General features: G+C 58.8%; 1 protein-coding gene across 1 annotated transcript; it reads right to left on the bottom strand.

The window, feature by feature from the left end:
* Nucleotides 1-39,503: 39,503 nt before the first annotated feature.
* Nucleotides 39,504-48,373, bottom strand: LOC138061215 (maestro heat-like repeat-containing protein family member 7). The gene is made up of 16 exons (XM_068910101.1): nt 48,275-48,373; nt 47,673-47,853; nt 47,122-47,231; nt 46,440-46,589; nt 46,080-46,234; nt 45,521-45,668; nt 44,720-44,907; nt 44,494-44,631; nt 43,851-43,965; nt 43,245-43,382; nt 42,563-42,739; nt 41,773-41,928; nt 41,377-41,478; nt 40,915-41,017; nt 40,633-40,692; nt 39,504-40,324 (listed from the first exon to the last, which is right to left on the bottom strand). Exons 2-16 carry the CDS (start codon nt 47,788-47,790, stop codon nt 40,158-40,160), a joined length of 2,025 nt encoding a protein of 674 aa, XP_068766202.1. The 5' UTR covers nt 47,791-47,853; nt 48,275-48,373; the 3' UTR covers nt 39,504-40,157.
* Nucleotides 48,374-69,267: the final 20,894 nt, after the last annotated feature.

Genomic DNA, 69,267 nt, shown 5'->3' with positions numbered 1-69,267 from the left:
TCAACCTGGGCATTTTGCTTGCCCACAATGCTCAGTCACTCGGACTCCAGGGTTGGCTAGTAAATACATGCAGTACCACGTGAGGGGGGTTAGCTTCCCCCCCCCCCGCCCCCGCTGCACTCGCTTGTAGTGTTGCTGCATTAGGTAAAACATTAGCAACCATAGGATGGAGGCCTGCCACGGGAGGAGGGGAAGTCTGAGTAAGAGGAGGAGAGGGACAGATAGACAGATCTTCAGGAGGCGCCACCGGAGGAGTGTAAGGCGGAGCAGTAGCTCCTGGGGCGTTATTTGGGACACCTATATCTGCTGCAGCAAGAGTAGTTTTACAGAGGGTGCCGTTTGTCCTCCTTGGATCTCGCCGGTCCCACATCCAATTATCCCCACACATACCAATAATCCATTCAGTGAGGCTTTTCATCTTCCAATATAAGCTGTAGCAGGGCTCATTTCTTAGAATCGAAGGATCCTTCCTTGGGTTAACCCCCACATTAATTGTAAGATGGACAATCATCCTGACATAAAGGGACAGCTAACTAGCTAGGGATCGATTTGACTGTAACGGCTTTTTTCTCCTTTTTGTTCCTTTTCCTTTTCTAAATTTGGATGTTTGGAGCCAAGAGGGTGCAATGGTGGTTGGCTACACTGCCATCTGGGGTGCCAAAGTGCTGTGGAAACACTTTGATCCTAGGTTTCCAAGAAGCAGAGCCTCACGCACATCTAGCAGCAAAATTTTATTTCTTGAAATGATGGTGCAGCATAGTAACTGCTGGAGCTGGGTGCCTCCAGGGAGGGACCTTGAACAAAGGAATTCTGGCCTAATTAGACCCTTTACAGTTTTATTTCCCACCTGCCAGGGAAGGTCTCCCCCAATCTTCTTTACTGAGTCTTCTTTACTCTCCTTCTGGTTGGTCTTGGCCTTCAGCCCACACTGGTTGCCATGTCCTTGTTTCCCACAGTCCCTTATCTCCTCCGAGGTCAACCCCAACCCACGTGCATCCCATCTTGTCCCCTGCAGTCTACTTTTTAGCCCCATGAGCGAGCTGTGTATCTTTATTAGCTGCTTTTAATGGGTTTGGCCGTTACATGCTCAGCAATGATTCTGGAGTTCATGGACGGTTCGGCCTTGAGGCCTGCATGCGCAGGGTAGGCAGTGGCGATAGAAACAGAGCTGCATGTCATACCCCAGCTCTGCCCTTCCACCTGAGATGCAAGCCCTGAAGACAGCAGGGGCCTGCTCTTGCCCTGCGGTGACTGGAGAGGGCAGGGGAGGCCAAAGCTTTTCTCCCCCTTTCCCTTGGCTATTGTGGGCCAGCAGAGCAGTTGACGCTTTGCAGCAAAACCAAAGTGTGTCAGGCCGCTCTACGCTGGCCTGGCATATTGGAACGAGTGGACACCCCGTCCCCCCCAGGACAAGCCAGATTCATGCAGGCAGCAAGTTTTGCCCCTTGCCTTTGGCTCCCTAAAAAAAGAACACTCACTCCGGCTGAGGAAACGGGGCTGTATCTTTGCGGGAAGCCCAACAAAGCCATGAAGCGGTAGCACAACAGGGGCTGTGCTTGAGGAGTCGCGCTGTCCTGGGGCTGCGGGAGATGCCAGCAATGAGCCAGACCTTCCAGCACACTTGCGTGTGTGCGTGGTGTGCAGCACCATGGCATTGGCACAGCTGCGTCAGCTCTGCTCAAACAGAGTCACGTCCTGGCGGGAGGGTGCCACCTCGCCCATGCTCTCGGGAGCCAGGGACACAGTGCTCCGAGGTGGAATCTTGATGTTCTCCTTGGCACCCTCAGGTTCATGATGGTCTGTGACACCAGGCAACGGACTAAAGGTTCTGCATCATTTTCCAGGGGCTGGAGGGCTGCGAGAGAAAGGCACCGAGCTGAGAACAGACTCCCACCTTTGCAGAGATCCCAGGAATCCCCCCCCAGGCAGGGCCAGCCCCACTCAGCTCTTCCCATGCGGAGGAGGCAGCAGGTAGGACAAATGGATCAGCTGGCACTTGCAGGTCGGCCAAGCCCCAGATGCGCCCCAAATACCCCCTGCTCTCCCCCACATAGGGACACAGAGCCTTCCTCACCTGGGGCAGGCCAGTGAACTGCAGCTCACTTCCCAGCCTCCTCCCTCCTCCCTGCCAGGGCTGCCTGACACAGCGCTGCTCTCACTCACCAGTGCACAGCTCCTGCACCTTCTCCTTCCTCCGCTTCTTCACTTGCTGCCCGATGAGCCCTAGGCAAACACCTCCGCTCACCCCTCATACTCCCCAGCAAGCCCCCAGCAGCACAGCTCCCATCTGGCCTTGCCAGCTTGGCCATGCAGCCTGCTCCCCTTGGGCAAGGCTGGCCCCAGCCCCGTCCCCACGGTGCAGGACCCAGGGACGGTGGGAGGGACTGAAGACCCTCCTGTGTGCCCGTCTGGGTGGGCAGGCATGGCCCTGGGCTTGTGGCTCACCAATGAACCTCACAGCTGCCTCCCGCAAGGATGCGTCCGGGTTCTCCAGGTAAGGCAGGCTCTGGCGCAGGTGTTGCTCCGCTCTGCTCCTGTCCCTCAGCAGCTGCAGACAGCACAAGGACAGGGGGTTGGCACCGAGCCTCCCCAGAAGGCCAGGCCTGTCCCTCCTCCCAGCTCCGGCCTCCTCTTCCTTCCTGTTCACGCCTCCCAGCTAGAAGCTGGCTGGTAGCCAGGTTCAGAGGGAGCAGAGGGCAGAGCGGGGCCTGCGGGTGCTGAGATCCCCGCCATGCTTCTGCCAAGGCCCAGCCAGGCCAGGGGCCCCTTCAGCACCCCAGCGGGCACTTAGAGTAGAGGGCTCTGGGCTGCAGCAGTGCGTGAGGGGCACAGCTGTGCACCCTGCCCACTGGCCATGGCGGCAGGCCTCATCCCGCCACGGCCCCGGGGGCTTTGGCCACGTCCTTACCACGCACTCCCCGATCTTCCATGTCTCCGCTCTTCTGGCCAGCTGCTTGAGCTCCTCCCACTTGAGGAACTGTGCAGCGCTCACCAGGGCTTCCTGAGAGGCCTGCAGAGCAACAGAGACCAGGAGATGCCACCGCAGCCACGGCAGGACACCCTGGGTCCCCCTCGTCTTGGCAAGGCTCCCAGCCTTTCCCAGCCCCAAATGGCACGACGCAGCGTGCCACTAGGTCTGGCCCTCCCTGAAGGCAGAGGCAGCTCTGCCTTGTCCTTCGGCACACAGGAAGCTGCACCTCATGCTGCCATGCGTTCCAAGGCACACTTGGCAGCAGCCCTTGCCTTGCTGCTCACCTCCACCCACGGCATGTCAGCATTGCTTCCCCAAAACACTGCTCCCTACCTGGGCCACTCTCTGCACCTTGTCACTCATGTGGAGGAAGAGCGGCACCAGGCTCCTCTGTGCATGCTGCTTCAGGTTCCGTTTGTTCTTCCCCACCACAATCTCCAGCAGGTCTTTGAAGAGGAGCATGGAGAGCTCTCGCACTCTGCTGTCTTCCTGCAGGCAGGGAGGAGAGGAGGGGAGGCCTCAGCAACGACTCCAGGAACGGGGCCCGACAAGAGCGTTTGCCGTGGCAAGGCCTCGTCCTCTCCGGGCACAACTGTCCCCCAGCCCGGCCAGAGGTCGGAGCTGAGGACAAGCCTCTGCTGAGGCAGCCTGGACAATGAGGGTTGTCGGCAGCAGCACGACAAGCCTCCCTGGGCTCTGTCTCCCTCTCCCTCTGGAGGGAGCTTCTTGGATTTCCCGAGGCCTCCATCAGGGCCCCCGCACACAACAAGAGGACAGAAAGGGACAGCCCCGCGGCACGGCCTCTCCCTCGCTCTCTAGCCTGCTCCTACCTCTCTGCTCATCGCTGCCCCAGGCCACGGCAAGCGCCGCACGCAGTCAAGCACGAGACGCAGCAGCCGAGAGCAGACAGGGGGCTGGTTTGCTCTACTCCCACAGCCCTGGACACCAAGGCCAGCACAGGGCATGGGCTGAGAACCACAGGGCAAAAGGTTTCCTGACATACAGCAGGGCCTGTGTGGGGACGTGCCAACAGGCACGTATGCAGAGGGGCACACAGCACCCAGACCACGCATACGGACCCCCGGACACACCAGCAGAGCCCCGGCTCTCCCATCAGCCTTACGTCATCAAAGCGAGGCAGAAGCTTCTCGGCCAGCTGCAGAACAATCGGGTTGGAGCCCTTCTGTTCCAGGTAGCTGAGGATGTTTCTCAGCAGCATCAGGCTTCCCACACGCACTTCCCTGCAAGCATCCTGCAGCCACTCCATGCTGTCTGGGAGCAGGCTCTGCATTCTCCTTTTCTGTGGGAAACACACAACTTTCTTTGTGGGAAGCAAGGCCAGACCCCCCCCCGCCCCCCGCCCGCCCAAAAGTGCTCTGCCTGCTCTTTTCCCATCAGGGCTCAGTGGCCAGGGCCAGGGCTCTGCACACACGCAGGCCTTGGGCACAGAGGCTGCAGTGCAGGGCACAGATCTCCAAGGGGGCCCTCAGCATGCACTGGCCTCTGTAGGGAGCAAAGCTGCTGCCTCAAGGCCCAGGAGCAGCTGGCTGCCTTAGCCCGGCCCTGTGCTCCAGCTCATTGTCCCTCTCCCAGATCTTCCCGCTGGGCACTGGTGCCTTTCTCCTTGTGCAGCACGGCCAAGGGCCTGGCATGACACTCGGGGCAGATGAATGGGGCAGCGGAGACTTGGGAGCAGCTACCACACCTCCGGATTGCCAGCCAAGTCCAAGCCACTCTCTGACCCAGTGTCTCCTGTCAAGCCCCAGGCTGCCAGCATGGCTTCACCCGCCTGCCCCCCTCCTCACCATCTTGGGTCTATTCAACAGGGCCACGAGGCCTCTGAACGCCAGTCTGCGCATCTCCAGGCTCTCACTCTGCGCATAACCCTGGACGAGTGGCAAGACCTCCTCATCCATGTCGGCAAGGTCAGGGCATTCCAGCAGCTGAAATGGACACAGCACTGAAAGACTGGCACAGCCGGCAGCACTGCCCGCAGCGTGCAGCTCTCCATCCCACCCACCATCCAGGGCAAGGGCACCAGGCCCTCACAAAGCTCAGCCCAAACACAGCAGGCATTGTGCAGACACCCCTGGGCCCTGCTCCCAGCCCCGCGCCTCACGGCACACTGCACACACTGCTCGCCTCCTCCTCCCGTCCCCTGAACCCTCCGCAGCCTCTTGTTCTCATCCCTTGGAGGAGCAATTGAACACAGAGAGCTGCCACAAAGCAGGCACGAAATACAAGTGCTTACGAGTGGTCGCCCAGCAGAAACGAGCCAAGGCCGGGGCTACTACCAGGAGCGTATGCATTGCCCCAGCTCCATTCACCAGCATCACCCCACACGCATGTGCACAAGCGAGCACAGCATTTAGAGGCCCCTCCAGAGAGGCACTGCTTGCCATGAGGCCCACCTCGACAAAGAAAGCCATGACGGGCAGCTGATGAAACTGGTCCTCCCTCCTCAGCAGCCTTGCCAGCTGGCGGAAGATCCAGCGACGCAGGTGACTGGCAGCCCCCCTCATTGCTCTGTCAGAGGCAAGAAGGCAGTGTTGGGCCTCAGCCGAGCAGGCAAACCTCCTCTGGCATCGCTCTGCTTGGCACGCAGCTCCTGCAGCCAGCGGCATTTGCTCATGGAGCACTGCTCTTGCCCTACCACACCTTGCCATTAGAAAGTCAGCGTCAGGCATCATTACGTTCCTTTTGGTGGGAGACCGGAGAAACAGCCTTCCTGCCCAGGCGGCATGGCCTGCCCACACATCCCCTCTCCTGCCCGCTTTGGATTCCTGTGCCCCTGGGCCCTCCCCAGGTTCTCCTGCGCACGACCCTCTCCCACAGCTCCTAACACCACCTGCTCCCCCAGCAGCTCTCCAAGCTGGGCAGCATGGCAGCTCCCAGGGCCCTTCTGCTGGGCGAGCCCTTGCCACAAGGGCTGAGGCTGCAGCCTCTTTCTTGGAGAAGTGGCGTTCCCCCTCCCCCACCAAGAAGCACATGGGGAGGCACACCCCACAGCCAGGGAAGAGGTGCTGGGCCAGAGCAGGCCGGAAAGGGCTCTACCTGGCCAGCACCACCACTCCCTTCTGCGAGGTGTCCGCATGCAGAAATAGGTCCCAGCCGCCCTTCCTCTCAACAGTCACGGCTACGGTCTCATAGTGGGCGCAGCGCAGCAGACTTTTCATGGCCTGCACGGCGCACCTGCATGCAGAGCAAAGCCCAGGTCACACTGGCAGCCCGGCCCTGCCTCCAGGTGCAGCGCAGAGACAGGGCGAGCGGGATCGAGCACCTGACGTGGCTGGTGGGACGGGACTCATCCCGTTGGCATTCCCTCAAGAAGATATTTGCTTCCTGGTGGCTGAACTCTGCTGTGAAGACCATCTGCAAGAGCAGCGCCAGGAAGAGCTGGGGGAAAAACGCCTTCACCGCCTCTGGGCAGGCGGGCTCCCGGATGATCTCACACAGTGCCCTCGTTGCCTGCAGAAAACACTCAGTCACACCTCTCACTCCCGAGCAGTCCCCGGCATGCTTCCACAGCCCTCCAGGTGGGAGGCTCGAGCACAGCCTTGGAGCATGGGAAATGCAGCTGGAGGCCTCAGCCTGGCTGCCTGACCAGGGCCAGCGCCCGCAGGCTCTTGGGCCTCAGCTCCTGGTTGTACACAGTGAGCCTTCCTGCCTCAGCATGACCATCACCTCGGCAGGCTTCGTGTAGCGTGCACGCTCGGCCAGGCTCCCTGTCCCAGGCCGTGCTGCCTGCCCAGGTTTTGCAGGAGCCCTACTCCTGCCCCTCACCTTGCCCCCAACCCGACCCTGGCTTTCCAGCCTGCTGAGCGAGGTCGGCGGATGCAGGGACAGCGTCGGATGGAGATTTCCTGGGCATGGCCAGCCTGGCTGTTGGTGTGCAGAGAGGCCAGGCAGCACTTGGCAGCCCTGTGTGCTGGCACAGTCGGAGGCCTGGCGCTGGCCATGTTGTAGCCATGGGCCCAGGAGAGGTCCCTGCTTGGGGGCACACGGGCAGCGGAGAGGGGGAGGGGGCCCAGGGAGGCAGGCACCAGCCTGGGGGCACGGGAGGCCTCGTCCCCTAACTCACGGCCAGCGGAAGGATGCAGTTGTTGTCCCTGTCGGAGCTGGACTGCTTGCGCAGTGGCCGCTCCTCCAGCAAGCTCAGCAGCTCCCGCAGCATGTCCGGCGCAAGCATCGGCTTATCCATCAGCACCTTCCACATGCTCACGGCAGTGCTGCAGGCCCAGAGCGCCTTGTCAGTGGCACTTCCTTGGCCGCAGCACCGTAGCCTGGGCCAGCCCTGGAGGTCCCCAGCTGTGTGCCAGCCCTGCCCCTGCCCACCCCCTCCTCCCTGGCAGCCCCAAGAGGGTCCTGCCCAGGCAGGCAGCACATGACCAAGCTGAAGCCCCTTGCGCGGCAGGGAGCGTGCAGAGCCGCTGCGCTCTGCGGCTCAAGGCAGGGACACTTGCTCAGCTCTGGCTCCTCAAGGCCTGCTTGAGGCACCAGGGCTGGGAAACGGTGGGCGAGACACAGGGCCCTGCCCCTCAGCCGTGTGCTGGCCATCTGCTTGCCTCTGGCCCTCTTTGGGCCCTTCTCCCCATGGCCAAGGAGCCACTGGAGCCCGTCCAGGCTGACGGGCCCCATACCTGTTGCACAGTGGCGAGCAGTACAGCAGGCTCACGGTCACCTCGCTGGGCTCCAAGCAGGCCAGCTGGCAAAGGGTCTTGTTTAGGGTGACCCGGGCCGACAGCTCCCTCACATACTTGACGTTCCTGTAGAGGCACCTTATGATGCGTGGCACCTGGAAGACACAAGGCGGACGGTGAGGCTGCTCCCAGAGAGCAGCCAATACCCCAGCTCCCACTCACTTCTCCTTCCCTCTCCACCACTCCCACCGCTCCTCGCTGCCTTCCAAGGGGCTCCGCTGCCCACGAACACTGGCTCTCGGCGGGGAAACAGCGCCCCAGAGGGTCGAGCCCCACGCACGCCAGCCCCAGGCTCCTTACATCTTCCAGCACAGAGAAAGCGTCCAGCAGGAACATGGTCAGCATGTGGGAAGCCACCTCCGTATTGTAGGTGCTGCAGTTCCTCATGCCCTCGATGGCTGTGACAATGACGTCTGTCCTTTCGGAAGGCTGCAGGTTTTTCACAAACAGCTGGGGCAGAAAGGACCCAGGAGAGAAGAAATGTCACGCTGCGGGCCGCACTACTGCTGCTTAGCTAAGCAGTGGATGTGGCTCTGGAGAGAGGTGCGGGGCAGTGCTGGCACCGTGGCCCAGGAGAGCCAGGAGCACGCGCTGTGCTGGGTAGCAGCAGCATGGGGCATGTGGCCAGAGGGCCACCAGGGCAAGGCAGGATGCTCGGGAGCAGGCTCACAGTGCACTGGCTCTGCAGGCAACCCTAGCTTGCCGGTGGCCAGCAGGCTGCAGCTGCTGCTGGGACTCTTGGAGCCAAGCCTCTGGCTAGTCCCCCCGCTCAGGGACAGCGGGAGACACAGCAGTGAGAGCAGGGCTGCTACCAGGCAGCAACCAGTACTCTAGGTGCCACTCAGAGCTGCTTCCTTCTCCACCACCACCTCTGCATCAACCCCAAGGCCCCCTCAGCCCCACTCGTTAGGCATCCCTTTGCTCATCCACGTCTCCTCAGGACCCCATGGCCAACAGTCCCAGCAAGGGAAGTGCTCCTCACCCTCATGATCACGCTCATGTTGCTCGTCCACGAAAGGCAGAGCTCATTGTCGGCTTCCCTCTCCTTCTGGGGCTCCACATACTCTGGATCATCCTGCAGCATCGCCCGGCCTGAACAGCAGCAGAAAGACACAGCGGTCAGCAGGAGTCATGCAGAGCTGCAGCTGGCAGACTCATGGCATCAGAGAGAAACCAGCCTGGCAGAGACAAAGGGCATGCCACGAATGGATGGGGAGCAGGATTCCCAGGGAGGGTCGGGGCCTATTCCAGGGCAGAGAAGGGCAACTGCTTCAAAGGGTACCAAAAGCCTCACGGGCTTTCCGGTGCGAAGCCCGACACAAGCCGTAGCCTCTGAGCAGGGGCTGCTGAGCGTTTTCCAGGCCAGTGGTATCCAGGACAGGTACTAAGAGCCCACTCCCCTGCTCCTACATCAGCCGCGCCTCCTGCTCCTTTGCCTCACTGAGCAGAGGGGCCGAGGCAGTGCGATGCCTTCCCCGGCCTTGCCAGCGTGGCCGCGTGCAGAAGCACACAGCCCAGCACAGCTTCTCTTACGTTTTCGCTGCACGACGAATCTGAAGAGGCAATGAAGAGCATCCAAGGCCCCGCCCTTGGTCTCCGCGTCCTCGTAAGCACAGCAAAGGATGAGACAGCCCACCAGCTGTCCCAGCATCGGCACGGGGATCTTCCCATAGCAGGCAGGGCTCTCATCCACTCCTCCAAAGGGGTGCCACACCTGGGCAAGGCGGGTGGGACAGGTAGAAGGGCTGACGGGAGGCAGTCGCCACCAAAGCCCTGAAGCCAAGACTCTGCCCAGGCATGGATCCCAGCGGAGCCAAAGCTCTCGAGGGCCCTGCAGGCCTTGCCTCCCAAAGCAGCAGCCCAGCAAAGGCAGCACTGCCAGGCTGCGGCTCACATCATGCTCCGCGCGCACTGCTCCCCTGCACAGGGCTGGGGGCACAGCTGGCTCCTGCGACAAAGGGACTGCAGAGAAAAGCCCATGGAGAGAGGGCCAAAGAGCTTTGCTTCAGGGCAGAGCCTTGCTCAGTGCCTTAACCTGTGCCCACGCTTCCCTCCGAGGGACCCCCTGAGCTGCACTGTGCTCTGGGCTGCTGCAAAGGGCCAAAGCGGGGGCTGCACGGTGCTTGGCTCCTTACCTCCAGCGAGGAATAGTTGGCCAGCAACTTGCTCAGCCTCCCAATCCTCCCCACGGCCCTCTCACGCACAGCTGCTCTCTCCGTCTTGGTGAAGGGCAGCAGCATCTGCAAGGAGAAAGGCTACTGCTCTGCCCGGGGAGCTGACGCCCACTCCAGCAGAAGCAGCTCTGCTAAGCGCCTGCCTGCAGTCCTACAGTGCACCAAGGCTTCCTCGGAGCTAGAGCCAAGCCTGGAATGGCCTTCCTGCCCCTACAGGCCCCAGCCTGCAAGGCCCACCTTGCCCTCAGGCAGCCAGCCGCACCCAAGCCCCCTCCCAGCCTCTGCTCCTGGCCATGCACATGGCCCCGGGTGCCCTCTTCAGGATGGCAGGCCTTTCAGGCCACACCTTCCCTAGGGGTCTGCAGTGGGCAGCCTGGCCTCCGGCCTCCTGGCATGGCAGAAGAACCAAGCTTCCGGGCTCGGCTCCCCTTGCAGCACGGGCAGCTCCCAGTGGGTCTCTGCCCCATTCCGATCTGGCAAGGAAAGCACAAGGCACGCGGAGGCAGGGGGGCAGCAGCACCAGCTGCCATCAGTGCAGTGCCTAGAGAAGAAGGGTGACATTCCTCCCACTGCTTTGGTGCAAGGAGAGCTTTGGGGGCAGAGGTGGCCCAGGAGTGCTCATGGGGGCAAGGTGTTCCCAAGAGCCTGGAGGATGTTTGGGGTGGGAAGGGACTTGGGCTGTAGCCAGGGGGCACTGGGCTCACAGAAGAGCCCAGTGGGGAACCTCCGCTCACCCAAGCGAGAAACGCCCCCTGCCTGCAGCGTGCTGCCTGTACATGGCACTCGGGGGGGGAATGTCCACTCGAGGGTGTCACTTCCCTCTGGGCTGAGGAACAGGCCCAATGCAGCCCACTCTTTGCAAATGCCACACCTGCAAGATCTTCTGCAGCTCCAGGAGGCTGGAAGTGGCCGACTTGAGCACCAGCACCTCCAACATGTTGTCCATGGCATCGAGGGTCTGCAAGGAGGACAGGGGGTTGTGGCATTCCTTCCCCACTGCCTCTGACCCACAGCAGACTCAGTTGAACCCCTGCTGCCCAGCGAGGACACCCGCTGCCCTGCACGGGCCAACGAGAGGCCTCAGGGCAGGAGACCTGCTGTGCACGGACCAGCCCCTGGGCACTGCCCATGGCCCAGCCCACGGGAAGGGCATGAAGGCAGGAGGGTGGGAAAACAAAGCTGAGATCCTGCCCAGCCTTGGAGCTGACAGTCACCTCTCAGCACAGCGGAGCCAGGGGCAAGCCCAGAGGGGCTGGCGGGCTCCCTGTAGCTCACCCAGCACCTACCTTGGAGTAGAGGGACATGTCCACGGTCTCCATGTCTTCTCTTGGAGGAAGCAAGAAGACACTCTTGAAGCAGGCATGGAGAAGGCTGCTCTTTTTGCCCTCCAGAACCGGCTCCACTGCACTGCAAAGAGAGAGCGAGAGAGAGAGAGAGATGCCTGTTGGACACTGGTGCTGGGAGCAGTGCCTGGATGCCCTGGGGAGGTGGCTGTGGGCCGCTGGGGCAGGAGTCCCCCGGCTGCTACAGAGAGCACGTGAGGGAGCCCTGCAGGGAGGCACCTCCTCCCTCCATGAACTGGCCCAGGGCCAGAGGAGAGCCCAGGCAGCTAGGCCTCCCCCCTTCTCTACCACCTGCCTCCCCTTCTGCACTACAAGCCAAGGGGCCCTGGGGAGCTGCAGCAGGCAACCCTCTGCCCTCCCATCTGCCCTGCTGACAAGCCTGGGCCAGGGGAGAGCAGAAGCGCAGCAGACAGCACCGCCAGCCTCCTCCCACCATGGTGCACACCTCCCAGCCAGGGACGGTGCCATCAGGCACATGCTGTGCACAGGTCCTGGCCAAACCAGGGGCTCTGCTAGCTACCTCATTGCCGTGATAGCAAGCATGGCTTGCTGGCGCACTGCTGTGCCCAGGCGCTCCAAGGGCTCCTCTTCCAGCAGCACCTGCACAGCACAACCGGCAGTCAGCGCGGCAACTGCCATCACCCAGCACCAGCAGACCCAGGGCCCAGCTGGCCTTGCCCCTGTCCTCACACCTGCTGCCTCTCCCCTCACCTCGATATGCTCGGCCAGCTCGTGTCGGCAGCAGAACACCTCCAGGCCCCAGGACAAGGTCTTGGCGCTGCTGCCTCCACAGAGGGTGCCGATGGACGCTAGAAACTTCAGCTTCTGCGCCTCTTGCTGACAGACGGGGAAGAGAGACAGAGTGAGCGCGAGAGGAGACAGGAAAGGCCAGCAGGACCAGAGCAGCCAGGGGGCTGCAGTGCTGGGCGGGACCCCGGACGGCAGCAGCTCTGCACAGCCAGCACCTCCCCAGCAGCCTGCCAGCAGACATGGGCGGACCCGCAGGGAGACCCAGGCACAGCCCCCATGGAAACGGCTGCACTTACCTGTTCTCGGCCACCCACAAAGGCCTGGATGAAGTCCAAGGCTTCCTCATCCTCTCTGGACAGCTCGGACCAGCTGCTGATGGAAAACCTTGCACCTGAGAAAGGAAGAGAGCCGGGAGCACTGCAGAGATGGAGGGCAGGCAGCAGAGAGCCGCGCAGTGAGCTCTGCCCGCCGGCCAGCCATGGGCCTGCTCCCGGGCACGCAGTCTCCCCCAGGCTGCTCAAGGCTGCACGGTGCCCAGCACATGGGCTGCCCTGCTGCAGCCAGCCAGCCAGGGCAAACCTCAACTGCACCAGGCTGGGGAACGTGCTGCCAGACGGGCAGCATCCCTCCTCCTGCCACGGAGCTGCCGCTCGCTGCCCGTCCCAGGCAGCAGGAGCTGCGTCCATCTGCGCTCTCCCTCCTGGGCGCATGCTGCGCTGGGGCCAGCTCCCAAGCCCCGAGCGGGCCCTGGCATCCGGGCACCGCTGTGCCACCACCCCGGGCACCCCGACACCACGTGCTGGGGAGATGGGAGCCCGGCGCAGAGCAGGGTGCGCTCCCCGGCCCTCACCCCAGCCCGGCCCAGCCCCACGGGGGCTCACTCACCTCTCCGCCACGCCTGGGACTCGAACCCCTCCAAGGGCCTCGAGGCAGAGCTGCTCTCCTCGGCAACCCTGTCCTGCTCCTGGGATGCCCGGCGCGGGCAGCCGTACTCCTGCTCCCAGGCCACCCGTGGGCGGCTGGGGGGTCTCTCCGCCATCCTGCGGCACGGAGCAGAGGCAGGAGGGGGACACTTGTTTAATGCAGAGCTGGGGAGGGTCCCCACGGGGGTGGGGGCAGCGCAGTCAAAGGTCCCCGCGCCCGTCCCGGCCCTGGAGCCAGCTCTCCTGCGCCTCAGCCCCTGCCGCAAGGTCCTGCCCCCGCCACGGCCGAGGGCCCCCGCAGCCCCGTGGCACTGCCGAGCCCGGCCCCGTCGCTCTCACCCGCAGCAGGAGCTGGCAAGGCCTCGGCAAACGCCTCGACTCCGCGGGGCTGCCGGGGCGGCAGGGAAAGACGCGGCTGCGCTCGGGGGCTCCTCCTCGAGCTCCACGCGCTCCTGCCCTCTCCCGTCGCCGTCCGCCCGGACACTGCCCGCACCTGACAGCGCCGCCGGTGTCACAACGGGGGGGGTCACAATGGCCCCGCCGGGGGCGGCTGTGAGGTCACCTCTGCTGCGCGAGCTGCTCCAGCAGCAGCAGCCGGCGCCGCCAGGGGCTCCAGGGCCGCAGCGCGGCCGCCCCGGGCAGGAGGGAGCTGGGGCAGGGCAGGGCGAGGCAGCTCGAGGGGCCGCGCGCGGCTCCGCATGGCCAGCTCCCTCCTCTTTCATCCCCGGCTGCCCACGCCTGGCCGCACTCACCTGCTCACCACTAACCACCAGCACCACCTCAAAACCTGACCCCACCGTACCTCTTGCCCCAATCCCCTCCTCTCATCCCTCACCCCAAACTCTAACCCTCCAGCCACAACCCAGACCTCCAACCCCTTTCCCTAACTCTTGCTCCAGCCCTCACCGGCATCTCCAACCCTCAGCCCTAGACAACAAATGCTAGCCGTCACCCCAGCCCTCACCCCTGCCATAGCCCACTCCCCCACAAAGCTAGCCAACGCTCACAGCAAGCACCAGAAACCCGCAGCACAACCACCAAACCTCGCCCCACGCCTCACCCAACCCCTCACCCCATGCAGCCAGCTCTCGTCCCCAGCCCTGCCCTCAACACCAGCCCCCAAGCACCAACCCCAGGGAGATGCCCGAACCCCCACTGCCAGCCCCAACCCCTTCTCCCGCCCGGCACCTGGCCCCTTCTCTGCACGGCACAGGTTATTGGCCTTGCCAGTTCTGCTGGCCCCCGGGGCCGTGGCCGGGCTCCCAAGTGGGCGGAAAACCACACGGACGTCGGGCAAAGAGCTGGTGAGCAGCCTGGACTGCTTCAGGCTGGAGCACGTTGTACGGTGTAGAAATTATGCCCTCCACTCCTGCAAGTAGGAGGATGTTGGCCCGTTCAGCTGGCACGGTTGGAGCTGGAAAAGGATGCCTGCCCGTTGTCTAAAAGAAATTGTTGTAAAACCTAAAACCTTTTCCCTGTGTTTTACAAAAGCAAAACAGCTAACCTCGTGTGAACTCAAGGAGCAATTTCTCTGGGAGGACTGTATGAAAACTGAGGGGTTTTTTTTGTTTGTTTTGAGGAGAAAAGCACTCTTTCTTTTCCAAACCCTTGAGTTGGTGTTCTTTGACCTTCATACGTGAGTCGATTTCAGCCTAGAAGGCTCTTTTCCCACCGGTAGGTGTTGATGTTGACAGAGGCACCGCTGTGCTTTCTAGTGTGGCATGCTAGCACCTATTCCAAGAAGTGGAACTCTCTCTGCTTATTGCGTTGTGGCCAAGCAATACATCCGCACAATGGAAGAAGGTTGAGGGCAGAAGCCTGGCTGTGACTGACCACAGGTGTTGCCAAGAAAGCTGGATGAATCTCAGCACAAAGGGCGCCACAGGCTGGCCTTTGTTTTAAGGCATGCCCTGGACTCCTGCAAGCACCTGAAGGCTGGAAATCCATCCTTCCAGGAGCAGAAACGATGAGCAGTAGAGGGAATGTGCTGCGCAGGTGAGCTGCAGCTGGTGCAGCAAGCATTGCTGGTTTGAAGCGGTGGCTTGCTCCTTTGCCCTTTCCCAGAGAAATGCAATCTGATAATGGATGACATCTGTAAGAACAAAGAACTGCAAAGGTGGAGTTCTTCCCGTGGAGTCCAGTGGACTTTCCACCTACCGTGTCGAGCTCAATGCAATGGGGGAGGAGAAAGATGCAATGGATGAGAGAAAGGACAGCAATGCAAGAGTGACTCTTCTCTCTTAGAATACTTCTAAGTGGGGATTGGATTTGTGGGAAGTCTGAAGTTGGCTACGTAAGTGACACCCTCCCACCATGGGAAGTGTCAGAGAAGGACATTGTATCTGATTTAGCTTCAGCTTAGTCTCAGGGCCTAAAGTAGATGAAGCCTGCGGGCCTCAAGGCCGAACTGTGAATGAACTTGAGAAACATTGCTGGCAATGTAGCTGTAAAACCATTTATGACCAGCTACTAAGGCTACAAAAGCAGCTAATGAGGATGTAAAATAGGATGCAGGAGACAAGATGGGATGCACGTGGGTTGGGGTTGACCTTGGAGGAGATAAGGGCCTGGGCTGTAGGCCAGGAGCTGTCCGAAGGAGAGAGAGAGCAGTCAGAAGGGGAGAGACCAGTGACTCAGAAAAGAAGACTGGAGGAGACTGTCACTGGCAGGTGGGGAAATAAGACTGCAAAGGGTCTGATTAGCCCAGAATGTCTTTGTTCAGGGTCCCTGCATGGAGGCAGCCAGCTCGAGCTGTTACTTCCTGTACTGTCATTTATTCTTGTAATTCATGTCAAAGAAATAATTAATTCTGCTCCTATATGTGCATGAGACTCTGCTCCTCGGAAACCTAGGGTGGGGCCATGTCTACAACAGGAAGTCCCCTAGATGAGGGGTTTGTGTCAGTAGCTGCACAAATTCCTTTGCAAACACTGTCAAGGTCCTGGAGAATCACCGATCACAGGACGGCTGAGGTTGGAATGGACCTCTGGAGATCATCTAGTCCAACCCCCCTGCTCAAGCAGGGTCCTCCAGAGCACATTGCCCAGGATTGTGTCCAGATGGCTTTTGAGTATCTCCAGGGAAGGAGACTGCACAGCCTCTCTGGGCAACCTGTGCCAGTGCTCCGTCACCCTCCCAGCCCAGAAGTTTTTCCTCCTGTGCACATGGAACTGCCTGTGGTTCAGTTTGTGCCCGTTGCCTCTTGTCCTGTCACTGGGCTCTACTGAGATCCCCTCTCAGTCTTGTCTTCTCCAGGCTCTACAGGCCGAGCTCTCGCAGCCTTTCTTCACAGGAGACATGCTGCAGTCCCCTCATCATCTTTGTAGCCCTCCGCCGGACTCTCTCCAGTAGGGCCATGTCTCTCTTGTACCCTCTTTCCAGCAGGTCAACCCCCAGCCTGTCCTGGGCCATGGAGTTCTTCCTCCCTACGTGCAGGACCCTGCACTTGCCTTTGTTGAACTTGAGAAGGTTCCTCTCTGCCCATGAGGTTGTGATTAAACAAGGTTGTGGCTCTTTTTCTGGATGGTGGACGGGTGGGATGGCAGTAGGACAAGGAGTCATGAGGGGAGGAAGGGGAATTCCATTAACTTCTGCACCTGGGTTAGGTTCTTGGGAGGGTTATTATTGTGGGAAGTGAGGACATATGCAGCGTGAGTGCCCAAGCTGTGCACGAATTCAGCCACAGTCAGGGGTGAATCCTCCTTCGGGAGAAAATCAAGATGTAGGCCGAACTGATGAATGACTAGTTGAGGAGGAATATCCTTGTGCTTGTATTCGATGTGTATGTATGTTTTTGGATGTAATCCCTTTGGCTAGTCAGGGCCGCATAACCAGGAAAGTTGCTGGAAAGCAAGTAACCTTTCTAGTGGCTACAGGGGCTACTTTATCTCTCAAGCCATGGAGCTCAATGACAGTCCTTCCGAGATGGGTGTGTTATAAAGGTGCGCAGGCATTCACCACTAAGGCAGAGTCAGACTCTTATACGATCGTTTGTTTCAGCTGGAGCTGGGTGCCTCCAAAGAGGGGACCCAGAACAAAGACATTCTGGGCTAATTATACTCCTTCCAGTCTTATTTCCCCGCCTGCCAGTGACAGTCTCTTCCAGTCTTCTTTCCTGAGTTGCTGGTCTCTTTCCTTGTAAATGGATTGTGTCTACATCCGAGGACGGTTGCTGTGTTCCTGCTTCAAAGTGCCTTATCTTATCCGGAGGCTAACCGTGACCTCTGTCCATTGTGTTCTGTATGTTGGAGGGCTGATTCTGGCTGCTTCTGCAGTTGTTGCGTCAGCAGCAGCCCACAGGTTCGGTAAAAGCTTCGGCCTGCAGGCTTCAGGGCATTATTTTAAATAAAATAATTACTTATTTAAATGATTTTACAGCATAGAAACAGCTCGAAGTGGGTGCCTCTGGAGAAGGACACCGGACAAAGAAATTCTGGGGTAATTAGACCCCTTACAGTTTTATTTTCCCACCGGCCAGTGAAGGCCTCCTCCAATCTTCTTTACTGAGTCGGTGGTCTCTCCCCTTCTGATTGGTGTCTCTCTCCTTCTGACAGCTCCTGGCCTACAGCCCAGGCTGGATGCCATGTCCTTGTTTCTCCCAGGCCCTTATCTCCTCCAAGGTCAACCCCAACCCACGTGCATCCCATCTTGTCTCCTGCAGTCTACTTTGTAGCCTCATGAGCTAGTTTTGTATCTTTGTCAGCTAGTTTTAACTGGTTTGGCAGTTACAACATTGGCAAGGTCACATCCTTCGCAAAGTTTCTGGAGTTCAAGGACAGTTCAGCCTTGAGGCCTGCAGGCTTCATCTACTTTAGGCACTGATGCTAAGCAAGAGTGAGACTTATGCGAAGCGGAAGCTAAATCGGCTACAATTTCCTTCTCCAACAGTCCTCCCTTGGTTTCTATGAGCACACCTGCTGGATACATATATTGGGGTAGAGTATTTGTGCACATCATAGAGGAGAATGTGAGGCACTTTTTCTCCTTTTTTTTTTTTTTTTTGTGAAGTTTACCTTAGATTAAATAATCTAATGAAAAGGCGCCCAGGTGTTGCTGGGTTGTTAAGAAAGCCTTACTGCACGGATTTGGTTTGGAGACTCAAGAACTGAGATGCAGCTGTGCTTTTGCAGCCGGGCACTAATTCGTGAAGCACAAAGTATAGGCATTCCTCTTTTTCGATTGTAATCCCGTTCCCAATAGTGCGTTATGACAAACAAGAAGTTACGTTACCATTTTTAGTTATTGAAGGCAGAACACTGAAGGAGATAAGCCCGCCTTAACTAGGATAATCCTTCTGTTAAGCAAACATGAAGATGGTACTGCTCTTTTGGAAGTTTGTCTGCAGCTCTTGAAAAAGCAGGTATCTCCCTAAGAGACAGCATCTCGAAGATGTACACAATATGCTAAACATTTCTCTCTCCTCAGAGTTTCTGGATTCCCCTGTCTCTAGTCACTGTGAATACTGTCCACCCTCCCAAGCTGATCCGCTTGCCTGGGGGCTCCTTACTCCTGGGGGCCTTCTTGGACAAAGGGGACATTCTCTCTGCATACGTCCTACATTGCCACAGAAATAACATTCCGGTCCCTCACTGTCTGCCCGTCTTCTCCTGTCCCCTTCTCGTCCTTGCCCTTGGCATTGCCCTAGCCTTCCTCGGCCTCCTCTGTCTCTTCCTCTACCCCTTCCTCTAATTTGCAAGTTCCGTGCTGAAGCTGCTGCTAAGAGATTAGCCTCTTCTTGGTTTTCCTTTTTCCGTTCCTTTGCTTGCTTCCCTTGCTGTTTCTCCTCTCGCCCGTCATAGACCAATACTGCCACGCTTAAAATCCTTTGTGAAGTTTCTCCTTGCCACCCTGGCATGTGCTCCTTCAACTCTTTTGGGCTATCCGGAGCGGCCTGATGGACAAAGACACTAATGGCTAGTGCATCATTCCAATTCTGGAAAGTCCTTCCCCCATAGTTCAACAAGGCTTGCCCTAGTCGTCCCCCAAAATCCCTGGCCTCTTTGTCCAAGCTCTGTCTACGCTCCTGCACTCTAGTCCAATCCACTCCTAGTTTGCTACATGCTCTAATAGCTTCTACCGAGTTCCGGAGTCCTGTCTGGCAAGCGACTCTGTCCCCTGCGTTATTGTAATCCCAATTTGGATCGTTTGCTGGCTAACGATTTGTGTTTCCCCCAGTCTGTTGTACAAACTTTGCCTCTTTATTAACTATTTTATCATCTCGCTCGTTTGGTCAGAACAACTCTCTCAAGAGCACTTGGGTATCCCGCCAGTTTGGTCAGAACAACTCTCTCAAGAGTACTTGGGTATCCCGCCAGTTTGGATTATACCCAGTGCATATCTATTAGAAAACAGCTGAGCGCTCCTTTCCGCATCCTCCCTCAACCTGGGCATTTTGCTTGCCCACAATGCTCAGTCACTCGGACTCCAGGGTTGGCTAGTAAATACATGCAGTACCACGTGAGGGGGGTTAGCTTCCCCCCCCCCCGCCCCCGCTGCACTCGCTTGTAGTGTTGCTGCATTAGGTAAAACATTAGCAACCATAGGATGGAGGCCTGCCACGGGAGGAGGGGAAGTCTGAGTAAGAGGAGGAGAGGGACAGATAGACAGATCTTCGGGAGGCGCCACCGGAGGAGTGTAAGGCGGAGCAGTAGCTCCTGGGGCGTTATTTGGGACACCTATATCTGCTGCAGCAAGAGTAGTTTTACAGAGGGTGCCGTTTGTCCTCCTTGGATCTCGCCGGTCCCACATCCAATTATCCCCACACATACCAATAATCCATTCAGTGAGGCTTTTCATCTTCCAATATAAGCTGTAGCAGAGCTCATTTCTTAGAATCGAAGGATCCTTCCTTGGGTTAACCCCCACATTAATTGTAAGATGGACAATCATCCTGACATAAAGGGACAGCTAACTAGCTAGGGATCGATTTGACTGTAACGGCTTTTTTCTCCTTTTTGTTCCTTTTCCTTTTCTAAATTTGGATGTTTGGAGCCAAGAGGGTGCAATGGTGGTTGGCTACACTGCCATCTGGGGTGCCAAAGTGCTGTGGAAACACTTTGATCCTAGGTTTCCAAGAAGCAGAGCCTCACGCACATCTAGCAGCAAAATTTTATTTCTTGAAATGATGGTGCAGCATAGTAACTGCTGGAGCTGGGTGCCTCCAGGGAGGGACCTTGAACAAAGGAATTCTGGCCTAATTAGACCCTTTACAGTTTTATTTCCCACCTGCCAGGGAAGGTCTCCCCCAATCTTCTTTACTGAGTCTTCTTTACTCTCCTTCTGGTTGGTCTTGGCCTTCAGCCCACACTGGTTGCCATGTCCTTGTTTCCCACAGTCCCTTATCTCCTCCGAGGTCAACCCCAACCCACGTGCATCCCATCTTGTCCCCTGCAGTCTACTTTTTAGCCCCATGAGCTAGCTGTGTATCTTTATTAGCTGCTTTTAATGGGTTTGGCCGTTACATGCTCAGCAATGATTCTGGAGTTCATGGACGGTTCGGCCTTGAGGCCTGCATGCGCAGGGTAGGCAGTGGCGATAGAAACAGAGCTGCATGTCATACCCCAGCTCTGCCCTTCCACCTGAGATGCAAGCCCTGAAGACAGCAGGGGCCTGCTCTTGCCCTGCGGTGACTGGAGAGGGCAGGGGAGGCCAAAGCTTTTCTCCCCCTTTCCCTTGGCTATTGTGGGCCAGCAGAGCAGTTGACGCTTTGCAGCAAAACCAAAGTGTGTCAGGCCGCTCTACGCTGGCCTGGCATATTGGAACGAGTGGACACCCCGTCCCCCCCAGGACAAGCCAGATTCATGCAGGCAGCAAGTTTTGCCCCTTGCCTTTGGCTCCCTAAAAAAAGAACACTCACTCCGGCTGAGGAAACGGGGCTGTATCTTTGCGGGAAGCCCAACAAAGCCATGAAGCGGTAGCACAACAGGGGCTGTGCTTGAGGAGTCGCGCTGTCCTGGGGCTGCGGGAGATGCCAGCAATGAGCCAGACCTTCCAGCACACTTGCGTGTGTGCGTGGTGTGCAGCACCATGGCATTGGCACAGCTGCGTCAGCTCTGCTCAAACAGAGTCACGTCCTGGCGGGAGGGTGCCACCTCGCCCATGCTCTCGGGAGCCAGGGACACAGTGCTCCGAGGTGGAATCTTGATGTTCTCCTTGGCACCCTCAGGTTCATGATGGTCTGTGACACCAGGCAACAGACTAAAGGTTCTGCATCATTTTCCAGGGGCTGGAGGGCTGCGAGAGAAAGGCACCGAGCTGAGAACAGACTCCCACCTTTGCAGAGATCCCAGGAATCCCCCCCCAGGCAGGGCCAGCCCCACTCAGCTCTTCCCATGCGGAGGAGGCAGCAGGTAAGACAAATGGATCAGCTGGCACTTGCAGGTCGGCCAAGCCCCAGATGCGCCCCAAATACCCCCTGCTCTCCCCCACATAGGGACACAGAGCCTTCCTCACCTGGGGCAGGCCAGTGAACTGCAGCTCACTTCCCAGCCTCCTCCCTCCTCCCTGCCAGGGCTGCCTGACACAGCGCTGCTCTCACTCACCAGTGCACAGCTCCTGCACCTTCTCCTTCCTCCGCTTCTTCACTTGCTGCCCGATGAGCCCTAGGCAAACACCTCCGCTCACCCCTCATACTCCCCAGCAAGCCCCCAGCAGCACAGCTCCCATCTGGCCTTGCCAGCTTGGCCACGCAGCCTGCTCCCCTTGGGCAAGGCTGGCCCCAGCCCCGTCCCCACGGTGCAGGACCCAGGGACGGTGGGAGGGACTGAAGACCCTCCTGTGTGCCCGTCTGGGTGGGCAGGCATGGCCCTGGGCTTGTGGCTCACCAATGAACCTCACAGCTGCCTCCCGCAAGGATGCGTCCGGGTTCTCCAGGTAAGGCAGGCTCTGGCACAGGTGTTGCTCCGCTCTGCTCCTGTCCCTCAGCAGCTGCAGACAGCACAAGGACAGGGGGTTGGCACCGAGCCTCCCCAGAAGGCCAGGCCTGTCCCTCCTCCCAGCTCCGGCCTCCTCTTCCTTCCTGTTCACGCCTCCCAGCTAGAAGCTGGCTGGTAGCCAGGTTCAGAGGGAGCAGAGGGCAGAGCGGGGCCTGCAGGTGCTGAGATCCCCGCCATGCTTCTGCCAAGGCCCAGCCAGGCCAGGGGCCCCTTCAGCACCCCAGCGGGCACTTAGAGTAGAGGGCTCTGGGCTGCAGCAGTGCGTGAGGGGCACAGCTGTGCACCCTGCCCACTGGCCATGGCGGCAGGCCTCATCCCGCCGCGGCCCCGGGGGCTTTGGCCACGTCCTTACCACGCACTCCCCGATCTTCCATGTCTCCGCTCTTCTGGCCAGCTGCTTGAGCTCCTCCCACTTGAGGAACTGTGCAGCGCTCACCAGGGCTTCCTGAGAGGCCTGCAGAGCAACAGAGACCAGGAGATGCCACCGCAGCCACGGCAGGACACCCTGGGTCCCCCTCGTCTTGGCAAGGCTCCCAGCCTTTCCCAGCCCCAAATGGCACGACGCAGCGTGCCACTAGGTCTGGCCCTCCCTGAAGGCAGAGGCAGCTCTGCCTTGTCCTTCGGCACACAGGAAGCTGCACCTCATGCTGCCATGCGTTCCAAGGCACACTTGGCAGCAGCCCTTGCCTTGCTGCTCACCTCCACCCACGGCATGTCAGCATTGCTTCCCCAAAACACTGCTCCCTACCTGGGCCACTCTCTGCACCTTGTCACTCATGTGGAGGAAGAGCGGCACCAGGCTCCTCTGTGCATGCTGCTTCAGGTTCCGTTTGTTCTTCCCCACCACAATCTCCAGCAGGTCTTTGAAGAGGAGCATGGAGAGCTCTCGCACTCTGCTGTCTTCCTGCAGGCAGGGAGGAGAGGAGGGGAGGCCTCAGCAACGACTCCAGGAACGGGGCCCGACAAGAGCGTTTGCCGTGGCAAGGCCTCGTCCTCTCCGGGCACAACTGTCCCCCAGCCCGGCCAGAGGTCGGAGCTGAGGACAAGCCTCTGCTGAGGCAGCCTGGACAATGAGGGTTGTCGGCAGCAGCACGACAAGCCTCCCTGGGCTCTGTCTCCCTCTCCCTCTGGAGGGAGCTTCTTGGATTTCCCGAGGCCTCCATCAGGGCCCCCGCACACAACAAGAGGACAGAAAGGGACAGCCCCGCGGCACGGCCTCTCCCTCGCTCTCTAGCCTGCTCCTACCTCTCTGCTCATCGCTGCCCCAGGCCACGGCAAGCGCCGCACGCAGTCAAGCACGAGACGCAGCAGCCGAGAGCAGACAGGGGGCTGGTTTGCTCTACTCCCACAGCCCTGGACACCAAGGCCAGCACAGGGCATGGGCTGAGAACCACAGGGCAAAAGGTTTCCTGACATACAGCAGGGCCTGTGTGGGGACGTGCCAACAGGCACGTATGCAGAGGGGCACACAGCACCCAGACCACGCATACGGACCCCCGGACACACCAGCAGAGCCCCGGCTCTCCCATCAGCCTTACGTCATCAAAGCGAGGCAGAAGCTTCTCGGCCAGCTGCAGAACAATCGGGTTGGAGCCCTTCTGTTCCAGGTAGCTGAGGATGTTTCTCAGCAGCATCAGGCTTCCCACACGCACTTCCCTGCAAGCATCCTGCAGCCACTCCATGCTGTCTGGGAGCAGGCTCTGCATTCTCCTTTTCTGTGGGAAACACACAACTTTCTTTGTGGGAAGCAAGGCCAGACCCCCCCCCGCCCCCCGCCCGCCCAAAAGTGCTCTGCCTGCTCTTTTCCCATCAGGGCTCAGTGGCCAGGGCCAGGGCTCTGCACACACGCAGGCCTTGGGCACAGAGGCTGCAGTGCAGGGCACAGATCTCCAAGGGGGCCCTCAGCATGCACTGGCCTCTGTAGGGAGCAAAGCTGCTGCCTCAAGGCCCAGGAGCAGCTGGCTGCCTTAGCCCGGCCCTGTGCTCCAGCTCATTGTCCCTCTCCCAGATCTTCCCGCTGGGCACTGGTGCCTTTCTCCTTGTGCAGCACGGCCAAGGGCCTGGCATGACACTCGGGGCAGATGAATGGGGCAGCGGAGACTTGGGAGCAGCTACCACACCTCCGGATTGCCAGCCAAGTCCAAGCCACTCTCTGACCCAGTGTCTCCTGTCAAGCCCCAGGCTGCCAGCATGGCTTCACCCGCCTGCCCCCCTCCTCACCATCTTGGGTCTATTCAACAGGGCCACGAGGCCTCTGAACGCCAGTCTGCGCATCTCCAGGCTCTCACTCTGCGCATAACCCTGGACGAGTGGCAAGACCTCCTCATCCATGTCGGCAAGGTCAGGGCATTCCAGCAGCTGAAATGGACACAGCACTGAAAGACTGGCACAGCCGGCAGCACTGCCCGCAGCGTGCAGCTCTCCATCCCACCCACCATCCAGGGCAAGGGCACCAGGCCCTCACAAAGCTCAGCCCAAACACAGCAGGCATTGTGCAGACACCCCTGGGCCCTGCTCCCAGCCCCGCGCCTCACGGCACACTGCACACACTGCTCGCCTCCTCCTCCCGTCCCCTGAACCCTCCGCAGCCTCTTGTTCTCATCCCTTGGAGGAGCAATTGAACACAGAGAGCTGCCACAAAGCAGGCACGAAATACAAGTGCTTACGAGTGGTCGCCCAGCAGAAACGAGCCAAGGCCGGGGCTACTACCAGGAGCGTATGCATTGCCCCAGCTCCATTCACCAGCATCACCCCACACGCATGTGCACAAGCGAGCACAGCATTTAGAGGCCCCTCCAGAGAGGCACTGCTTGCCATGAGGCCCACCTCGACAAAGAAAGCCATGACGGGCAGCTGATGAAACTGGTCCTCCCTCCTCAGCAGCCTTGCCAGCTGGCGGAAGATCCAGCGACGCAGGTGACTGGCAGCCCCCCTCATTGCTCTGTCAGAGGCAAGAAGGCAGTGTTGGGCCTCAGCCGAGCAGGCAAACCTCCTCTGGCATCGCTCTGCTTGGCACGCAGCTCCTGCAGCCAGCGGCATTTGCTCATGGAGCACTGCTCTTGCCCTACCACACCTTGCCATTAGAAAGTCAGCGTCAGGCATCATTACGTTCCTTTTGGTGGGAGACCGGAGAAACAGCCTTCCTGCCCAGGCGGCATGGCCTGCCCACACATCCCCTCTCCTGCCCGCTTTGGATTCCTGTGCCCCTGGGCCCTCCCCAGGTTCTCCTGCGCACGACCCTCTCCCACAGCTCCTAACACCACCTGCTCCCCCAGCAGCTCTCCAAGCTGGGCAGCATGGCAGCTCCCAGGGCCCTTCTGCTGGGCGAGCCCTTGCCACAAGGGCTGAGGCTGCAGCCTCTTTCTTGGAGAAGTGGCGTTCCCCCTCCCCCACCAAGAAGCACATGGGGAGGCACACCCCACAGCCAGGGAAGAGGTGCTGGGCCAGAGCAGGCCGGAAAGGGCTCTACCTGGCCAGCACCACCACTCCCTTCTGCGAGGTGTCCGCATGCAGAAATAGGTCCCAGCCGCCCTTCCTCTCAACAGTCACGGCTACGGTCTCATAGTGGGCGCAGCGCAGCAGACTTTTCATGGCCTGCACGGCGCACCTGCATGCAGAGCAAAGCCCAGGTCACACTGGCAGCCCGGCCCTGCCTCCAGGTGCAGCGCAGAGACAGGGCGAGCGGGATCGAGCACCTGACGTGGCTGGTGGGACGGGACTCATCCCGTTGGCATTCCCTCAAGAAGATATTTGCTTCCTGGTGGCTGAACTCTGCTGTGAAGACCATCTGCAAGAGCAGCGCCAGGAAGAGCTGGGGGAAAAACGCCTTCACCGCCTCTGGGCAGGCGGGCTCCCGGATGATCTCACACAGTGCCCTCGTTGCCTGCAGAAAACACTCAGTCACACCTCTCACTCCCGAGCAGTCCCCGGCATGCTTCCACAGCCCTCCAGGTGGGAGGCTCGAGCACAGCCTTGGAGCATGGGAAATGCAGCTGGAGGCCTCAGCCTGGCTGCCTGACCAGGGCCAGCGCCCGCAGGCTCTTGGGCCTCAGCTCCTGGTTGTACACAGTGAGCCTTCCTGCCTCAGCATGACCATCAGCTCGGCAGGCTTCGTGTAGCGTGCACGCTCGGCCAGGCTCCCTGTCCCAGGCCGTGCTGCCTGCCCAGGTTTTGCAGGAGCCCTACTCCTGCCCCTCACCTTGCCCCCAACCCGACCCTGGCTTTCCAGCCTGCTGAGCGAGGTCGGCGGATGCAGGGACAGCGTCGGATGGAGATTTCCTGGGCATGGCCAGCCTGGCTGTTGGTGTGCAGAGAGGCCAGGCAGCACTTGGCAGCCCTGTGTGCTGGCACAGTCGGAGGCCTGGCGCTGGCCATGTTGTAGCCATGGGCCCAGGAGAGGTCCCTGCTTGGGGGCACACGGGCAGCGGAGAGGGGGAGGGGGCCCAGGGAGGCAGGCACCAGCCTGGGGGCACGGGAGGCCTCGTCCCCTAACTCACGGCCAGCGGAAGGATGCAGTTGTTGTCCCTGTCGGAGCTGGACTGCTTGCGCAGTGGCCGCTCCTCCAGCAAGCTCAGCAGCTCCCGCAGCATGTCCGGCGCAAGCATCGGCTTATCCATCAGCACCTTCCACATGCTCACGGCAGTGCTGCAGGCCCAGAGCGCCTTGTCAGTGGCACTTCCTTGGCCGCAGCACCGTAGCCTGGGCCAGCCCTGGAGGTCCCCAGCTGTGTGCCAGCCCTGCCCCTGCCCACCCCCTCCTCCCTGGCAGCCCCAAGAGGGTCCTGCCCAGGCAGGCAGCACATGACCAAGCTGAAGCCCCTTGCGCGGCAGGGAGCGTGCAGAGCCGCTGCGCTCTGCGGCTCAAGGCAGGGACACTTGCTCAGCTCTGGCTCCTCAAGGCCTGCTTGAGGCACCAGGGCTGGGAAACGGTGGGCGAGACACAGGGCCCTGCCCCTCAGCCGTGTGCTGGCCATCTGCTTGCCTCTGGCCCTCTTTGGGCCCTTCTCCCCATGGCCAAGGAGCCACTGGAGCCCGTCCAGGCTGACGGGCCCCATACCTGTTGCACAGTGGCGAGCAGTACAGCAGGCTCACGGTCACCTCGCTGGGCTCCAAGCAGGCCAGCTGGCAAAGGGTCTTGTTTAGGGTGACCCGGGCCGACAGCTCCCTCACATACTTGACGTTCCTGTAGAGGCACCTTATGATGCGTGGCACCTGGAAGACACAAGGCGGACGGTGAGGCTGCTCCCAGAGAGCAGCCAATACCCCAGCTCCCACTCACTTCTCCTTCCCTCTCCACCACTCCCACCGCTCCTCGCTGCCTTCCAAGGGGCTCCGCTGCCCACGAACACTGGCTCTCGGCGGGGAAACAGCGCCCCAGAGGGTCGAGCCCCACGCACGCCAGCCCCAGGCTCCTTACATCTTCCAGCACAGAGAAAGCGTCCAGCAGGAACATGGTCAGCATGTGGGAAGCCACCTCCGTATTGTAGGTGCTGCAGTTCCTCATGCCCTCGATGGCTGTGACAATGACGTCTGTCCTTTCGGAAGGCTGCAGGTTTTTCACAAACAGCTGGGGCAGAAAGGACCCAGGAGAGAAGAAATGTCACGCTGCGGGCCGCACTACTGCTGCTTAGCTAAGCAGTGGATGTGGCTCTGGAGAGAGGTGCGGGGCAGTGCTGGCACCGTGGCCCAGGAGAGCCAGGAGCACGCGCTGTGCTGGGTAGCAGCAGCATGGGGCATGTGGCCAGAGGGCCACCAGGGCAAGGCAGGATGCTCGGGAGCAGGCTCACAGTGCACTGGCTCTGCAGGCAACCCTAGCTTGCCGGTGGCCAGCAGGCTGCAGCTGCTGCTGGGACTCTTGGAGCCAAGCCTCTGGCTAGTCCCCCCGCTCAGGGACAGCGGGAGACACAGCAGTGAGAGCAGGGCTGCTACCAGGCAGCAACCAGTACTCTAGGTGCCACTCAGAGCTGCTTCCTTCTCCACCACCACCTCTGCATCAACCCCAAGGCCCCCTCAGCCCCACTCGTTAGGCATCCCTTTGCTCATCCACGTCTCCTCAGGACCCCATGGCCAACAGTCCCAGCAAGGGAAGTGCTCCTCACCCTCATGATCACGCTCATGTTGCTCGTCCACGAAAGGCAGAGCTCATTGTCGGCTTCCCTCTCCTTCTGGGGCTCCACATACTCTGGATCATCCTGCAGCATCGCCCGGCCTGAACAGCAGCAGAAAGACACAGCGGTCAGCAGGAGTCATGCAGAGCTGCAGCTGGCAGACTCATGGCATCAGAGAGAAACCAGCCTGGCAGAGACAAAGGGCATGCCACGAATGGATGGGGAGCAGGATTCCCAGGGAGGGTCGGGGCCTATTCCAGGGCAGAGAAGGGCAACTGCTTCAAAGGGTACCAAAAGCCTCACGGGCTTTCCGGTGCGAAGCCCGACACAAGCCGTAGCCTCTGAGCAGGGGCTGCTGAGCGTTTTCCAGGCCAGTGGTATCCAGGACAGGTACTAAGAGCCCACTCCCCTGCTCCTACATCAGCCGCGCCTCCTGCTCCTTTGCCTCACTGAGCAGAGGGGCCGAGGCAGTGCGATGCCTTCCCCGGCCTTGCCAGCGTGGCCGCGTGCAGAAGCACACAGCCCAGCACAGCTTCTCTTACGTTTTCGCTGCACGACGAATCTGAAGAGGCAATGAAGAGCATCCAAGGCCCCGCCCTTGGTCTCCGCGTCCTCGTAAGCACAGCAAAGGATGAGACAGCCCACCAGCTGTCCCAGCATCGGCACGGGGATCTTCCCATAGCAGGCAGGGCTCTCATCCACTCCTCCAAAGGGGTGCCACACCTGGGCAAGGCGGGTGGGACAGGTAGAAGGGCTGACGGGAGGCAGTCGCCACCAAAGCCCTGAAGCCAAGACTCTGCCCAGGCATGGATCCCAGCGGAGCCAAAGCTCTCGAGGGCCCTGCAGGCCTTGCCTCCCAAAGCAGCAGCCCAGCAAAGGCAGCACTGCCAGGCTGCGGCTCACATCATGCTCCGCGCGCACTGCTCCCCTGCACAGGGCTGGGGGCACAGCTGGCTCCTGCGACAAAGGGACTGCAGAGAAAAGCCCATGGAGAGAGGGCCAAAGAGCTTTGCTTCAGGGCAGAGCCTTGCTCAGTGCCTTAACCTGTGCCCACGCTTCCCTCCGAGGGACCCCCTGAGCTGCACTGTGCTCTGGGCTGCTGCAAAGGGCCAAAGCGGGGGCTGCACGGTGCTTGGCTCCTTACCTCCAGCGAGGAATAGTTGGCCAGCAACTTGCTCAGCCTCCCAATCCTCCCCACGGCCCTCTCACGCACAGCTGCTCTCTCCGTCTTGGTGAAGGGCAGCAGCATCTGCAAGGAGAAAGGCTACTGCTCTGCCCGGGGAGCTGACGCCCACTCCAGCAGAAGCAGCTCTGCTAAGCGCCTGCCTGCAGTCCTACAGTGCACCAAGGCTTCCTCGGAGCTAGAGCCAAGCCTGGAATGGCCTTCCTGCCCCTACAGGCCCCAGCCTGCAAGGCCCACCTTGCCCTCAGGCAGCCAGCCGCACCCAAGCCCCCTCCCAGCCTCTGCTCCTGGCCATGCACATGGCCCCGGGTGCCCTCTTCAGGATGGCAGGCCTTTCAGGCCACACCTTCCCTAGGGGTCTGCAGTGGGCAGCCTGGCCTCCGGCCTCCTGGCATGGCAGAAGAACCAAGCTTCCGGGCTCGGCTCCCCTTGCAGCACGGGCAGCTCCCAGTGGGTCTCTGCCCCATTCCGATCTGGCAAGGAAAGCACAAGGCACGCGGAGGCAGGGGGGCAGCAGCACCAGCTGCCATCAGTGCAGTGCCTAGAGAAGAAGGGTGACATTCCTCCCACTGCTTTGGTGCAAGGAGAGCTTTGGGGGCAGAGGTGGCCCAGGAGTGCTCATGGGGGCAAGGTGTTCCCAAGAGCCTGGAGGATGTTTGGGGTGGGAAGGGACTTGGGCTGTAGCCAGGGGGCACTGGGCTCACAGAAGAGCCCAGTGGGGAACCTCCGCTCACCCAAGCGAGAAACGCCCCCTGCCTGCAGCGTGCTGCCTGTACATGGCACTCGGGGGGGGAATGTCCACTCGAGGGTGTCACTTCCCTCTGGGCTGAGGAACAGGCCCAATGCAGCCCACTCTTTGCAAATGCCACACCTGCAAGATCTTCTGCAGCTCCAGGAGGCTGGAAGTGGCCGACTTGAGCACCAGCACCTCCAACATGTTGTCCATGGCATCGAGGGTCTGCAAGGAGGACAGGGGGTTGTGGCATTCCTTCCCCACTGCCTCTGACCCACAGCAGACTCAGTTGAACCCCTGCTGCCCAGCGAGGACACCCGCTGCCCTGCACGGGCCAACGAGAGGCCTCAGGGCAGGAGACCTGCTGTGCACGGACCAGCCCCTGGGCACTGCCCATGGCCCAGCCCACGGGAAGGGCATGAAGGCAGGAGGGTGGGAAAACAAAGCTGAGATCCTGCCCAGCCTTGGAGCTGACAGTCACCTCTCAGCACAGCGGAGCCAGGGGCAAGCCCAGAGGGGCTGGCGGGCTCCCTGTAGCTCACCCAGCACCTACCTTGGAGTAGAGGGACATGTCCACGGTCTCCATGTCTTCTCTTGGAGGAAGCAAGAAGACACTCTTGAAGCAGGCATGGAGAAGGCTGCTCTTTTTGCCCTCCAGAACCGGCTCCACTGCACTGCAAAGAGAGAGCGAGAGAGAGAGAGAGATGCCTGTTGGACACTGGTGCTGGGAGCAGTGCCTGGATGCCCTGGGGAGGTGGCTGTGGGCCGCTGGGGCAGGAGTCCCCCGGCTGCTACAGAGAGCACGTGAGGGAGCCCTGCAGGGAGGCACCTCCTCCCTCCATGAACTGGCCCAGGGCCAGAGGAGAGCCCAGGCAGCTAGGCCTCCCCCCTTCTCTACCACCTGCCTCCCCTTCTGCACTACAAGCCAAGGGGCCCTGGGGAGCTGCAGCAGGCAACCCTCTGCCCTCCCATCTGCCCTGCTGACAAGCCTGGGCCAGGGGAGAGCAGAAGCGCAGCAGACAGCACCGCCAGCCTCCTCCCACCATGGTGCACACCTCCCAGCCAGGGACGGTGCCATCAGGCACATGCTGTGCACAGGTCCTGGCCAAACCAGGGGCTCTGCTAGCTACCTCATTGCCGTGATAGCAAGCATGGCTTGCTGGCGCACTGCTGTGCCCAGGCGCTCCAAGGGCTCCTCTTCCAGCAGCACCTGCACAGCACAACCGGCAGTCAGCGCGGCAACTGCCATCACCCAGCACCAGCAGACCCAGCTGGCCTTGCCCCTGTCCTCACACCTGCTGCCTCTCCCCTCACCTCGATATGCTCGGCCAGCTCGTGTCGGCAGCAGAACACCTCCAGGCCCCAGGACAAGGTCTTGGCGCTGCTGCCTCCACAGAGGGTGCCGATGGACGCTAGAAACTTCAGCTTCTGCGCCTCTTGCTGACAGACGGGGAAGAGAGACAGAGTGAGCGCGAGAGGAGACAGGAAAGGCCAGCAGGACCAGAGCAGCCAGGGGGCTGCAGTGCTGGGCGGGACCCCGGACGGCAGCAGCTCTGCACAGCCAGCACCTCCCCAGCAGCCTGCCAGCAGACATGGGCGGACCCGCAGGGAGACCCAGGCACAGCCCCCATGGAAACGGCTGCACTTACCTGTTCTCGGCCACCCACAAAGGCCTGGATGAAGTCCAAGGCTTCCTCATCCTCTCTGGACAGCTCGGACCAGCTGCTGATGGAAAACCTTGCACCTGAGAAAGGAAGAGAGCCAGGAGCACTGCAGAGATGGAGGGCAGGCAGCAGAGAGCCGCGCAGTGAGCTCTGCCCGCCGGCCAGCCATGGGCCTGCTCCCGGGCACGCAGTCTCCCCCAGGCTGCTCAAGGCTGCACGGTGCCCAGCACATGAGCTGCCCTGCTGCAGCCAGCCAGCCAGGGCAAACCTCAACTGCACCAGGCTGGGGAACGTGCTGCCAGACAGGCAGCATCCCTCCTCCTGCCACGGAGCTGCCGCTCGCTGCCCGTCCCAGGCAGCAGGAGCTGCGTCCATCTGCGCTCTCCCTCCTGGGCGCATGCTGCGCTGGGGCCAGCTCCCAAGCCCCGAGCGGGCCCTGGCATCCGGGCACCGCTGTGCCACCACCCCGGGCACCCTGACACCACGTGCTGGGGAGATGGGAGCCCGGCGCAGAGCAGGGTGCGCTCCCCGGCCCTCACCCCAGCCCGGCCCAGCCCCACGGGGGCTCACTCACCTCTCCGCCACGCCTGGGACTCGAACCCCTCCAAGGGCCTCGAGGCAGAGCTGCTCTCCTCGGCAACCCTGTCCTGCTCCTGGGATGCCCGGCGCGGGCAGCCGTACTCCTGCTCCCAGGCCACCCGTGGGCGGCTGGGGGGTCTCTCCGCCATCCTGCGGCACGGAGCAGAGGCAGGAGGGGGACACTTGTTTAATGCAGAGCTGGGGAGGGTCCCCACGGGGGTGGGGGCAGCGCAGTCAAAGGTCCCCGCGCCCGTCCCGGCCCTGGAGCCAGCTCTCCTGCGCCTCAGCCCCTGCCGCAAGGTCCTGCCCCCACCACGGCCGAGGGCCCCCGCAGCCCCGTGGCACTGCCGAGCCCGGCCCCGTCGCTCTCACCCGCAGCAGGAGCTGGCAAGGCCTCGGCAAACGCCTCGACTCCGCGAGGCTGCCGGGGCGGCAGGGAAAGACGTGGCTGCGCTCGGGGGCTCCTCCTCGAGCTCCACGCGCTCCTGCCCTCTCCCGTCGCCGTCCGCCCGGACACTGCCCGCACCTGACAGCGCCGCCGGTGTCACAACGGGGGGGGTCACAATGGCCCCGCCGGGGGCGGCTCTGAGGTCACCTCTGCTGCGCGAGCTGCTCCAGCAGCAGCAGCCGGCGCCGCCAGGGGCTCCAGGGCCGCAGCGCGGCCGCCCCGGGCAGGAGGGAGCTGGGGCAGGGCAGGGCGAGGCAGCTCGAGGGGCCGCGCGCGGCTCCGCATGGCCAGCTCCCTCCTCTTTCATCCCCGGCTGCCCACGCCTGGCCGCACTCACCTGCTCACCACTAACCACCAGCACCACCTCAAAACCTGACCCCACCGTACCTCTTGCCCCAATCCCCTCCTCTCATCCCTCACCCCAAACTCTAACCCTCCAGCCACAACCCAGACCTCCAACCCCTTTCCCTAACTCTTGCTCCAGCCCTCACCGGCATCTCCAACCCTCAGCCCTAGACAACAAATGCTAGCCGTCACCCCAGCCCTCACCCCTGCCATAGCCCACTCCCCCACAAAGCTAGCCAACGCTCACAGCAAGCACCAGAAACCCGCAGCACAACCACCAAACCTCGCCCCATGCCTCACCCAACCCCTCACCCCATGCAGCCAGCTCTCGTCCCCAGCCCTGCCCTCAACACCAGCCCCCAAGCACCAACCCCAGGGAGATGCCCGAACCCCCACTGCCAGCCCCAACCCCTTCTCCCGCCCGGCACCTGGCCCCTTCTCTGCACGGCACAGATTATTGGCCTTGCCAGTTCTGCTGGCCCCCGGGGCCGTGGCCGGGCTCCCAAGTGGGCGGAAAACCACACGGACGTCGGGCAAAGAGCTGGTGAGCAGCCTGGACTGCTTCAGGCTGGAGCACGTTGTACGGTGTAGAAATTATGCCCTCCACTCCTGCAAGTAGGAGGATGTTGGCCCATTCAGCTGGCACGGTTGGAGCTGGAAAAGGATGCCTGCCCGTTGTCTAAAAGAAATTGTTGTAAAACCTAAAACCTTTTCCCTGTGTTTTACAAAAGCAAAACAGCTAACCTCGTGTGAACTCAAGGAGCAATTTCTCTGGGAGGACTGTATGAAAACTGAGGGGTTTTTTTTGTTTGTTTTGAGGAGAAAAGCACTCTTTCTTTTCCAAACCCTTGAGTTGGTGTTCTTTGACCTTCATACGTGAGTCGATTTCAGCCTAGAAGGCTCTTTTCCCACCGGTAGGTGTTGATGTTGACAGAGGCACCGCTGTGCTTTCTAGTGTGGCATGCTAGCACCTATTCCAAGAAGTGGAACTCTCTCTGCTTATTGCGTTGTGGCCAAGCAATACATCCGCACAATGGAAGAAGGTTGAGGGCAGAAGCCTGGCTGTGACTGACCACAGGTGTTGCCAAGAAAGCTGGATGAATCTCAGCACAAAGGGCGCCACAGGCTGGCCTTTGTTTTAAGGCATGCCCTGGACTCCTGCAAGCACCTGAAGGCTGGAAATCCATCCTTCCAGGAGCAGAAACGATGAGCAGTAGAGGGAATGTGCTGCGCAGGTGAGCTGCAGCTGGTGCAGCAAGCATTGCTGGTTTGAAGCGGTGGCTTGCTCCTTTGCCCTTTCCCAGAGAAATGCAATCTGATAATGGATGACATCTGTAAGAACAAAGAACTGCAAAGGTGGAGTTCTTCCCGTGGAGTCCAGTGGACTTTCCACCTACCGTGTCGAGCTCAATGCAATGGGGGAGGAGAAAGATGCAATGGATGAGAGAAAGGACAGCAATGCAAGAGTGACTCTTCTCTCTTAGAATACTTCTAAGTGGGGATTGGATTTGTGGGAAGTCTGAAGTTGGCTACGTAAGTGACACCCTCCCACCATGGGAAGTGTCAGAGAAGGACATTGTATCTGATTTAGCTTCAGCTTAGTCTCAGGGCCTAAAGTAGATGAAGCCTGCGGGCCTCAAGGCCGAACTGTGAATGAACTTGAGAAACATTGCTGGCAATGTAGCTGTAAAACCATTTATGACCAGCTACTAAGGCTACAAAAGCAGCTAATGAGGATGTAAAATAGGATGCAGGAGACAAGATGGGATGCACGTGGGTTGGGGTTGACCTTGGAGGAGATAAGGGCCTGGGCTGTAGGCCAGGAGCTGTCCGAAGGAGAGAGAGAGCAGTCAGAAGGGGAGAGACCAGTGACTCAGAAAAGAAGACTGGAGGAGACTGTCACTGGCAGGTGGGGAAATAAGACTGCAAAGGGTCTGATTAGCCCAGAATGTCTTTGTTCAGGGTCCCTGCGTGGAGGCAGCCAGCTCGAGCTGTTACTTCCTGTACTGTCATTTATTCTTGTAATTCATGTCAAAGAAATAATTAATTCTGCTCCTATATGTGCATGAGACTCTGCTCCTCGGAAACCTAGGGTGGGGCCATGTCTACAACAGGAAGTCCCCTAGATGAGGGGTTTGTGTCAGTAGCTGCACAAATTCCTTTGCAAACACTGTCAAGGTCCTGGAGAATCACCGATCACAGGACGGCTGAGGTTGGAATGGACCTCTGGAGATCATCTAGTCCAACCCCCCTGCTCAAGCAGGGTCCTCCAGAGCACATTGCCCAGGATTGTGTCCAGATGGCTTTTGAGTATCTCCAGGGAAGGAGACTGCACAGCCTCTCTGGGCAACCTGTGCCAGTGCTCCGTCACCCTCCCAGCCCAGAAGTTTTTCCTCCTGTGCACATGGAACTGCCTGTGGTTCAGTTTGTGCCCGTTGCCTCTTGTCCTGTCACTGGGCTCTACTGAGATCCCCTCTCAGTCTTGTCTTCTCCAGGCTCTACAGGCCGAGCTCTCGCAGCCTTTCTTCACAGGAGACATGCTGCAGTCCCCTCATCATCTTTGTAGCCCTCCGCCGGACTCTCTCCAGTAGGGCCATGTCTCTCTTGTACCCTCTTTCCAGCAGGTCAACCCCCAGCCTGTCCTGGGCCATGGAGTTCTTCCTCCCTAGGTGCAGGACCCTGCACTTGCCTTTGTTGAACTTGAGAAGGTTCCTCTCTGCCCATGAGGTTGTGATTAAACAAGGTTGTGGCTCTTTTTCTGGATGGTGGACGGGTGGGATGGCAGTAGGACAAGGAGTCATGAGGGGAGGAAGGGGAATTCCATTAACTTCTGCACCTGGGTTAGGTTCTTGGGAGGGTTATTATTGTGGGAAGTGAGGACATATGCAGCGTGAGTGCCCAAGCTGTGCACGAATTCAGCCACAGTCAGGGGTGAATCCTCCTTCGGGAGAAAATCAAGATGTAGGCCGAACTGATGAATGACTAGTTGAGGAGGAATATCCTTGTGCTTGTATTCGATGTGTATGTATGTTTTTGGATGTAATCCCTTTGGCTAGTCAGGGCCGCATAACCAGGAAAGTTGCTGGAAAGCAAGTAACCTTTCTAGTGGCTACAGGGGCTACTTTATCTCTCAAGCCATGGAGCTCAATGACAGTCCTTCCGAGATGGGTGTGTTATAAAGGTCCGCAGGCATTCACCACTAAGGCAGAGTCAGACTCTTATACGATCGTTTGTTTCAGCTGGAGCTGGGTGCCTCCAAAGAGGGGACCCAGAACAAAGACATTCTGGGCTAATTATACTCCTTCCAGTCTTATTTCCCCGCCTGCCAGTGACAGTCTCTTCCAGTCTTCTTTCCTGAGTTGCTGGTCTCTTTCCTTGTAAATGGATTGTGTCTACATCCCAGGACGGTTGCTGTGTTCCTGCTTCAAAGTGCCTTATCTTATCCGGAGGCTAACCGTGACCTCTGTCCATTGTGTTCTGTATGTTGGAGGGCTGATTCTGGCTGCTTCTGCAGTTGTTGTGTCAGCAGCAGCCCACAGGTTCGGTAAAAGCTTCGGCCTGCAGGCTTCAGGGCATTATTTTAAATAAAATAATTACTTATTTAAATGATTTTACAGCATAGAAACAGCTCGAAGTGGGTGCCTCTGGAGAAGGACACCGGACAAAGAAATTCTGGGGTACTTAGACCCCTTACAGTTTTATTTTCCCACCAGCCAGTGAAGGCCTCCTCCAATCTTCTTTACTGAGTCGGTGGTCTCTCCCCTTCTGATTGGTGTCTCTCTCCTTCTGACAGCTCCTGGCCTACAGCCCAGGCTGGATGCCATGTCCTTGTTTCTCCCAGGCCCTTATCTCCTCCAAGGTCAACCCCAACCCACGTGCATCCCATCTTGTCTCCTGCAGTCTACTTTGTAGCCTCATGAGCTAGTTTTGTATCTTTGTCAGCTAGTTTTAACTGGTTTGGCAGTTACAACATTGGCAAGGTCACATCCCTCGCAAAGTTTCTGGAGTTCAAGGACAGTTCAGCCTTGAGGCCTGCAGGCTTCATCTACTTTAGGCACTGATGCTAAGCAAGAGTGAGACTTATGCGAAGCGGAAGCTAAATCGGCTACAATTTCCTTCTCCAACAGTCCTCCCTTGGTTTCTATGAGCACACCTGCTGGATACATATATTGGGGTAGAGTATTTGTGCACATCATAGAGGAGAATGTGAGGCACTTTTTCTCCCTTTTTTTTTTTTTTGTGAAGTTTACCTTAGATTAAATAATCTAATGAAAAGGCGCCCAGGTGTTGCTGGGTTGTTAAGAAAGCCTTACTGCACGGATTTGGTTTGGAGACTCAAGAACTGAGATGCAGCTGTGCTTTTGCAGCCGGGCACTAATTCGTGAAGCACAAAGTATAGGCATTCCTCTTTTTCGATTGTAATCCCGTTCCCAATAGTGCGTTATGACAAACAAGAAGTTACGTTACCATTTTTAGTTATTGAAGGCAGAACACTGAAGGAGATAAGCCCGCCTTAACTAGGATAATCCTTCTGTTAAGCAAACATGAAGATGGTACTGCTCTTTTGGAAGTTTGTCTGCAGCTCTTGAAAAAGCAGGTATCTCCCTAAGAGACAGCATCTCGAAGATGTACACAATATGCTAAACATTTCTCTCTCCTCAGAGTTTCTGGATTCCCCTGTCTCTAGTCACTGTGAATACTGTCCACCCTCCCAAGCTGATCCGCTTGCCTGGGGGCTCCTTACTCCTGGGGGCCTTCTTGGACAAAGGGGACATTCTCTCTGCATACGTCCTACATTGCCACAGAAATAACATTCCGGTCCCTCACTGTCTCCCCATCTTCTCCTGTCCCCTTCTCGTCCTTGCCCTTGGCATTGCCCTAGCCTTCCTCGGCCTCCTCTGTCTCTTCCTCTACCCCTTCCTCTAATTTGCAAGTTCCGTGCTGAAGCTGCTGCTAAGAGATTAGCCTCTTCTTGGTTTTCCTTTTTCCGTTCCTTTGCTTGCTTCCCTTGCTGTTTCTCCTCTCGCCCGTCATAGACCAATACTGCCACGCTTAAAATCCTTTGTGAAGTTTCTCCTTGCCACCCTGGCATGTGCTCCTTCAACTCTTTTGGGCTATCCGGAGCGGCCTGATGGACAAAGACACTAATGGCTAGTGCATCATTCCAATTCTGGAAAGTCCTTCCCCCATAGTTCAACAAGGCTTGCCCTAGTCGTCCCCCAAAATCCCTGGCCTCTTTGTCCAAGCTCTGTCTACGCTCCTGCACTCTAGTCCAATCCACTCCTAGTTTGCTACATGCTCTAATAGCTTCTACCGAGTTCCGGAGTCCTGTCTGGCAAGCGACTCTGTCCCCTGCGTTATTGTAATCCCAATTTGGATCGTTTGCTGGCTAACGATTTGTGTTTCCCCCAGTCTGTTGTACAAACTTTGCCTCTTTATTAACTATTTTATCATCTCGCTCGTTTGGTCAGAACAACTCTCTCAAGAGCACTTGGGTATCCCGCCAGTTTGGTCAGAACAACTCTCTCAAGAGTACTTGGGTATCCCGCCAGTTTGGATTATACCCAGTGCATATCTATTAGAAAACAGCTGAGCGCTCCTTTCCGCATCCTCCCTCAACCTGGGCATTTTGCTTGCCCACAATGCTCAGTCACTCGGACTCCAGGGTTGGCTAGTAAATACATGCAGTACCACGTGAGGGGGGTTAGCTTCCCCCCCCCCCCCGCCCCCGCTGCACTCGCTTGTAGTGTTGCTGCATTAGGTAAAACATTAGCAACCATAGGATGGAGGCCTGCCACGGGAGGAGGGGAAGTCTGAGTAAGAGGAGGAGAGGGACAGATAGACAGATCTTCGGGAGGCGCCACCGGAGGAGTGTAAGGCGGAGCAGTAGCTCCTGGGGCGTTATTTGGGACACCTATATCTGCTGCAGCAAGAGTAGTTTTACAGAGGGTGCCGTTTGTCCTCCTTGGATCTCGCCGGTCCCACATCCAATTATCCCCACACATACCAATAATCCATTCAGTGAGGCTTTTCATCTTCCAATATAAGCTGTAGCAGAGCTCATTTCTTAGAATCGAAGGATCCTTCCTTGGGTTAACCCCCACATTAATTGTAAGATGGACAATCATCCTGACATAAAGGGACAGCTAACTAGCTAGGGATCGATTTGACTGTAACGGCTTTTTTCTCCTTTTTGTTCCTTTTCCTTTTCTAAATTTGGATGTTTGGAGCCAAGAGGGTGCAATGGTGGTTGGCTACACTGCCATCTGGGGTGCCAAAGTGCTGTGGAAACACTTTGATCCTAGGTTTCCAAGAAGCAGAGCCTCACGCACATCTAGCAGCAAAATTTTATTTCTTGAAATGATGGTGCAGCATAGTAACTGCTGGAGCTGGGTGCCTCCAGGGAGGGACCTTGAACAAAGGAATTCTGGCCTAATTAGACCCTTTACAGTTTTATTTCCCACCTGCCAGGGAAGGTCTCCCCCAATCTTCTTTACTGAGTCTTCTTTACTCTCCTTCTGGTTGGTCTTGGCCTTCAGCCCACACTGGTTGCCATGTCCTTGTTTCCCACAGTCCCTTATCTCCTCCGAGGTCAACCCCAACCCACGTGCATCCCATCTTGTCCCCTGCAGTCTACTTTTTAGCCCCATGAGCGAGCTGTGTATCTTTATTAGCTGCTTTTAATGGGTTTGGCCGTTACATGCTCAGCAATGATTCTGGAGTTCATGGACGGTTCGGCCTTGAGGCCTGCATGCGCAGGGTAGGCAGTGGCGATAGAAACAGAGCTGCATGTCATACCCCAGCTCTGCCCTTCCACCTGAGATGCAAGCCCTGAAGACAGCAGGGGCCTGCTCTTGCCCTGCGGTGACTGGAGAGGGCAGGGGAGGCCAAAGCTTTTCTCCCCCTTTCCCTTGGCTATTGTGGGCCAGCAGAGCAGTTGACGCTTTGCAGCAAAACCAAAGTGTGTCAGGCCGCTCTACGCTGGCCTGGCATATTGGAACGAGTGGACACCCCGTCCCCCCCAGGACAAGCCAGATTCATGCAGGCAGCAAGTTTTGCCCCTTGCCTTTGGCTCCCTAAAAAAAGAACACTCACTCCGGCTGAGGAAACGGGGCTGTATCTTTGCGGGAAGCCCAACAAAGCCATGAAGCGGTAGCACAACAGGGGCTGTGCTTGAGGAGTCGCGCTGTCCTGGGGCTGCGGGAGATGCCAGCAATGAGCCAGACCTTCCAGCACACTTGCGTGTGTGCGTGGTGTGCAGCACCATGGCATTGGCACAGCTGCGTCAGCTCTGCTCAAACAGAGTCACGTCCTGGCGGGAGGGTGCCACCTCGCCCATGCTCTCGGGAGCCAGGGACACAGTGCTCCGAGGTGGAATCTTGATGTTCTCCTTGGCACCCTCAGGTTCATGATGGTCTGTGACACCAGGCAACGGACTAGAGGTTCCGCATCATTTTCCAGGGGCTGGAGGGCTGCGAGAGAAAGGCACCGAGCTGAGAACAGACTCCCACCTTTGCAGAGATCCCAGGAATCCCCCCCCAGGCAGGGCCAGCCCCACTCAGCTCTTCCCATGCGGAGGAGGCAGCAGGTAGGACAAATGGATCAGCTGGCACTTGCAGGTCGGCCAAGCCCCAGATGCGCCCCAAATACCCCCTGCTCTCCCCCACATAGGGACACAGAGCCTTCCTCACCTGGGGCAGGCCAGTGAACTGCAGCTCACTTCCCAGCCTCCTCCCTCCTCCCTGCCAGGGCTGCCTGACACAGCGCTGCTCTCACTCACCAGTGCACAGCTCCTGCACCTTCTCCTTCCTCCGCTTCTTCACTTGCTGCCCGATGAGCCCTAGGCAAACACCTCCGCTCACCCCTCATACTCCCCAGCAAGCCCCCAGCAGCACAGCTCCCATCTGGCCTTGCCAGCTTGGCCATGCAGCCTGCTCCCCTTGGGCAAGGCTGGCCCCAGCCCCGTCCCCACGGTGCAGGACCCAGGGACGGTGGGAGGGACTGAAGACCCTCCTGTGTGCCCGTCTGGGTGGGCAGGCATGGCCCTGGGCTTGTGGCTCACCAATGAACCTCACAGCTGCCTCCCGCAAGGATGCGTCCGGGTTCTCCAGGTAAGGCAGGCTCTGGCGCAGGTGTTGCTCCGCTCTGCTCCTGTCCCTCAGCAGCTGCAGACAGCACAAGGACAGGGGGTTGGCACCGAGCCTCCCCAGAAGGCCAGGCCTGTCCCTCCTCCCAGCTCCGGCCTCCCCTTCTTCCTGTCCACGCCTCCCAGCTAGAAGCTGGCTGGTAGCCAGGTTCAGAGGGAGCAGAGGGCAGAGCGGGGCCTGCGGGTGCTGAGATCCCCGCCATGCTTCTGCCAAGGCCCAGCCAGGCCAGGGGCCCCTTCAGCACCCCAGCGGGCACTTAGAGTAGAGGGCTCTGGGCTGCAGCAGTGCGTGAGGGGCACAGCTGTGCACCCTGCCCACTGGCCATGGCGGCAGGCCTCATCCCGCCACGGCCCCGGGGGCTTTGGCCACGTCCTTACCACGCACTCCCCGATCTTCCATGTCTCCGCTCTTCTGGCCAGCTGCTTGAGCTCCTCCCACTTGAGGAACTGTGCAGCGCTCACCAGGGCTTCCTGAGAGGCCTGCAGAGCAACAGAGACCAGGAGATGCCACCGCAGCCACGGCAGGACACCCTGGGTCCCCCTCGTCTTGGCAAGGCTCCCAGCCTTTCCCAGCCCCAAATGGCACGACGCAGCGTGCCACTAGGTCTGGCCCTCCCTGAAGGCAGAGGCAGCTCTGCCTTGTCCTTCGGCACACAGGAAGCTGCACCTCATGCTGCCATGCGTTCCAAGGCACACTTGGCAGCAGCCCTTGCCTTGCTGCTCACCTCCACCCACGGCATGTCAGCATTGCTTCCCCAAAACACTGCTCCCTACCTGGGCCACTCTCTGCACCTTGTCACTCATGTGGAGGAAGAGCGGCACCAGGCTCCTCTGTGCATGCTGCTTCAGGTTCCGTTTGTTCTTCCCCACCACAATCTCCAGCAGGTCTTTGAAGAGGAGCATGGAGAGCTCTCGCACTCTGCTGTCTTCCTGCAGGCAGGGAGGAGAGGAGGGGAGGCCTCAGCAACGACTCCAGGAACGGGGCCCGACAAGAGCGTTTGCCGTGGCAAGGCCTCGTCCTCTCCGGGCACAACTGTCCCCCAGCCCGGCCAGAGGTCGGAGCTGAGGACAAGCCTCTGCTGAGGCAGCCTGGACAATGAGGGTTGTCGGCAGCAGCACGACAAGCCTCCCTGGGCTCTGTCTCCCTCTCCCTCTGGAGGGAGCTTCTTGGATTTCCCGAGGCCTCCATCAGGGCCCCCGCACACAACAAGAGGACAGAAAGGGACAGCCCCGCGGCACGGCCTCTCCCTCGCTCTCTAGCCTGCTCCTACCTCTCTGCTCATCGCTGCCCCAGGCCACGGCAAGCGCCGCACGCAGTCAAGCACGAGACGCAGCAGCCGAGAGCAGACAGGGGGCTGGTTTGCTCTACTCCCACAGCCCTGGACACCAAGGCCAGCACAGGGCATGGGCTGAGAACCACAGGGCAAAAGGTTTCCTGACATACAGCAGGGCCTGTGTGGGGACGTGCCAACAGGCACGTATGCAGAGGGGCACACAGCACCCAGACCACGCATACGGACCCCCGGACACACCAGCAGAGCCCCGGCTCTCCCATCAGCCTTACGTCATCAAAGCGAGGCAGAAGCTTCTCGGCCAGCTGCAGAACAATCGGGTTGGAGCCCTTCTGTTCCAGGTAGCTGAGGATGTTTCTCAGCAGCATCAGGCTTCCCACACGCACTTCCCTGCAAGCATCCTGCAGCCACTCCATGCTGTCTGGGAGCAGGCTCTGCATTCTCCTTTTCTGTGGGAAACACACAACTTTCTTTGTGGGAAGCAAGGCCAGACCCCCCCCCGCCCCCCGCCCGCCCAAAAGTGCTCTGCCTGCTCTTTTCCCATCAGGGCTCAGTGGCCAGGGCCAGGGCTCTGCACACACGCAGGCCTTGGGCACAGAGGCTGCAGTGCAGGGCACAGATCTGCAAGGGGGCCCTCAGCATGCACTGGCCTCTGTAGGGAGCAAAGCTGCTGCCTCAAGGCCCAGGAGCAGCTGGCTGCCTTAGCCCGGCCCTGTGCTCCAGCTCATTGTCCCTCTCCCAGATCTTCCCGCTGGGCACTGGTGCCTTTCTCCTTGTGCAGCACGGCCAAGGGCCTGGCATGACACTCGGGGCAGATGAATGGGGCAGCGGAGACTTGGGAGCAGCTACCACACCTCCGGATTGCCAGCCAAGTCCAAGCCACTCTCTGACCCAGTGTCTCCTGTCAAGCCCCAGGCTGCCAGCATGGCTTCACCCGCCTGCCCCCCTCCTCACCATCTTGGGTCTATTCAACAGGGCCACGAGGCCTCTGAACGCCAGTCTGCGCATCTCCAGGCTCTCACTCTGCGCATAACCCTGGACGAGTGGCAGGACCTCCTCATCCATGTCGGCAAGGTCAGGGCATTCCAGCAGCTGAAATGGACACAGCACTGAAAGACTGGCACAGCCGGCAGCACTGCCCGCAGCGTGCAGCTCTCCATCCCACCCACCATCCAGGGCAAGGGCACCAGGCCCTCACAAAGCTCAGCCCAAACACAGCAGGCATTGTGCAGACACCCCTGGGCCCTGCTCACAGCCCCGCGCCTCACGGCACACTGCACACACTGCTCGCCTCCTCCTCCCATCCCCTGAACCCTCCGCAGCCTCTTGTTCTCATCCCTTGGAGGAGCAATTGAACACAGACAGCTGCCACAAAGCAGGCACGAAATACAAGTGCTTACGAGTGGTCGCCCAGCAGAAACGAGCCAAGGCCGGGGCTACTAACAGGAGCGTATGCATTGCCCCAGCTCCATTCACCAGCATCACCCCACACGCATGTGCACAAGCGAGCACAGCATTTAGAGGCCCCTCCAGAGAGGCACTGCTTGCCATGAGGCCCACCTCGACAAAGAAAGCCATGACGGGCAGCTGATGAAACTGGTCCTCCCTCCTCAGCAGCCTTGCCAGCTGGCGGAAGATCCAGCGACGCAGGTGACTGGCAGCCCCCCTCATTGCTCTGTCAGAGGCAAGAAGGCAGTGTTGGGCCTCAGCCGAGCAGGCAAACCTCCTCTGGCATCGCTCTGCTTGGCACGCAGCTCCTGCAGCCAGCGGCATTTGCTCATGGAGCACTGCTCTTGCCCTACCACACCTTGCCATTAGAAAGTCAGCGTCAGGCATCATTACGTTCCTCTTGGTGGGAGACCGGAGAAACAGCCTTCCTGCCCAGGCGGCATGGCCTGCCCACACATCCCCTCTCCTGCCCGCTTTGGATTCCTGTGCCCCTGGGCCCTCCCCAGGTTCTCCTGCGCACGACCCTCTCCCACAGCTCCTAACACCGCCCGCTCCCCCAGCAGCTCTCCAAGCTGGGCAGCATGGCAGCTCCCAGGGCCCTTCTGCTGGGCGAGCCCTTGCCACAAGGGCTGAGGCTGCAGCCTCTTTCTTGGAGAAGTGGCGTTCCCCCTCCCCCACCAAGAAGCACATGGGGAGGCACACCCCACAGCCAGGGAAGAGGTGCTGGGCCAGAGCAGGCCGGAAAGGGCTCTACCTGGCCAGCACCACCACTCCCTTCTGGGAGGTGTCCGCATGCAGAAATAGGTCCCAGCCGCCCTTCCTCTCAACAGCCACGGCTACGGTCTCATAGTGGGTGCAGCGCAGCAGACTTTTCATGGCCTGCACGGCGCACCTGCATGCAGAGCAAAGCCCAGGTCACACTGGCAGCCCGGCCCTGCCTCCAGGTGCAGTGCAGAGACAGGGCGAGCGGGATCGAGCACCTGACGTGGCTGGTGGGACGGGACTCATCCCGTTGGCATTCCCTCAAGAAGATATTTGCTTCCTGGTGGCTGAACTCTGCTGTGAAGACCATCTGCAAGAGCAGCGCCAGGAAGAGCTGGGGGAAAAACGCCTTCACCGCCTCTGGGCAGACGGGCTCCCGGATGATCTCACACAGTGCCCTCGTTGCCTGCAGAAAACACCCAGTCACACCTCTCACTCCCGAGCAGTCCCCGGCATGCTTCCACAGCCCTCCAGGTGGGAGGCTCGAGCACAGCCTTGGAGCATGGGAAGTGCAGCTGGAGGCCTCAGCCTGGCTGCCTGACCAGGGCCAGCGCCCGCAGGCTCTTGGGCCTCAGCTCCTGGTTGTACACAGTGAGCCTTCCTGCCTCAGCATGACCATCACCTCGGCAGGCTTCGTGTAGCGTGCACGCTCGGCCAGGCTCCCTGTCCCAGGCCGTGCTGCCTGCCCAGGTTTTGCAGGAGCCCTACTCCTGCCCCTCACCTTGCCCCCAACCCGACCCTGGCTTTCCAGCCTGCTGAGCGAGGTCGGCGGATGCAGGGACAGCGTCGGATGGAGATTTCCTGGGCATGGCCAGCCTGGCTGTTGGTGTGCAGAGAGGCCAGGCAGCACTTGGCAGCCCTGTGCACTGGCACAGTCGGAGGCCTGGCGCTGGCCATGTTGTAGCCATGGGCCCAGGAGAGGTCCCTGCTTGGGGGCACACGGGCAGCGGAGAGGGGGAGGGGGCCCAGGGAGGCAGGCACCAGCCTGGGGGCACGGGAGGCCTCGTCCCCTAACTCACGGCCAGCGGAAGGATGCAGTTGTTGTCCCTGTCGGAGCTGGACTGCTTGCGCAGTGGCCGCTCCTCCAGCAAGCTCAGCAGCTCCCGCAGCATGTCCGGCGCAAGCATCGGCTTATCCATCAGCACCTTCCACATGCTCACGGCAGTGCTGCAGGCCCAGAGCGCCTTGTCAGTGGCACTTCCTTGGCCGCAGCACCGTAGCCTGGGCCAGCCCTGGAGGTCCCCAGCTGTGTGCCAGCCCTGCCCCTGCCCACCCCCTCCTCCCTGGCAGCCCCAAGAGGGTCCTGCCCAGGCAGGCAGCACATGACCAAGCTGAAGCCCCTTGCGCGGCAGGGAGTGTGCAGAGCCGCTGCGCTCTGCGGCTCAAGGCAGGGACACTTGCTCAGCTCTGGCTCCTCAAGGCCTGCTTGAGGCACCAGGGCTGGGAAACGGTGGGCGAGACACAGGGCCCTGCCCCTCAGCCGTGTGCTGGCCATCTGCTTGCCTCTGGCCCTCTTTGGGCCCTTCTCCCCATGGCCAAGGAGCCACTGGAGCCCGTCCAGGCTGACGCGCCCCATACCTGTTGCACAGTGGCGAGCAGTACAGCAGGCTCACGGTCACCTCGCTGGGCTCCAAGCAGGCCAGCTGGCAAAGGGTCTTGTTTAGGGTGACCCGGGCCGACAGCTCCCTCACATACTTGACGTTCCTGTAGAGGCACCTTATGATGCGTGGCACCTGGAAGACACAAGGCGGACGGTGAGGCTGCTCCCAGAGAGCAGCCAATACCCCAGCTCCCACTCACTTCTCCTTCCCTCTCCACCACTCCCACCGCTCCTTGCTGCCTTCCAAGGGGCTCCGCTGCCCACGAACACTGGCTCTCGGCGGGGAAACAGCGCCCCAGAGGGTCGAGCCCCACGCACGCCAGCCCCAGGCTCCTTACATCTTCCAGCACAGAGAAAGCGTCCAGCAGGAACATGGTCAGCATGTGGGAAGCCACCTCCGTATTGTAGGTGCTGCAGTTCCTCATGCCCTCGATGGCTGTGACAATGACGTCTGTCCTTTCGGAAGGCTGCAGGTTTTTCACAAACAGCTGGGGCAGAAAGGACCCAGGAGAGAAGAAATGTCACGCTGCGGGCCGCACTACTGCTGCTTAGCTAAGCAGTGGATGTGGCTCTGGAGAGAGGTGCGGGGCAGTGCTGGCACCGTGGCCCAGGAGAGCCAGGAGCACGCGCTGTGCTGGGTAGCAGCAGCATGGGGCATGTGGCCAGAGGGCCACCAGGGCAAGGCAGGATGCTCGGGAGCAGGCTCACAGTGCACTGGCTCTGCAGGCAACCCTAGCTTGCCGGTGGCCAGCAGGCTGCAGCTGCTGCTGGGACTCTTGGAGCCAAGCCTCTGGCTAGTCCCCCCGCTCAGGGACAGCGGGAGACACAGCAGTGAGAGCAGGGCTGCTACCAGGCAGCAACCAGTACTCTAGGTGCCACTCAGAGCTGCTTCCTTCTCCACCACCACCTCTGCATCAACCCCAAGGCCCCCTCAGCCCCACTCGTTAGGCATCCCTTTGCTCATCCACGTCTCCTCAGGACCCCATGGCCAACAGTCCCAGCAAGGGAAGTGCTCCTCACCCTCATGATCACGCTCATGTTGCTCGTCCACGAAAGGCAGAGCTCATTGTCGGCTTCCCTCTCCTTCTGGGGCTCCACATACTCTGGATCATCCTGCAGCATCGCCCGGCCTGAACAGCAGCAGAAAGACACAGCGGTCAGCAGGAGTCATGCAGAGCTGCAGCTGGCAGACTCATGGCATCAGAGAGAAACCAGCCTGGCAGAGACAAAGGGCATGCCACGAATGGATGGGGAGCAGGATTCCCAGGGAGGGTCGGGGCCTATTCCAGGGCAGAGAAGGGCAACTGCTTCAAAGGGTACCAAAAGCCTCACGGGCTTTCCGGTGCGAAGCCCGACACAAGCCGTAGCCTCTGAGCAGGGGCTGCTGAGCGTTTTCCAGGCCAGTGGTATCCAGGACAGGTACTAACAGCCCGCTCCCCTGCTCCTACATCAGCCGCGCCTCCTGCTCCTTTGCCTCACTGAGCAGAGGGGCCGAGGCAGTGCGATGCCTTCCCCAGCCTTGCCAGCGTGGCCGTGTGCAGAAGCACACAGCCCAGCACAGCTTCTCTTACGTTTTCGCTGCACGACGAATCTGAAGAGGCAATGAAGAGCATCCAAGGCCCCACCCTTGGTCTCCGCGTCCTCGTAAGCACAGCAAAGGATGAGACAGCCCACCAGCTGTCCCAGCATCGGCACGGGGATCTTCCCATAGCAGGCAGGGCTCTCATCCACTCCTCCAAAGGGGTGCCACACCTGGGCAAGGCGGGTGGGACAGGTAGAAGGGCTGATGGGAGGCAGTCGCCACCAAAGCCCTGAAGCCAAGACTCTGCCCAGGCATGGATCCCAGCGGAGCCAAAGCTCTCGAGGGCCCTGCAGGCCTTGCCTCCCAAAGCAGCAGCCCAGCAAAGGCAGCACTGCCAGGCTGCGGCTCACATCATGCTCCGCGCGCACTGCTCCCCTGCACAGGGCTGGGGGCACAGCTGGCTCCTGCGACAAAGGGACTGCAGAGAAAAGCCCATGGAGAGAGGGCCAAAGAGCTTTGCTTCAGGGCAGAGCCTTGCTCAGTGCCTTAACCTGTGCCCACGCTTCCCTCCGAGGGACCCCCTGAGCTGCACTGTGCTCTGGGCTGCTGCAAAGGGCCAAAGCGGGGGCTGCACGGTGCTTGGCTCCTTACCTCCAGCGAGGAATAGTTGGCCAGCAACTTGCTCAGCCTCCCAATCCTCCCCACGGCCCTCTCACGCACAGCTGCTCTCTCCGTCTTGGTGAAGGGCAGCAGCATCTGCAAGGAGAAAGGCTACTGCTCTGCCCGGGGAGCTGACGCCCACTCCAGCAGAAGCAGCTCTGCTAAGCGCCTGCCTGCAGTCCTACAGTGCACCAAGGCTTCCTCGGAGCTAGAGCCAAGCCTGGAATGGCCTTCCTGCCCCTACAGGCCCCAGCCTGCAAGGCCCACCTTGCCCTCAGGCAGCCAGCCACACCCAAGCCCCCTCCCAGCCTCTGCTCCTGGCCATGCACATGGCCCCGGGTGCCCTCTTCAGGATGGCAGGCCTTTCAGGCCACACCTTCCCTAGGGGTCTGCAGTGGGCAGCCTGGCCTCCGGCCTCCTGGCATGGCAGAAGAACCAAGCTTCCGGCCTCGGCTCCCCTTGCAGCACGGGCAGCTCCCAGTGGGTCTCTGCCCCATTCCGATCTGGCAAGGAAAGCACAAGGCACGCGGAGGCAGGGGGGCAGCAGCACCAGCTGCCATCAGTGCAGTGCCTAGAGAAGAAGGGTGACATTCCTCCCACTGCTTTGGTGCAAGGAGAGCTTTGGGGGCAGAGGTGGCCCAGGAGTGCTCATGGGGGCAAGGTGTTCCCAAGAGCCTGGAGGATGTTTGGGGTGGGAAGGGACTTGGGCTGTAGCCAGGGGGCACTGGGCTCACAGAAGAGCCCAGTGGGGAACCTCCGCTCACCCAAGCGAGAAACGCCCCCTGCCTGCAGCGTGCTGCCTGTACATGGCACTCGGGGGGGGAATGTCCACTCGAGGGTGTCACTTCCCTCTGGGCTGAGGAACAGGCCCAATGCAGCCCACTCTTTGCAAATGCCACACCTGCAAGATCTTCTGCAGCTCCAGGAGGCTGGAAGTGGCTGACTTGAGCACCAGCACCTCCAACATGTTGTCCATGGCATCGAGGGTCTGCAAGGAGGACAGGGGGCTGTGGCATTCCTTCCCCACTGCCTCTGACCCACAGCAGACTCAGTTGAACCCCTGCTGCCCAGCGAGGACACCCGCTGCCCTGCACGGGCCAACGAGAGGCCTCAGGGCAGGAGATCTGCTGTGCACAGACCAGCCCCTGGGCACTGCCCATGGCCCAGCCCACGGGAAGGGCATGAAGGCAGGAGGGTGGGAAAACAAAGCTGAGATCCTGCCCAGCCTTGGAGCTGACAGTCACCTCTCAGCACAGCGAAGCCAGGGGCAAGCCCAGAGGGGCTGGCGGGCTCCCTGTAGCTCACCCAGCACCTACCTTGGAGTAGAGGGACATGTCCACGGTCTCCATGTCTTCTCTTGGAGGAAGCAAGAAGACACTCTTGAAGCAGGCATGGAGAAGGCTGCTCTTTTTGCCCTCCAGAACCGGCTCCACTGCACTGCAAAGAGAGAGCGAGAGAGAGAGAGAGAGATGCCTGTTGGACACTGGTGCTGGGAGCAGTGCCTGGATGCCCTGGGGAGGTGGCTGTGGGCCGCTGGGGCAGGAGTCCCCCGGCTGCTACAGAGAGCACGTGAGGGAGCCCTGCAGGGAGGCACCTCCTCCCTCCATGAACTGGCCCAGGGCCAGAGGAGAGCCCAGGCAGCTAGGCCTCCCCCCTTCTCTACCACCTGCCTCCCCTTCTGCACTACAAGCCAAGGGGCCCTGGGGAGCTGCAGCAGGCAACCCTCTGCCCTCCCATCTGCCCTGCTGACAAGCCTGGGCCAGGGGAGAGCAGAAGCGCAGCAGACAGCACCGCCAGCCTCCTCCCACCATGGTGCACACCTCCCAGCCAGGGACGGTGCCATCAGGCACATGCTGTGCACAGGTCCTGGCCAAACCAGGGGCTCTGCTAGCTACCTCATTGCCGTGATAGCAAGCATGGCTTGCTGGCGCACTGCTGTGCCCAGGCGCTCCAAGGGCTCCTCTTCCAGCAGCACCTGCACAGCACAACCGGCAGTCAGCGCGGCAACTGCCATCACCCAGCACCAGCAGACCCAGGGCCCAGCTGGCCTTGCCCCTGTCCTCACACCTGCTGCCTCTCCCCTCACCTCGATATGCTCAGCCAGCTCGTGTCGGCAGCAGAACACCTCCAGGCCCCAGGACAAGGTCTTGGCGCTGCTGCCTCCACAGAGGGTGCCGATGGACGCTAGAAACTTCAGCTTCTGCGCCTCTTGCTGACAGACGGGGAAGAGAGACAGAGTGAGCGCGAGAGGGGACAGGAAAGGCCAGCAGGACCAGAGCAGCCAGGGGGCTGCAGTGCTGGGCGGGACCCCGGACGGCAGCAGCTCTGCACAGCCAGCACCTCCCCAGCAGCCTGCCAGCAGACATGGGCGGACCCGCAGGGAGACCCAGGCACAGCCCCCATGGAAACGGCTGCACTTACCTGTTCTCGGCCACCCACAAAGGCCTGGATGAAGTCCAAGGCTTCCTCATCCTCTCTGGACAGCTCGGACCAGCTGCTGATGGAAAACCTTGCACCTGAGAAAGGAAGAGAGCCAGGAGCACTGCAGAGATGGAGGGCAGGCAGCAGAGAGCCGCGCAGTGAGCTCTGCCCGCCGGCCAGCCATGGGCCTGCTCCCGGGCACGCAGTCTCCCCCAGGCTGCTCAAGGCTGCACGGTGCCCAGCACATGGGCTGCCCTGCTGCAGCCAGCCAGCCAGGGCAAACCTCAACTGCACCAGGCTGGGGAACGTGCTGCCAGACGGGCAGCATCCCTCCTCCTGCCACGGAGCTGCCGCTCGCTGCCCGTCCCAGGCAGCAGGAGCTGCGTCCATCTGCGCTCTCCCTCCTGGGCGCATGCTGTGCTGGGGCCAGCTCCCAAGCCCCGAGCGGGCCCTGGCATCCGGGCACCGCTGTGCCACCACCCCGGGCACCCCGACACCACGTGCTGGGGAGATGGGAGCCCGGCGCAGAGCAGGGTGCGCTCCCCGGCCCTCACCCCAGCCCGGCCCAGCCCCACGGGGGCTCACTCACCTCTCCGCCACGCCTGGGACTCGAACCCCTCCAAGGGCCTCGAGGCAGAGCTGCTCTCCTCGGCAACCCTGTCCTGCTCCTGGGATGCCCGGCGCGGGCAGCCGTACTCCTGCTCCCAGGCCACCCGTGGGCGGCTGGGGGGTCTCTCCGCCATCCTGCGGCACGGAGCAGAGGCAGGAGGGGGACACTTGTTTAATGCAGAGCTGGGGAGGGTCCCCACGGGGGTGGGGGCAGCGCAGTCAAAGGTCCCCGCGCCCGTCCCGGCCCTGGAGCCAGCTCTCCTGTGCCTCAGCCCCTGCCGCAAGGTCCTGCCCCCGCCACGGCCGAGGGCCCCCGCAGCCCCGTGGCACTGCCGAGCCCGGCCCCGTCGCTCTCACCCGCAGCAGGAGCTGGCAAGGCCTCGGCAAACGCCTCGACTCCGCGGGGCTGCCGGGGCGGCAGGGAAAGACGCGGCTGCGCTCGGGGGCTCCTCCTCGAGCTCCACGCGCTCCTGCCCTCTCCCGTCGCCGTCCGCCTGGACACTGCCCGCACCTGACAGCGCCGCCGGTGTCACAACGGGGGGGGTCACAATGGCCCCGCCGGGGGCGGCTGTGAGGTCACCTCTGCTGCGCGAGCTGCTCCAGCAGCAGCAGCCGGCGCCGCCAGGGGCTCCAGGGCCGCAGCGCGGCCGCCCCGGGCAGGAGGGAGCTGGGGCAGGGCAGGGCGAGGCAGCTCGAGGGGCCGCGCGCGGCTCCGCATGGCCAGCTCCCTCCTCTTTCATCCCCGGCTGCCCACGCCTGGCCGCACTCACCTGCTCACCACTAACCACCAGCACCACCTCAAAACCTGACCCCACCGTACCTCTTGCCCCAATCCCCTCCTCTCATCCCTCACCCCAAACTCTAACCCTCCAGCCACAACCCAGACCTCCAACCCCTTTCCCTAACTCTTGCTCCAGCCCTCACCGGCATCTCCAACCCTCAGCCCTAGACAACAAATGCTAGCCTTCACCCCAGCCCTCACCCCTGCCATAGCCCACTCCCCCACAAAGCTAGCCAACGCTCACAGCAAGCACCAGAAACCCGCAGCACAACCACCAAACCTCGCCCCACGCCTCACCCAACCCCTCACCCCATGCAGCCAGCTCTCGTCCCCAGCCCTGCCCTCAACACCAGCCCCCAAGCACCAACCCCAGGGAGATGCCCGAACCCCCACTGCCAGCCCCAACCCCTTCCCCAGCCGCCCTCCCCCTCGCACCAGCCCCCTACCCTGCAGCCCCACCGCTCACCCTCACGCTCCCGCCGGGCCCCCTCGCGCCCCACACCGGCAGGCAGAGGAAGGGCAGGACCCGGCCGTGCTGGGGCAGCTGAGCGTGGCAGGCACCGCTGCAGATGCTCTCCTCCAGCCCCGCTCCAGCAGGGGCACCTACAGCACGTTGCCCCACACCAGCACAGGCGGCTTTGCAGCTTCTCCTGCAGCGGAGACTCCACAGCCTCTCGGGGAACCTGCTCCACTGCTTAACCGCCCTCGCGGGGAAAAAGCGCTTTCCTGCGCTCAGGGGGAATCGCCTGCTTCGCCATTTTGGGCCACGGCAGCACCCAACTCCTGGGCCGGGGCAGGGGCCGGGGCCGGGGGCGGAGGGGCGGGGCCATGGCAGGGACGGGGCGCCAGCCGGGCCCCCCGCGCCGGCACAGGGAGCGCAGCAGGCTGCTGGGGCGCGGCCGTGGCGCAGACGCCCCCGCCGCACGCCCCTTGCCCACGGGCCCCGCCCGGGCCAGCCCCGGCCCCCGCGCACGCAGCAGGCCGCCGCCGCCGCCGGGCCCTGCGCCACGCTGGCCCCGGCCGCGGCCGCAGGGACAGCCCGCCGGGCGGCCGTTGGGCGGCCTGCGTGTCGCTCACGGCTCACCCCGCCCCTCCCGGGCACCCATTCGCTCGCTGCCTCCCCTCGCTCCCCGATTGGCCGGGCGGGGGGCGGGCTCTCCACCCGCCCGCGGCAGCTGCTGGCGCCAAGCAGAAGCTGCAGCTCGGCTCTGTGGAGAAGAGGCGGCTGCAGAGAGCCGCTCGCTCTGCCCGCAGCCCCGCCGCCTCCGGGCAGCGTTCTCCCGCCCGGCACCTGGCCCCTTCTCTGCACGGCACAGGTTATTGGCCTTGCCAGTTCTGCTGGCCCCCGGGGCCGTGGCCGGGCTCCCAAGTGGGCGGAAAACCACACGGACGTCGGGCAAAGAGCTGGTGAGCAGCCTGGACTGCTTCAGGCTGGAGCACGTTGTACGGCGTAGAAATTATGCCCTCCACTCCTGCAAGTAGGAGGATGTTGGCCCGTTCAGCTGGCACGGTTGGAGCTGGAAAAGGATGCCTGCCCGTTGTCTAAAAGAAATTGTTGTAAAACCTAAAACCTTTTCCCTGTGTTTTACAAAAGCAAAACAGCTAACCTCGTGTGAACTCAAGGAGCAATTTCTCTGGGAGGACTGTATGAAAACTGAGGGGTTTTTTTGTTTGTTTTGAGGAGAAAAGCACTCTTTCTTTTCCAAACCCTTGAGTTGGTGTTCTTTGACCTTCATACGTGAGTCGATTTCAGCCTAGAAGGCTCTTTTCCCACCGGTAGGTGTTGATGTTGACAGAGGCACCGCTGTGCTTTCTAGTGTGGCATGCTAGCACCTATTCCAAGAAGTGGAACTCTCTCTGCTTATTGCGTTGTGGCCAAGCAATACATCCGCACAATGGAAGAAGGTTGAGGGCAGAAGCCTGGCTGTGACTGACCACAGGTGTTGCCAAGAAAGCTGGATGAATCTCAGCACAAAGGGCGCCACAGGCTGGCCTTTGTTTTAAGGCATGCCCTGGACTCCTGCAAGCACCTGAAGGCTGGAAATCCATCCTTCCAGGAGCAGAAACGATGAGCAGTAGAGGGAATGTGCTGCGCAGGTGAGCTGCAGCTGGTGCAGCAAGCATTGCTGGTTTGAAGCGGTGGCTTGCTCCTTTGCCCTTTCCCAGAGAAATGCAATCTGATAATGGATGACATCTGTAAGAACAAAGAACTGCAAAGGTGGAGTTCTTCCCGTGGAGTCCAGTGGACTTTCCACCTACCGTGTCGAGCTCAATGCAATGGGGGAGGAGAAAGATGCAATGGATGAGAGAAAGGACAGCAATGCAAGAGTGACTCTTCTCTCTTAGAATACTTCTAAGTGGGGATTGGATTTGTGGGAAGTCTGAAGTTGGCTACGTAAGTGACACCCTCCCACCATGGGAAGTGTCAGAGAAGGACATTGTATCTGATTTAGCTTCAGCTTAGTCTCAGGGCCTAAAGTAGATGAAGCCTGCGGGCCTCAAGGCCGAACTGTGAATGAACTTGAGAAACATTGCTGGCAATGTAGCTGCAAAACCATTTATGACCAGCTACTAAGGCTACAAAAGGGGCTAATGAGGATGTAAAATAGGATGCAGGAGACAAGATGGGATGCACGTGGGTTGGGGTTGACCTTGGAGGAGATAAGGGCCTGGGCTGTAGGCCAGGAGCTGTCCGAAGGAGAGAGAGAGCAGTCAGAAGGGGAGAGACCAGTGACTCAGAAAAGAAGACTGGAGGAGACTGTCACTGGCAGGTGGGGAAATAAGACTGCAAAGGGTCTGATTAGCCCAGAATGTCTTTGTTCAGGGTCCCTGCGTGGAGGCAGCCAGCTCGAGCTGTTACTTCCTGTACTGTCATTTATTCTTGTAATTCATGTCAAAGAAATAATTAATTCTGCTCCTATATGTGCATGAGACTCTGCTCCTCGGAAACCTAGGGTGGGGCCATGTCTACAACAGGAAGTCCCCTAGATGAGGGGTTTGTGTCAGTAGCTGCACAAATTCCTTTGCAAACACTGTCAAGGTCCTGGAGAATCACCGATCACAGGACGGCTGAGGTTGGAATGGACCTCTGGAGATCATCTAGTCCAACCCCCCTGCTCAAGCAGGGTCCTCCAGAGCACATTGCCCAGGATTGTGTCCAGATGGCTTTTGAGTATCTCCAGGGAAGGAGACTGCACAGCCTCTCTGGGCAACCTGTGCCAGTGCTCCGTCACCCTCCCAGCCCAGAAGTTTTTCCTCCTGTGCACATGGAACTGCCTGTGGTTCAGTTTGTGCCCGTTGCCTCTTGTCCTGTCACTGGGCTCTACTGAGATCCCCTCTCAGTCTTGTCTTCTCCAGGCTCTACAGGCCGAGCTCTCGCAGCCTTTCTTCACAGGAGACATGCTGCAGTCCCCTCATCATCTTTGTAGCCCTCCGCCGGACTCTCTCCAGTAGGGCCATGTCTCTCTTGTACCCTCTTTCCAGCAGGTCAACCCCCAGCCTGTCCTGGGCCATGGAGTTCTTCCTCCCTAGGTGCAGGACCCTGCACTTGCCTTTGTTGAACTTGAGAAGGTTCCTCTCTGCCCATGAGGTTGTGATTAAACAAGGTTGTGGCTCTTTTTCTGGATGGTGGACGGGTGGGATGGCAGTAGGACGAGGAGTCATGAGAGGAGGAAGGGGAATTCCATTGACTTCTTCCCCTGGGTTAGGTTCTTGGGAGGGTTATTATTGTGGGAAGTGAGGACATATGCCAGTGACAGTCTCTTCCAGTCTTCTTTCCTGAGTTGCTGGTCTCTTTCCTTGTAAATGGATTGTGTCTACATCCCAGGACGGTTGCTGTGTTCCTGCTTCAAAGTGCCTTATCTTATCCGGAGGCTAACCGTGACCTCTGTCCATTGTGTTCTGTATGTTGGAGGGCTGATTCTGGCTGCTTCTGCAGTTGTTGCGTCAGCAGCAGCCCACAGGTTCGGTAAAAGCTTCGGCCTGCAGGCTTCAGGGCATTATTTTAAATAAAATAATTACTTATTTAAATGATTTTACAGCATAGAAACAGCTCGAAGTGGGTGCCTCTGGAGAAGGACACCGGACAAAGAAATTCTGGGGTAATTAGACCCCTTACAGTTTTATTTTCCCACCGGCCAGTGAAGGCCTCCTCCAATCTTCTTTACTGAGTCAGTGGTCTCTCCCCTTCTGATTGGTGTCTCTCTCCTTCTGACAGCTCCTGGCCTACAGCCCAGGCTGGATGCCATGTCCTTGTTTCTCCCAGGCCCTTATCTCCTCCAAGGTCAACCCCAACCCACGTGCATCCCATCTTGTCTCCTGCAGTCTACTTTGTAGCCTCATGAGCTAGTTTTGTATCTTTGTCAGCTAGTTTTAACTGGTTTGGCAGTTACAACATTGGCAAGGTCACATCCTTCGCAAAGTTTCTGGAGTTCAAGGACAGTTCAGCCTTGAGGCCTGCAGGCTTCATCTACTTTAGGCACTGATGCTAAGCAAGAGTGAGACTTATGCGAAGCGGAAGCTAAATCGGCTACAATTTCCTTCTCCAACAGTCCTCCCTTGGTTTCTATGAGCACACCTGCTGGATACATATATTGGGGTAGAGTATTTGTGCACATCATAGAGGAGAATGTGAGGCACTTTTTCTCCCTTTTTTTTTTTTTGTGAAGTTTACCTTAGATTAAATAATCTAATGAAAAGGCACCAAGGTGTTGCTGGGTTGTTAAGAAAGCCTTACTGCACGGATTTGGTTTGGAGACTCAAGAACTGAGATGCAGCTGTGCTTTTGCAGCCGGGCACTAATTCGTGAAGCACAAAGTATAGGCATTCCTCTTTTTCGATTGTAATCCCGTTCCCAATAGTGCGTTATGACAAACAAGAAGTTACGTTACCATTTTTAGTTATTGAAGGCAGAACACTGAAGGAGATAAGCCCGCCTAGGATAACTAGGATAATCCTTCTGTTAAGCAAACATGAAGATGGTACTGCTCTTTTGGAAGTTTGTCTGCAGCTCTTGAAAAAGCAGGTATCTCCCTAAGAGACAGCATCTCGAAGATGTACACAATATGCTAAACATTTCTCTCTCCTCAGAGTTTCTGGATTCCCCTGTCTCTAGTCATTGTGAATACTGTCCACCCTCCCAAGCTGATCCGCTTGCCTGGGGGCTCCTTACTCCTGGGGACCTTCTTGGACAAAGGAGACATTCTCTCTGCATACGTCCTACATTGCCACAGAAATAACATTCCGGTCCCTCACTGTCTCCCCGTCTTCTCCTGTCCCCTTCTCGTCCTTGCCCTTGGCATTGCCCTAGCCTTCCTCGGCCTCCTCTGTCTCTTCCTCTACCCCTTCCTCTAATTTGCAAGTTCCGTGCTGAAGCTGCTGCTAAGAGATTAGCCTCTTCTTGGTTTTCCTTTTTCCGTTCCTTTGCTTGCTTCCCTTGCTGTTTCTCCTCTCGCCCGTCATAGACCAATACTGCCACGCTTAAAATCCTTTGTGAAGTTTCTCCTTGCCACCCTGGCATGTGCTCCTTCAACTCTTTTGGGCTATCCGGAGCGGCCTGATGGACAAAGACACTAATGGCTAGTGCATCATTCCAATTCTGGAAAGTCCTTCCCCCATAGTTCAACAAGGCTTGCCCTAGTCGTCCCCCAAAATCCCTGGCCTCTTTGTCCAAGCTCTGTCTACGCTCCTGCACTCTAGTCCAATCCACTCCTAGTTTGCTACATGCTCTAATAGCTTCTACCGAGTTCCGGAGTCCTGTCTGGCAAGCGACTCTGTCCCCTGCGTTATTGTAATCCCAATTTGGATCGTTTGCTGGCTAACGATTTGTGTTTCCCCCAGTCTGTTGTACAAACTTTGCCTCTTTATTAACTATTTTATCATCTCGCTCGTTTGGTCAGAACAACTCTCTCAAGAGTACTTGGGTATCCCGCCAGTTTGGATTATACCCAGTGCATATCTATTAGAAAACAGCTGAGCGCTCCTTTCCGCATCCTCCCTCAACCTGGGCATTTTGCTTGCCCACAATGCTCAATCACTCGGACTCCAGGGTTGGCTAGTAAATACATGCAGTACCACGTGAGGGGGGTTAGCTCCCCCACCCCGCCCCCGCTGCACTCGCTTGTAGTGCTGCTGCATTAGGTAAAACATTAGCAACCATAGGATGGAGGCCTGCCACGGGAGGAGGGGAAGTCTGAGTAAGAGGAGGAGAGGGACAGATAGACAGATCTTCAGGAGGCGCCACCGGAGGAGTGTAAGGCGGAGCAGTAGCTCCTGGGGCGTTATTTGGGACACCTATATCTGCTGCAGCAAGAGTAGTTTTACAGAGGGTGCCGTTTGTCCTCCTTGGATCTCGCCGGTCCCACATCCAATTATCCCCACACATACCAATAATCCATTCAGTGAGGCTTTTCATCTTCCAATATAAGCTGTAGCAGAGCTCATTTCTTAGAATCGAAGGATCCTTCCTTGGGTTAACCCCCACATTAATTGTAAGATGGACAATCATCCTGACATAAAGGGACAGCTAACTAGCTAGGGATCGATTTGACTGTAACGGCTTTTTTCTCCTTTTTGTTCCTTTTCCTTTTCTAAATTTGGATGTTTGGAGCCAAGAGGGTGCAATGGTGGTTGGCTACACTGCCATCTGGGGTGCCAAAGTGCTGTGGAAACACTTTGATCCTAGGTTTCCAAGAAGCAGAGCCTCACGCACATCTAGCAGCAAAATTTTATTTCTTGAAATGATGGTGCAGCATAGTAACTGCTGGAGCTGGGTGCCTCCAGGGAGGGACCTTGAACAAAGGAATTCTGGCCTAATTAGACCCTTTACAGTTTTATTTCCCACCTGCCAGGGAAGGTCTCCCCCAATCTTCTTTACTGAGTCTTCTTTACTCTCCTTCTGGTTGGTCTTGGCCTTCAGCCCACACTGGTTGCCACGTCCTTGTTTCCCACAGTCCCTTATCTCCTCCGAGGTCAACCCCAACCCACGTGCATCCCATCTTGTCCCCTGCAGTCTACTTTTTAGCCCCATGAGCTAGCTGTGTATCTTTATTAGCTGCTTTTAATGGGTTTGGCCGTTACATGCTCAGCAATGATTCTGGAGTTCATGGACGGTTCGGCCTTGAGGCCTGCATGCGCAGGGTAGGCAGTGGCGATAGAAACAGAGCTGCATGTCATACCCCAGCTCTGCCCTTCCACCTGAGATGCAAGCCCTGAAGACAGCAGGGGCCTGCTCTTGCCCTGCGGTGACTGGAGAGGGCAGGGGAGGCCAAAGCTTTTCTCCCCCTTTCCCTTGGCTATTGTGGGCCAGCAGAGCAGTTGACGCTTTGCAGCAAAACCAAAGTGTGTCAGGCCGCTCTACGCTGGCCTGGCATATTGGAACGAGTGGACACCCCGTCCCCCCCAGGACAAGCCAGATTCATGCAGGCAGCAAGTTTTGCCCCTTGCCTTTGGCTCCCTAAAAAAAGAACACTCACTCCGGCTGAGGAAACGGGGCTGTATCTTTGCGGGAAGCCCAACAAAGCCATGAAGCGGTAGCACAACAGGGGCTGTGCTTGAGGAGTCAAGCTGTCCTGGGGCTGCGGGAGATGCCAGCAATGAGCCAGACCTTCCAGCACACTTGTGTGTGTGTGTCCGTGGTGTGCAGCACCATGGCATTGGCACAGCTGCGTCAGCTCTGCTCAAACAGAGTCACGTCCTGGCGGGAGGGTGCCACCTCGCCCATGCTCTCGGGAGCCAGGGACACAGTGCTCCGAGGTGGAATCTTGATGTTCTCCTTGGCACCCTCAGGTTCATGATGGTCTGTGACACCAGGCAATGGACTAGAGGTTCCGCATCATTTTCCAGGGGCTGGAGGGCTGCGAGAGAAAGGCACCGAGCTGAGAACAGACTCCCACCTTTGCAGAGATCCCAGGAATCCCCCCCCAGGCAGGGCCAGCCCCACTCAGCTCTTCCCATGCGGAGGAGGCAGCAGGTAGGACAAATGGATCAGCTGGCACTTGCAGGTCGGCCAAGCCCCAGATGCGCCCCAAATACCCCCTGCTCTCCCCCACATAGGGACACAGAGCCTTCCTCACCTGGGGCAGGCCAGTGAACTGCAGCTCACTTCCCAGCCTCCTCCCTCCTCCCTGCCAGGGCTGCCTGACACAGCGCTGCTCTCACTCACCAGTGCACAGCTCCTGCACCTTCTCCTTCCTCCACTTCTTCACTTGCTGCCCGATGAGCCCTAGGCAAACACCTCCGCTCACCCCTCATACTCCCCAGCAAGCCCCCAGCAGCACAGCTCCCATCTGGCCTTGCCAGCTTGGCCATGCAGCCTGCTCCCCTTGGGCAAGGCTGGCCCCAGCCCCGTCCCCACGGTGCAGGACCCAGGGACGGTGGGAGGGACTGAAGACCCTCCTGTGTGCCCGTCTGGGTGGGCAGGCATGGCCCTGGGCTTGTGGCTCACCAATGAACCTCACAGCTGCCTCCCGCAAGGATGCGTCCGGGTTCTCCAGGTAAGGCAGGCTCTGGCGCAGGTGTTGCTCCGCTCTGCTCCTGTCCCTCAGCAGCTGCAGACAGCACAAGGACAGGGGGTTGGCACCGAGCCTCCCCAGAAGGCCAGGCCTGTCCCTCCTCCCAGCTCCGGCCTCCTCTTCCTTCCTGCCCATGCCTCCCAGCTAGAAGCTGGCTGGTAGCCAGGTTCAGAGGGAGCAGAGGGCAGAGCGGGGCCTGCGGGTGCTGAGATCCCCGCCATGCTTCTGCCAAGGCCCAGCCAGGCCAGGGGCCCCTTCAGCACCCCAGCGGGCACTTAGAGTAGAGGGCTCTGGGCTGCAGCAGTGCGTGAGGGGCACAGCTGTGCACCCTGCCCACTGGCCATGGCGGCAGGCCTCATCCCGCCGCGGCCCCGGGGGCTTTGGCCACGTCCTTACCACGCACTCCCCGATCTTCCATGTCTCCGCTCTTCTGGCCAGCTGCTTGAGCTCCTCCCACTTGAGGAACTGTGCAGCACTCACCAGGGCTTCCTGAGAGGCCTGCAGAGCAACAGAGACCAGGAGATGCCACCGCAGCCACGGCAGGACACCCTGGGTCCCCCTCGTCTTGGCAAGGCTCCCAGCCTTTCCCAGCCCCAAATGGCACGACGCAGCGTGCCACTAGGTCTGGCCCTCCCTGAAGGCAGAGGCAGCTCTGCCTTGTCCTTCGGCACACAGGAAGCTGCACCTCATGCTGCCATGCGTTCCAAGGCACACTTGGCAGCAGCCCTTGCCTTGCTGCTCACCTCCACCCACGGCATGTCAGCATTGCTTCCCCAAAACACTGCTCCCTACCTGGGCCACTCTCTGCACCTTGTCACTCATGTGGAGGAAGAGCGGCACCAGGCTCCTCTGTGCATGCTGCTTCAGGTTCCGTTTGTTCTTCCCCACCACAATCTCCAGCAGGTCTTTGAAGAGGAGCATGGAGCGCTCTCGCACTCTGCTGTCTTCCTGCAGGCAGGGAGGAGAGGAGGGGAGGCCTCAGCAACGACTCCAGGAACGGGGCCCGACAAGAGCGTTTGCCGTGGCAAGGCCTCGTCCTCTCCGGGCACAACTGTCCCCCAGCCCGGCCAGAGGTCGGAGCTGAGGACAAGCCTCTGCTGAGGCAGCCTGGACAATGAGGGTTGTCGGCAGCAGCACGACAAGCCTCCCTGGGCTCTGTCTCCCTCTCCCTCTGGAGGGAGCTTCTTGGATTTCCCGAGGCCTCCATCAGGGCCCCCGCACACAACAAGAGGACAGAAAGGGACAGCCCCGCGGCACGGCCTCTCCCTCGCTCTCTAGCCTGCTCCTACCTCTCTGCTCATCGCTGCCCCAGGCCACGGCAAGCGCCGCACGCAGTCAAGCATGAGACGCAGCAGCCGAGAGCAGACAGGGGGCTGGTTTGCTCTACTCCCACAGCCCCAGACACCAAGGCCAGCACAGGGCATGGGCTGAGAACCACAGGGCAAAAGGTTTCCTGACATACAGCAGGGCCTGTGCGGGGACGTGCCAACAGGCACATATGCAGAGGGGCACACAGCACCCAGACCATGCATACAGACCCCCGGACACACCAGCAGAGCCCCGGCTCTCCCATCAGCCTTACGTCATCAAAGCGAGGCAGAAGCTTCTCGGCCAGCTGCAGAACAATCGGGTTGGAGCCCTTCTGTTCCAGGTAGCTGAGGATGTTTCTCAGCAGCATCAGGCTTCCCACACGCACTTCCCTGCAAGCATCCTGCAGCCACTCCATGCTGTCTGGGAGCAGGCTCTGCATTCTCCTTTTCTGTGGGAAACACACAACTTTCTTTGTGGGAAGCAAGGCCAGACCCCCCCCCCCCCCCGCCGCCCGCCCAAAAGTGCTCTGCCTGCTCTTTTCCCATCAGGGCTCAGTGGCCAGGGCCAGGGCTCTGCACACACGCAGGCCTTGGGCACAGAGGCTGCAGTGCATGGCACAGATCTGCAAGGGGGCCCTCAGCATGCACTGGCCTCTCTAGGGAGCAAAGCTGCTGCCTCAAGGCCCAGGAGCAGCTGGCTGCCTTAGCCCGGCCCTGTGCTCCAGCTCATTGTCCCTCTCCCAGATCTTCCCGCTGGGCACTGGTGCCTTTCTCCTTGTGCAGCACGGCCAAGGGCCTGGCATGACACTCGGGGCAGATGAATGGGGCAGCGGAGACTTGGGAGCAGCTACCACACCTCCGGATTGCCAGCCAAGTCCAAGCCACTCTCTGACCCAGTGTCTCCTGTCAAGCCCCAGGCTGCCAGCATGGCTTCACCCGCCTGCCCCCCTCCTCACCATCTTGGGTCTATTCAACAGGGCCACGAGGCCTCTGAACGCCAGTCTGCGCATCTCCAGGCTCTCACTCTGCGCATAACCCTGGACGAGTGGCAGGACCTCCTCATCCATGTCGGCAAGGTCAGGGCATTCCAGCAGCTGAAATGGACACAGCACTGAAAGACTGGCACAGCCGGCAGCACTGCCCGCAGCGTGCAGCTCTCCATCCCACCCACCATCCAGGGCAAGGGCACCAGGCCCTCACAAAGCTCAGCCCAAACACAGCAGGCATTGTGCAGACACCCCTGGGCCCTGCTCACAGCCCCGCGCCTCACGGCACACTGCACACACTGCTCGCCTCCTCCTCCCGTCCCCTGAACCCTCCGCAGCCTCTTGTTCTCATCCCTTGGAGGAGCAATTGAACACAGACAGCTGCCACAAAGCAGGCACGAAATACAAGTGCTTACGAGTGGTCGCCCAGCAGAAACGAGCCAAGGCCGGGGCTACTACCAGGAGCGTATGCATTGCCCCAGCTCCATTCACCAGCATCACCCCACACGCATGTGCACAAGCGAGCACAGCATTTAGAGGCCCCTCCAGAGAGGCACTGCTTGCCATGAGGCCCACCTCGACAAAGAAAGCCATGACGGGCAGCTGATGAAACTGGTCCTCCCTCCTCAGCAGCCTTGCCAGCTGGCGGAAGATCCAGCGACGCAGGTGACTGGCAGCCCCCCTCATTGCTCTGTCAGAGGCAAGAAGGCAGTGTTGGGCCTCAGCCGAGCAGGCAAACCTCCTCTGGCATCGCTCTGCTTGGCACGCAGCTCCTGCAGCCAGCGGCATTTGCTCATGGAGCACTGCTCTTGCCCTACCACACCTTGCCATTAGAAAGTCAGCGTCAGGCATCATTACGTTCCTCTTGGTGGGAGACCGGAGAAACAGCCTTCCTGCCCAGGCGGCATGGCCTGCCCACACATCCCCTCTCCTGCCCGCTTTGGATTCCTGTGCCCCTGGGCCCTCCCCAGGTTCTCCTGCGCGCGACCCTCTCCCACAGCTCCTAACACCACCTGCTCCCCCAGCAGCTCTCCAAGCTGGGCAGCATGGCAGCTCCCAGGGCCCTTCTGCTGGGCGAGCCCTTGCCACAAGGGCTGAGGCTGCAGCCTCTTTCTTGGAGAAGTGGCGTTCCCCCTCCCCCACCAAGAAGCACATGGGGAGGCACACCCCACAGCCAGGGAAGAGGTGCTGGGCCAGAGCAGGCCGGAAAGGGCTCTACCTGGCCAGCACCACCACTCCCTTCTGCGAGGTGTCCGCATGCAGAAATAGGTCCCAGCCGCCCTTCCTCTCAACAGCCACGGCTATGGTCTCATAGTGGGCGCAGCGCAGCAGACTTTTCATGGCCTGCACGGCGCACCTGCATGCAGAGCAAAGCCCAGGTCACACTGGCAGCCCGGCCCTGCCTCCAGGTGCAGCGCAGAGACAGGGCGAGCGGGATTGAGCACCTGACATGGCTGGTGGGACGGGACTCATCCCGTTGGCATTCCCTCAAGAAGATATTTGCTTCCTGGTGGCTGAACTCTGCTGTGAAGACCATCTGCAAGAGCAGCGCCAGGAACACCCAGTCACACCTCTCACTCCTGAGCAGTCCCCGGCATGCTTCCACAGCCCTCCAGGTGGGAGGCTCGAGCACAGCCTTGGAGCATGGGAAGTGCAGCTGGAGGCCTCAGCCTGGCTGCCTGACCAGGGCCAGCGCCCGCAGGCTCTTGGGCCTCAGCTCCTGGTTGTACACAGTGAGCCTTCCTGCCTCAGCATGACCATCACCTCGGCAGGCTTCGTGTAGCGTGCACGCTCGGCCAGGCTCCCTGTCCCAGGCCGTGCTGCCTGCCCAGGTTTTGCAGGAGCCCTACTCCTGCCCCTCACCTTGCCCCCAACCCGACCCTGGCTTTCCAGCCTGCTGAGCGAGGTCGGCGGATGCAGGGACAGCGTCGGATGGAGATTTCCTGGGCATGGCCAGCCTGGCTGTTGGTGTGCAGAGAGGCCAGGCAGCACTTGGCAGCCCTGTGTGCTGGCACAGTCGGAGGCCTGGCGCTGGCCATGTTGTAGCCATGGGCCCAGGAGAGGTCCCTGCTTGGGGGCACACGGGCAGCGGAGAGGGGGAGGGGGCCCAGGGAGGCAGGCACCAGCCTGGGGGCACGGGAGGCCTCGTCCCCTAACTCACGGCCAGCGGAAGGATGCAGTTGTTGTCCCTGTCGGAGCTGGACTGCTTGCGCAGTGGCTGCTCCTCCAGCAAGCTCAGCAGCTCCCGCAGCATGTCCGGCGCAAGCATCGGCTTATCCATCAGCACCTTCCACATGCTCACGGCAGTGCTGCAGGCCCAAAGCGCTCTGAAGTGAAAGCCCCCTGCCCCTCCATGGGGAAGTGTTAGGGAAGGACATTGTATCTGATTTAGCTTCAGCTTAGCATCAGGGCCTAAAGTAGATGAAGCCTGCTTGAGGCTTCAAGGCTGAACTGTATGAACTTGAGAAACATTGCTGGCAATGTAACTGCAAAACCATTTATGACCAGCTACTAAGGCTACAAAACCAGCTAATGAGGATGTAAAATAGGATGCAGGATACAAGATGGGATGCACTGGATGGGTAGCTGGACATGGTTTTGGCAATTGAGTGCAATGGGTACTACAGCCACAAAAGGCAGCATTTGCTGTTGTAATGTGACATGTGTTTTTGACCAAATTGCCGTGCAGACGTACTCGTTAACTTCTCCTATGCCTGAAGAAACAATGGCTAATTTTTGCACTGTTTCTTACATCAGGAACACTTGGAGGCAGCACAACGACGCCGATCACTCTGTATCTCCCCTGATCTTGTGTCCAAGACATCCCCCTCCTGGTCTGTCGACAGCCCCTCCATGCGTACCCCGCTGCCCAGGACACCATGAGAGTGCTGGCCCTGCAGCCCCTCGAGCAGCTCCTGCTGCCCTAGGGGCAGAGCAGCCTGCTCTGAGCTGGTGCCCAGAGAAACCTGTTTGTTGTTTCCATTTTCTATGTCTGAATGCTGCCCTGCTTTTCTCCTGGGATGTCCCTGCTGCCCAGAGAGCCTTTCCTTGTCGGAGAACAACGGGAGACAAGCACATCCGATGATGATCAACAAGTCTCAGTTTATTCAGAATTATCTTATGACTTATATAGCAGAGTTAATTAGCTCATACATATTGCAAAAGCCAAGCTCCTTATAGGTGGCTACAGTAGAAGGCATTGTTATCTATTAAATGGATACAGTAGAAGGCTATGCATCTTTTCCCAAGACACTAGTAGCAAGTCATGTACCTTTCCCAGGACACTAGTAGCAAGTCATGTACCTTTCCCAAGACACTAGTAGCAAGTCATGTACTTTTCTCAAGACACTGGTATCTACATTATTTTCTATTTTCTAAACCAAGGTCCTGCATTCCGTGTCTAGCTACATTTAAGCAGGTCTTGTGATCTTGTTGTCATGCCCCTTGTCACGTAGCCACTATTCAATAATATCTTCCACATTTCCCCCGTCTTCTTTTAATAAAAACAAATTATTTTGTGTTTTATGGACCATGCGTATAACTATATTCTGTAGATAGGCTACAAAACAGGGTAAAAACAATATAATCAACAAAACCATCAATCCTATACCTATTGCATACATAATCATGGTCTTAAGCCAGGGACCAATACCGAGAGATGATAGCCAGGTATCAAGCGGCTTAGTTACAACAGTAATATCCTTAGTGTGATTCTTAAGCCATTGCAATTGCTTGTGAATTGATTCTGAATTAGAGGAGAGATTAAAACAACACATGCCCTCAAAATCTTTACAACCATGCCCATGAGCCAATAATAAAAAATCAATAGCAGCTCTGTTTTCAAGTATCTGATGTCTGAGATTTTCCATGTCCTGTGCTAGTTCACTCAATATCTGTGTTGTTACGTTTGATTGCTTAACCATCCAGCATGCTAGTGTATTTATAGTACGAAGCGCATGAGCAGCACCTACCCCTGGAACAATTGACGCAAAAAAGTTAGCCGTGGGTCCCCAGAGTTCTACTTGATCACTACAGTCGGGTGTGAGGGTTGCTACAGCTCGCTTATCACGATGTGTCTTATTAAAAAGGAATTGTGATATTACAGTAACATTTGGTGCGAAAAGAGTCAATTTTCCCAGATAACATGGACCACCACGAGCATGCCTAGGTATTCCTTGCCATGCTCGATCACCGCAAATCAAATAGGTGTTGCCAGGCAATGCCTTTGCACTGTCATTAGCCCAAATCTTTGTGTCATTTTTTCCCCCAACCATAGGTTCTATAATCGCCACACATATATGTTTCGTTCCAAAAGGGATAGCTCCTGGGTGTAAGCCATAATGCAGGATCATTGACATTTTGCTTATAATCACCCAGTTCAACACATCCTGATTCATTTGCTGAACTATTCAACATTCTGCTACCTAAAAAGCCCGATTTCTTGAGGATCCCAGGGTAATGTTTTGTTCAATGCAGCTAATAATTTGGCTGTCCATTTACTGCTGTCATCTAACCTATTGCATGTGGCAGTGGATAGCTTTGAAAAATCAGTTGTATTATATCCGGGTATTCCAACCAAACATGTACGAAAAGGATCAGTAGCAGAAGCCAATGCTAAGCAAAAGGAAGTAGTATGCGTTTTGTTAGCCCATGTTACCCATAAGTTTGGTGGAGAATTGAGATACATAGCAAAAACGGTATTATACACAAATAAGATGCAGTAGATCCAGGACCACACGATCGCAGTAATCTTGGATCAGCTCTTCTTCAATCACCGTGCCTTTCTGTTGACTCCGTGGAACTTTGGGGATCAAGTACAGGTCTTGCCCATCTTGCAGGTATCCAAAGAGGTCCTGTAGGGGCAGAAACACAAAGATAGCCCCTCCCCCAAAATAAGACCTTTGCAGGTGTTTGCCGTACTCCTGTCTTAGGGTCCTTATACCGTACCCATATGGTACTAGTATCTTGACATTCAGATGAAGAGCTAGTATGTACAACTACGGGTGGATACTTTGCATCTCCAAAAACACACAAATGGTTAATTACGAATAAGGTTTTCAACAATCTTGAATGCGGATCAGCGATCTCTGCATGATGTGCCAAATGCTGTTTTAGGGTACCATGTGCCCGTTCCACTATAGCTTGTCCTGTGGGGGAGTGAGGAATTCCCGTGACATGTCTTACTCCCCATGTCTTCAAAAATCTATCCATCCTGTGGCTAGTATAAGCGGGACCATTGTCCGTCTTTAACTGCTTTGGGACTCCCATGACAGCAAAACAACTAAGCACATGTCTTTCGACATGCAATACTTTCTCTCCAGCTTGTGCCGTTGCCCAAATACATTTACTATATGTATCAATAGATACATGCACATATTTTAAACGTCCAAAAGAAGAGACATGAGTAACATCCATCTGCCAAAGGTCATTTGAGACAAGCCCTCTGGGATTAACTCCCACTCCTAATCCGCAACCTCCATTATGGTTACTACAGATTGGGCAAGCTCGAACAATACTACACGCCTCCGCCATGGAGATCCCAAATTCGACATGCAGGCCTTTGGCATTTTGGTGGAAAACCGAATGGGCCTCTCTGGCTAAAACAGTTTTTGCAATGGGAACAGCAGTGAAAACAGAGACCAGCCTATCTGCCCTATCATTACCCTCTCCAAGTCCAATATTCCATTTATGACTTCGTATGTGGATTATAGAATAGGGATTTTTCTCTAAGCTTCACTGCCTTTCTGAGTTGGATAAAAAGCTCATGTAACCTCTTATTTTGGACGTCTTTGATAAATGCATCCTCGATTCGCTCAACAATGCCCGTTACATAAAGTGAATCAGTTACAATATTTAGAGGCCCCATCAAGTTCATCATGGCCCATACGACGGCAGTCAGTTCCATGGTCTGTAAAGTATCCTCCTGTCTTGCGTGTGACAATTCCTGTTTCCATGAACCGTTGTCTTGCCATGTAACGGCAGCCCGTCGCGATTTACGTCCTGCATCAGTATATGCTGTTACCGCGTCTTTTATAGGGTTCTTTTCTCTTTTCGGGCATGTCATCCAGTTCCATTGCCCGATCCATCGTAATAATGGGGACTCAAAGCTATTAGTCTCAATCACACAACCAGCACCAAGCAACGCCTCTTGCAAATGTTCACTATTCTGTAGATACCATTGTAAAGAGTCTTTTCTTTGCATGGGTAAATATATTGTGGAAGGCTGGCAGCCTTGAACTTGTAAAATTCTTTCCCGTCCTCGTTTTATCAAATCCGCCAAAATTTCCACTTGTTGTACCAAGGTTTTAGCCTGCTGTAAAGCAGGGGATACCCATTCAAGAATACCCAATTCCCCGGTTTTCTTTAA

The sequence above is a fragment of the Struthio camelus genome, chromosome 16 (assembly GCF_040807025.1).
Source record: "Struthio camelus isolate bStrCam1 chromosome 16, bStrCam1.hap1, whole genome shotgun sequence".
NCBI classification, from domain to species: Eukaryota; Metazoa; Chordata; class Aves; order Struthioniformes; family Struthionidae; genus Struthio; species Struthio camelus.
The sequence above is the reverse complement of the archived record's forward strand: the minus strand, read 5'-3'. Positions and strand labels throughout refer to the sequence as shown.

Coding starts and splice junctions, on each gene's coding strand:
- LOC138061215 (XM_068910101.1), bottom strand. CDS start 47,790: ATGCTGGGACAGCTGGTGGGCTGTCTCATCCTTTGCTGTGCTTACGAG. Junction 45,669..46,079: donor TGCTCGCCACTGTGCAACAG/GTATGGGGCGCG, acceptor CTGGGCCTGCAG/CACTGCCGTGAGCATGTGGA. Junction 43,383..43,850: donor TCATGGCTTTCTTTGTCGAG/GTGGGCCTCATG, acceptor TGTCCATTTCAG/CTGCTGGAATGCCCTGACCT.